This window comes from Mirounga angustirostris, unplaced genomic scaffold (genome assembly GCF_029215605.1).
Source record: "Mirounga angustirostris isolate CCGP_5_RB_7025 unplaced genomic scaffold, mMirAng1.0.hap1 SCAF_2, whole genome shotgun sequence".
Lineage (NCBI taxonomy): Eukaryota > Metazoa > Chordata > Mammalia > Carnivora > Phocidae > Mirounga > Mirounga angustirostris.
The window spans coordinates 130,404,881-130,476,969 of record NW_026991710.1 but is presented as its reverse complement, the minus strand read 5'-3'; the positions used below and the strand labels follow the sequence as shown (position 1 = coordinate 130,476,969).

The following is a 72,089-nucleotide window of genomic DNA, read 5'->3' as shown; positions in this document are numbered from 1 at the left end:
AGGGTACAAAAAGTTTCTCTGTATTATTTCTTACAACTGCATGTGGGGATCTACAATTACCTCAATTAAAAAAAAAAAGATTATTAGGTTAAAAAAAAGTTTCTCATTACAAATTACTGGGAGTTATAGTGGATAATAACTCTCCAAGATGAATGTGATTCACTTCTTATTCTCAAAATGTTTGTAATATATTGCATATTATGGGAAGGAAAGGAGCTAGCCTCCATTCTTCATGAATAAATTCTTAGCATTGCATGCAAGATTCTCCTTACCTGATTCTAAAATACTTTCCCATCCCCTTCTTTTCCTACATTTTCTAATGCCACCTACATTCCAGCCATGTCTGTTTCACAAACATTCCAAGCACTTTCAAGACCCCGTGCTCATGTCATTCTGTCAAGCTGAAATAAGTTTTCCCATCGTCTATTAAAATTCTTATCCTTTAAGGCCTATTAAGATGCCATGCCGCATCTGAAGCCCTCATTGGTCTGCCTTGTCTGAATCTGACTCCTTATTCTACCTTCTTACAGCAGTTCATCTTTTTACTTTGCATCTCCTTTTACACATTATCCGATATTTGATTAACCAGGCAAGCTTCTCTCCCTCCTACTATATACAATATATTATAAACTCCTTGCAAAAAGAACTGAATCACATTCATCTTTGCAAATTATTACCCTCTATAACTCCCAATGCAGTCCTTTGCATGTAACTTAATATTCACCAAAATTTATTGAGTGCCTGCCACTGCCAAGCACTGTTCTAAATGCTTTCCATACATCAAAGAATGTAATCCTCAACATAAGGGAGGTCTTATCATTTCCATTTATACGTGATAAAACTGAGGCCCAGAAAGCTTACGTACCTTACCCAAGGTCATCAGTACTGCTGTGTGCACGTGGTCATGTTCACACTCTTCACCATCATGTGAATGCCGCTTCTCATTAGCATTCAGGAATTGATTGATACAATTGAGGAAAGCTCTCTGAATAAGTTCTATCAACTTGTTTCCCGGCAAACTAGTACTGCTGATTGCTGGAGCCAGGCACAGCGCTGGTCACTGTCACATCAGCTCGTGGAATCCTGGTGTTCCCATTTGATAAATGTGGAAAACTAAAACCCAGGGATATTACATAATTTAGTCTATATCGCCCAGCTGGGAAGTATTAGGGCTTTGTTGGTTTGTTGGTTTGTTTGGTTTTTACTAGATCAAGTGCAAGTAGGAACCACACAATGATTTGTGAAATCAGGTGAAACAAATTAAATGAGCTCTTTCTAATAAAGTAGTTAAACCAATGGTAACCACGACATCTTAGAAAACCTGCCCTCCGTTTGTATTTTTTACAAATTCTATTATCAAAATCTATTATTTGATCTGGCTCTTACATACAGTTTTCTTTCTGTATATTCTCAAGTCCTCAACGTTCTAATGAGCTACTGTCAGGTATAATGCTGTAAATTAATCCATCTTATAAAATGTTTTGGAGAGTAATTACATATATGAAGTTGATTTCCTCTGTCAGAGAATTTACTTAAAATACTAGATGGACTGTAAATCAACCAACATGTAATACTAGATCTGTTTCCTCCTGACTCCTCCTACCCTGTGCCTAGGATTGTGTTGAGCAGAAAGAAAATCTAAAAAAGTATTCAACAGGTTCCTCTCCTTCAAGGACTTTTAAAATCCATTGAATAGATGTTATTCAACTGTTAATGAAATACTTCACCCTGGTATGTGGTCTTTTCTGATGCAATTATATATATTTATATATATAATTATGTAAATTATTATAAATATTATATAAAAGTATAGAATATATAAAATTATATATGGATATGTGTATGTATAAAACCAGGTTCCAAAAAATCTCAAGTTCTCTTTAAAAATCTGTAAAAACTATTAATTTAAAGAGAAGGGCATGGAGCTACAGAACTTTATACAAAATCGTTTTCCCTACAAGAATTTCAGTAACAAACATGGTTTTTAGAGCAGGACATTCTATATGGTGCATGCTACTTCAAGTTAAAAATAATAAATGGGTGGATTAAAATCTTTGTTTTCTCATCTGGAATCCACATATTCAGGAACCACTTCTCTTGATCACCTTTGGCCTTCACTTTGTCATTTTGCTTCTATCAAAGTCAAATTCCCCAAAGGTAAATAAGAGAACAAAAGAACAATGATAAACAAAACACACCCAGAGGAAAGGGCTGAGGTGCCTGAGAGCAAAGCAGCAACACTGTCTACTCATTTGCAAAGGAGTGGCTCCCAGTTGCGATTGGCATTATCATCACCTGGGATCCCCTTAATGTGAATCTTGTTACTCAGTTAAGTTGTATCTCAGTCATGTAATGAACACTCTCAGGGAAATTCACATATGATCAAAAGCTTTTTTGTGTGCTATGCATGAGTGCATTAAGAGCTCAGTGCAATGATGAGAAAGGGTTGAAAGAGTCAGCGAAGACTTCATGAGAACGTGGAATTTTTGATCTGGGCTATGAAATAAAAATAAAAGATGAAATGTTCTGCGAAATGTGTAGCTGAGAATGAACAGTAACTCAGCAGGAAACTATACTTATGAGAAGAGTTTCAAAAGGAGAAATGAACCTGGAATGGGTGTGGTACCAGACTCATGTAGCCGATATGGCCATTTATAATGAGAATTTTACGGACAATATCTGTAGCCACCAATAGGTAAGGGCAATTAGATGGGAGGCCCTAGGGAGCCTCCGCAATCTCACTACCACTTTCCAGAAAAGTAACTCTCAAATGAATTTGTCTATACCTGCAAACATTTATTAGCAAACAGACAAATAAATAGAAACCTGTTTTTTTAATTTTATTTATTTATTTATTTATTTATTTATTTATTTATTTATTTATTATTTATTTGAGAGAGAGAGACAGCATGAGTGGGGGAGGGGGAGCAGAGGGAGAGAGACAAGCAGACTCCCTGCTGAGCACGGAGCCCAATTCAAGGCTTGATCTCAAGACCGTGAGATCATGACCTGCGCTGAAATCGAAAGTCAGCTGTGGGCACCTGGGTGGCTCAGTTGGTTAAGCGTCTGCCTTTGGCTCAGGTCATGATCTCAGAGTCCTGGGATTGAGCCCTGCGGTGGGCTCTCTGCTCGGTTGGGAGTCTCTTTCTCCCTTTTACTTTCTCTCTCTCTCTCTCTCAAATAAGTAAATAAAATCTTTTAAAAAGGGGGAGACGAACCATGAGGCTATGGACTCTGAGAGACAAACTGAGGGTTCTACAGGGGAGGGAGGTGCGGGGATGGGTTAGCCTGGTGATGAGTATTAAAGACGGCACGTACTGAATGGAGCACTGGGTGTTATGCACAAACAATGAATCATGGAACACTACATCAAAAACGAATGATGTAATGCATGGTGATTAACATAACATAATAATAATTAAAAAGAGTCAGATGCTTAACCAAAGGGCCCCAAAACCTGTTTTATGAGGTCAGGTCCCCGCTGTCTCTTTAGGTGCTCTAAACATAACTAACTGACATGAAAGGGTCACTAGAGAGGAAACTAATAATTTTTCAAAGACGGGGTCAACGAACCTTCTGTTTAGCGTGAGACAACCAGACTTTTCTTAATAGGAAGCTGCCCACAGGCAACATTTGGGAATCAAATGGGCACCATACCAAAGGTGGAGGCTATTGGGCCTGCTGGATTCTTATCCTCTGTCCATATTATCTGGCTAATTCGCACATCTAGCACACAATTCATTTCGCTAACAAAAACTAATTGCTAACATTCATTTTGCTAATCAACAAACGCTTAGTGTTGATTAGAGCTAAAGATAATTGGAAGAGCCGCTAGGAGCTTTCTGCTCTGCAAGTGCCCTTTTGATGAAATGCCACCTCGCCGTCCCTGAAATGTAGGCCTCTTCGAGCAACTAAGCGCTGTCCATGTGGCTTAAAGAGAATTGACACACTTCTACATATCGCACAGTCTCTGATGAAGGATTTGAAAAAGTAGGTCACCCCCGACACAGCAGGCGGGAAACAGCAATAAGCCCTTTAGTGAAGCACAGTGTTTGGGAGGCAGAGAGAATGTTGGCTGATGCAGCGGAGGACAGGGCAAAGCCAGAGGATGGAAAGTGCTGACTGGCAAGAGAAGGACATTTCACAGGCTACAGGGAACCTTTGACCAGGAGACTCAAGTCCTCATCTGCTAGGAGGGTAGCATTGGAGAGCACGGGCTCTAGAGGAGGACTACTGCTGGGGATGCGAACTCTGCCATTTACTAGCCACGTGCACTTGGGGAAATTGTCTCTGTGCCTCCATAAAAAAGGGAATCATTAAAATATCAAATTCATCATATTGCTGAGAAGAGTTAATATTATATATATATATATATATATATATACACATAGCATATACAGTGCTTATAACAGTATCTGACACTAGTGGGTGAACAAATATCAGCTACTCCTAGAAGGATGTAAGGGTGTGAATAGATGGAGGAATGCAAACTAAACAGCACTGAACTGCCCCCAACTGGGAATGTACACGGGGCGTGATTCCCCGCCATCCAGGCAAGAATAGTGGTCACTTGTTTGCTTCCCTCCCCCCTTTTCCCCAATATTCCTGATTCTATGTGAAATCCAATTTGCAGGATTGAATTCACCCCGGGGCCTAGTGGCAGCACAGCAATCCCAGAAACGGAGCCCTCATCATGAGAGGCGATGGTGGACCTGTCAGAACCAGCGGGCGGGCGGCAGCTCTGCAGAGTCAACAAAGCACAGAGCGCAAAATCTTCTCTTAGGCACAGAAACGTGGCTCACATGTTCCCATTGTGAGCATAATGTGTGGTGAGATTGTGGGCTGCAATAGCGTGGAATAGTCATTAACCTTGCAAGTGACAATTTCTTTTTTCCTTAGCCAAAGCGAGTAACAGTTCATACAGGGAAGTAGAAAAGAAATTCGGGCTTCACTCATTTTGCTGTTTGAATACCTTTCCTGAAAAAATATACTCAGGTTTTCAAAATAGAATATACTTTTAGGGTTCCTTGTGTCAAAATGTTCAATTGTTCATCTAAATAGAATTAAATCAAATTATTCTGTAATAACGTGGCAGATTATTCATTTATTTAACCATTATCTACTGAGCCCCCACTGTAGGTACTAGAGCTACTTCAGTTAATAAAACAGACATAAATCCCTACCTGAATGGACCTTCTATTCTAGTGGGAAGAGACAGACATGAACCATAACTGTGATAAGTAACTCACATAGCATGGTGGCAGATGTTAAGTGCAGCGGAAACTAACTAGAGAGAGATAAAGGGGATCAGGCATATGGGGGTGGGAAGAATGTGCAGTTTTAAATGGAATGATCCATCTTCAAGAAGACAGCTTGAGGATTGTGCTGAGGAAGGTGATGAAAGCCACCAGAGACGTTTAAAATTAAGAAAGAACAACTCAGGGAAACTAAAATAAATGATGGAAGACATTGTAATATACAAAATTCTGACCTACAAACAAATTTCAGAATTATCCATTGCAATCAAAGGATATAATGATGCCCAAAGACTGCTTTATGGTTGGAGAGAATAGAATCCAACATACATCAGTGTGAAAAATGAGCCACTTCTTTTTTTATCTTATTTCATTTAAATTCAATTAATTTACATATAGTGTATCACTAGTTTCAGATGTAGAGTTCAGTGATTCAGCAATTGCCTATAACACCCAGTGCTCATTATATCATGTGCCCTCCTTAATGCCCATCACCCAGTTACCCTATCCCCCCACCCCTTTCTCTCCAGCAACCCTCAGTTTGTTTCCTATAGTCCCTTGTCTCTCTCTCTGATTTTGTCTTATTTTTCCCTCCCTTTCCCTATGATCCTCTGTTTTGTTTCTTAAATTCCACATATGAGTGAAACCATGTGATAATTGTCTTTCTCTGATTGACTTATTTCGCTTAGCATGATACCTTCCAGTTCCATCCGTGTCGTTGCAAATAGTAAGATTTCATCTTTTTTTATGGCTGAGTAATAGAAAAATGAGCCATTTCTTAATGGCTCAAAGAATGGCTTCAGTCAGGAACTTCAAACTTCAGGCCAAACTTAACATCTTTATCCAAAATTGAAGAGGGCTCTCTTCTTTTACATTAAGTTTAATTTTTTAAATTCCTTTGAAACACCACAGTATTTGGTCTACTTACATCATTTCTAATCAATCAAAGACTATTTATTTATTGAGCTTCTACAATGTCCCTGGACTTGTTTGTAAAGATATTCTATGAAAAACAATCCACATTGTCTGAGTTAACCATCTATTGGGATAGGAATTACAAGCTTTAAAGGAATTCATATAAAACCTAGGACCATGGAAAAAATTCAAGTATAAGGCTTTGGATTTGCTAATTCTATTTTTTATTTTTTTTAAGCATTTTATTTATTTATCTGAGAGAGAGTGAGAGAAAGCACGAGAAAGGGGAGGGTCAGAGGGAGAACCAAACTCCCCATTGAGTCGGGAGCCTGATGCAAGACTTGATCCTGGGACTCTGGGATCATGACCTGAGCCAAAGGCAGATGCTTAACCGACTGAGCCACCCAGGTGCCCTGGATTTGCTCATTTTAAAATGATCTCTAGAACTAAAAAGTTGGGCACCTGGGTGGCTCAGCTGGTTGGGCAACTGCCTTCGGCTCAGGTCATGATCCTGGAGTCTCTGGATCGAGTCCCGCGTCGGGCTCCCTGCTCGGCGGGGAGTCTGCTTTGTCCTCTAACCCTATCCCCTCTCATGTGTTCTCTCATTCTCTCTCTCAAATAAATAAATAAAATCTTTAAAAAAAAAAAAAAAAAACAACTAAAAAGTTATTGCTGAATTCCTTGGGTGGAAAATAACTATGAAAATAACTTTAAATCGCATCCATTGTGAGTATTTGTCAATGGTTATAATTTTAATATGATAGATCAGAGACCCCAACATAGAATGGCTTAAGATAGATTATTATTTCCCTACCAGTTATAGTCTAGCTGCTCTAGGCTGGCAAGATCTCTCTGCTCCACATGGGCATTCTGAGATCTATGTGTCTGCCAGGTGCTTGGTAATGCATAAAGGCATTGTCCTTGTCTTCAAGGTCATAGGTCTGGCATGTCTGTGTTCCAGTTCCTGCAGGGGGAAAAAGAACCATTGTCTGGGAAAAGTAACTAGTCCTTAAGCTGAAGAAAAGATGTAAGTTGAAAATGTCACTTATTCTTCCTAGATCTCCTTGGTCCAATGTTAGTCACATGGCCACAGCTATCTACAGGAAAGACTGAGAAATGTGGTATCTATATAAATTACCACATATCCAGGAAGAAAGAGACAATGTGCATTCAGCTGTGGTCTGCTCCTCTGTCCACCCAAAAATACTACACACCATTCTACCCACACAGGCAACACACTACCCTTTTCCTAAAATACTCAAAGTCCCATCCAGTTACTGTGGCCAGATCAAAATTCAGGATACCTGAGTGATGGGCAACTTTTCCATCTGGTCCAGAGTGGCTCCTTATGTCCAGAAAGGTATAAATGAGAAAGCAGTTTATGTATGTTATCTACATCCTTCCCAATATGCACACAATCTACAATGGGGACCAAATTCTAGCCTGAGCCTATCTCTTTCTTATAATACTTTGCTAACAGCATCAGAGGGTCATAGGAGTGCATGTCTTCAAATTATGCAAATCTCTGAGCACCTGAGATCACTGGTATTGACTTCCTGGGAAGCTGCAGGCTGAGGGAATGGTCATTGGCTTCTTGAAGGTTCCTGCAATTTTCAGCTGCCTACGGGTGAGCTCTGAAGCAGTGCTGGGTTAGATTAGCAATAACAACTTTCCGGCTCTTCACTTCCCTACTCTTCCCAATGGTAGGGAAGCCTCTAATTCTCTGTATTAAAATATTTCATTCTTGGAATACTGATAGACTTTTATTTTCCTGATCAGACCCAAACTGTTACACCACATTTCATCAAACCTAAGTCATCATCAAATGTAAGATCCACCATTAATATAATCAACACAAAAAAGAAAGACTATATAAGCTAAGTAAACTATGACATGGCATTGATGGTGAAAACATCCTGATTTCAGAGAAAGAGATATTTGAATGTTTCAGATGTGTCTCTTAGAATCGATAAAATATGGGAAGAGGTTAATCCCCTTGGAATTGTTTCTTAAGTATGGGATGAAGTAGGATCAAGTTTCATGTTTTTCCACATGGATACCAAATTGTCTCAGCATCATTTATTATAAACCATGTCCTTTCTCCACTGATCTATAATGCTGCTTCTGTCAAATATCAAATACCCTTCTGTGTGGAGATATGCTTCTGAGCTTTCTAGTCCATTTCACTGATTTGTCTATCTTCATTCTAAAACCATGTTGCCTAAGTTACTATGTTGTCAAAAACAAAAAAAAGTTTTGATGGCTGTAAGCAAATCTTACCAACTTGTTTTTCTTTAGGGCAATCTTGGCCTTTTGTGTACTACATAAATTTTAGGCTTAGCTTGCCAAGTTATACACAAAGCCTTCTGCACTTTGTGATTCAGATGGCACTGACCCTCTAAATTAACAGGCATGTCCATATAGTACTGAGTCTTCCAATTTATGAGCATAGTACATAACTCTCCATTTTTATATTATTCTTTCAATAAAGTCTTTTCAGATTATTTGTAGGAGGTTGGCACATAGTTTGTTGGATTTATTGCAAAGTGCTCCATACTTTTGATGTTTTTGTGTATGGTATCTGTACAGTTCAATTCATGTCTGTTGTTTTTGCAAACACTCACCAAACTCAGAATAATGACAGTTTTGTTTCTTCCTTCTAATCCTTGTACCTTTTATTTCTTTTTCTAGTTTTATTGAACTCACTGGGATCTCGAGTACAGTGTTGAATGGAAGTGGTGAGAGCAGACATGCTTGTCTTCTTGATCACAAAGGGAAAGAATTCAACATTTCACCACCAAGTGTGATGTTAGCTATAGTTATTTTGGAGAATAAGAATGCTACCTTCTCTTTTATTCCTAGTTTTTTTAAAGAGATTTTATTTAAAAATAGGCAGTTTTAGGGGGTGGGAGGGATGGGGTGACTGGGTGATAGACATTGGGGAGGGTATGTGCTATGGTGAGCGCTGTGAATTGTGTAAGACTGTTGAATCACAGATCTGTACCTCTGAAACAAATAATGCAATATATGTTAAGAAAAAAAAAAAAAGAAGATACCAGGAGGGGAAGAATGAAGGGGGGGAATTGGAGGGGGAGAGGAACCATAAGAGACTATGGATTCAGAGAAACTGAGGGTTCTGGAGGGGAGGGAGGTGGGGGGATGGGTTCGCCTGGTGATGGGTATTAAAGAGGGCACGTACTGAATGAAGCACTGGGTGTTATACGCAAACAATGAGTCATGGAACACTACATCAAAAACTAGTGATGTAATGTATGGTGATCAACATAATAAAAAAATAAATAAAAATAGGCAGTTTTACGTTTCATTATGTGATGAAAAATGGCCAGTGGCATTCCAGACTACAATACCTATTTCCTCATCACCTGCCACTCGTCTGCTAAGATGTAACATATCATTTTTTGTCATGACAGTACCATTCCAAGGTATCTACCTCTAAATTTGTTAAGGTAAAGGCTAAACTAGTCTAACAAAGTTAACCCTTCCCAAAGCAATTCAGATGAAATGTTTTCTTGGGTACCTAGCAGTCTGACCATCTACTCTCACCAGGATGCTCTCTTCAGGGTTGTCATGCACTTGAGATTCTTTTGAATACACTAAAGCTTTACTCCCTAAAGAAAAGAAAACGGTATAGAACTGTGTTGAGGAATTTCAATACGAAAACCACTGATGCTGCTTAAAATGGTCATGCCAAACATATCCCTTCAAAGTCTGTTCTTCCCACACACCTGGCTGCCCAGAAAACAACTGCGATTCTAAGTCTCCATTGCAACTAAGTGTTGACGTGTGACAGCTTGAGCCAATGAGAGGTGAGGGAAAGGGAAGTGTTCAGCTCCATCGTCAGCTCCTTTTTCTAGACAAGCTGCCTTTCCAGGACTTTGGCTCTTTTTTCTTTCCCTACAAACCCGAGAGCAGAGATGCCAGCAGTCCATTTTGAATAAGCAGATAAAGATAAGGGCTTGGAGAGGAGCAGAGTAACTGGCAGAAACTTTACCTATTCTTAAATTGCCTCCTCCACTTCGTTAGCATAAACACCTTCTGGAAAAGACATTTATCATCAATCAGTAAAATCCGATTTTAAAAATTAATTGCAAAGTTTCTTATTTCAGTATCTCCATTAGAAGATAATAAAGTGTCCAATTATCTCGGAAAAGATGGCTAGAAATAGATTTTTTAAAACCAAACCAACTGTTCACGCATTTTCTTATCTGACATTCTCAATCACTAACTTCAAGCCTAACAAATACCTATTGAGTGCCTAGACTCTGTTCTAGCATTGTTGGAGGTCCTGGGAAACAATAATCAATAAGACAGCCACTGACTGCATGACAATAACAAATAAAAAGACACTGACACACATTTTTCCCTCTATGTCTCTCTCCACTTTCCCCCTTGTCTGAAATTTGGCTAATGGATGCAGGTAGCCACGAAAGAATGCATTTTACCCTATTTGGTGGATATGGGAAAGAACTCAACTTCAAACTAAATCAAAACCTTTGAGCTGTTTTCAAATGGATACCACATAGTTATTGCTGCAGCACAAAGGAAAATTATCACTGTGGTAGGCTGCCCTGGTTCTATTCTGAAGAAACTCGAAAATGAGAGAACAAGCTACACTGTAAAAAGTCAGTTGTCTGCTGATCCTTTTTTTAAGGAGTTGTTAATACTAAACCTTAGTCATATTTGAAGCTTACAACTAAGTAATAATATGACCTAATATTAGTACCTTACATGTATTAAGTGATTCAATCCTCACACAAAAACTCCATGAGATAGCTATTACTAATGTCCTCATTTTACAGATAAGAAAAACAAAAGCCCGGAGGGGTTGAGTAACTTGCTCAACCAACACAGTATTCAAGTGCACGAGGCTTAGATCATTAGTATATTCTCTTTGTTCGAAGTCACTGTCCTGGTGTCATTTGACTTCCTCCTGGCCTTCTCTTCCTTTGCCTCATTTCCTCATCTATTTAAAATGTATTTCATAGGGTCCATTGTATGAATCAATAAGGATGGTCTAAAACTTCTTTAGAACTAAGCAGTGTGTAGAAAAGTTAAATAATCACTCAAGTTCTATACCTCTTTCTGTGATGTAAAGTTTTCTTTTCAATTTTTGGATGATGTTTAATTTATGTGTAATTTACATAATTATTTTATTTAAATGGTTTTAGTTACTATAAAAATATAGTAATAATTTTTAACTTGCTAGAGGATACTGACCAAGTCAAAACAGAAGTTCTCCCTTGTTAGTAATATATTTTATAACCCAATGTATGCAGATATCAATGAGCCACAAATGTTTTCTGTATGTTAAGAATGAGGCAAAATAGCATTTGTCATCATTTTAGGGTTTTGGGGTACAATCCTGTAGCAGTCTGCAAACCACAAATGCAACTGTGTGTAAAGTCACATATTTTATGCATCCCAAGAATCAGTCATAAAAAACAAGAATCAACCAGGCTAAAAGAAAGATTGAATTTTCTTTCTTATATCTCTATAAAAATTATATTAAATTGTTGTCATATAAACAGGCAATCAAAGATTATACTGCCAGAAACATAGGGAAGATGTCCTACAGATATGTATCAGGTAGTTCATTAATAAAACTATAGTTAACTTCCTAGTTTTGGAGATGATTACAGTATTTATAATCTTTTTAAGTTTTTAATTTGTTGTGACTTCTTTTCTCATTCCAAATAAATGTTTTCTTACATAATTTGGTTCTTTTTCTTACTGAGTACCCCCAAAATTACATAAGTTTTAGTCTCCATCAGAAAAGCTAGATGGAGGTTTCCTCCTCTGCCTCTATACTTTTTGCTCATATTACATGATTGGCATGAGGATAAAATGAAATAATGCATTTTAAAGACCTTGGAAAAGCAAAAAGTACTATTTTACTGAAAAGTGTTAGTATTATATTGCTTTGGCTATGACTCATTTTCACCTAAATCTTTCACACATGGTAGAGAGACTTCCATAAATGGGTTTTCAGTTCCAGCTCAAAATAGGATGCGGTTTCCTATGTATAATATTCAGGTGTGAAGCACAACTGCTAAATTATGTGATATCTCAGAAATTTAAGATACATTCTCTGCACTGAAGAGGTTTAGAAATTCCTGAGCTACTTCTTCATTTGCTTGTTCAGCCATACCATAAGCCAGACAATATGTTATACAGTAAGATGAGTCAGAAACAGAGCCTGCTTTGAAGATAGTCTCAGTGATGGTGTTAACCTATTGACAATGCGTGTGGTTTTTGAAAAATCCAAAGGTCATTTGGAGGTAATGGGATGGATGATTTGAACAAATTTGAATAATCATGTTTGAGGCTATAAATAAGAAATGAGTGAAATAATGAGGTTCATTATTCTTGTATGGCTCATAAGTGGATTTGAATACAACTTTTGAACTATTTGTTTATAGAGACACATAGGTGGTTCAATTGGTTGAGTGTTCAACTCTTGATTTCAACTCAGGTCATGATCTCAGGGTCCTGAGATCAAGCCCTATGTCGGGCATCCACGCTGAGTGGGGAGTCTGCTTGAGGATTCTCTCTCGCTCTCCCTCTGCCCCTCCCCGCCCCCGCTCGCATGCACTCGCGCTCTCTCTCTCAAATAAATAAATAAATCTTTAAAAAATAAAATGAAATATTTGTTTATAATAATCATTCATGACTTTATTGCCACATTTTGTACACACTGTGATTTGGAGGCCTGCCTGTACACATGCCTTCAGTAAAGAGAAAGCCAATGCAGCTATATGTTTACAAGGTAAACTTCAAGAGTGATTTATTCACCAAAGCAGATTTTACTTAAAAAACAAACCATAAAATTAATCAATTTGTGAAATTACGTATGCACAAACATAAGCCCGCAAGAGCATTTCTTTCACTGAGGCAAAGCATCTGCTTGTATTGACATAATTATTAATCGCTATTAAATAATTAAAGCTTCATTTGTGTGTATGAAAAATGGCTGTTGGCTTGGAATTTCAGATCAATTGACAGGATTTCTTTTGCTTTTTGAAGAAAAAATTTAACCTATAAGAAGGTATATAGAAGAAACACATGTTAATCAAATGTCAAATCAATGAATTTTTTTTATCTGCCTACTGGAGCCCAATAACATCATTAAATTTATATGCAAACTTGAACCTCCTTAAGGATCTATTCCTTTTGCATAGAATGAATTTAATTTTACTTATTATGGAAATCAGTCAAGCTTAATTCCTGCATTGCTCATCTGTAATGGATGTGTGAGTTTCTATCACCCTCACAGCTGTAAGAAGAACGAGGCTCAGGGTGACATATTCAGAAATTTAGCCAGCATGAGTTTGGCTCATTCAGAAACTTGAAAGCAGAGTCCTACACGACACTGCTAACACAATCCTTACAGTTTACTGAACTTCATAACCCATACAGCAGGCCTCCCTTTCCTTCTGAAGACTTCTCGAGACACATTCTGAACACTAAGAGTCTATTCCTACAGTTTGGAGAATCTAGTACCAATCATTTTCCTTTATAATTGCCCCCTTTCACAGAGCTCCATATGTAATAGAGAAGTTGTGCATATTCATCATCTATTTTAAGAAACTACCTTTAAAAATGTATGTGTACCCTGCCTCATTCCACAAACGTTGAGAAAATTTACCAAAATCAATGTATTACAGCTGGACAAGATAAACATAAAACTAAAACATCAAGGCCACGAGGAAAAGGCAATCATGCAGGTACTAATAATGGACCTTGCAAAACATGCAGAATCATGTATTAGCAAAGACTCTGCGAAGCACACTGGGAAGGACCAGGACTTCGAGTCTGTTCACAAGTCCACTACGACACCAATTTTTCAGCGGGGAATTTGGGTCACTTTCCAATTAAATAAATAAATCCTTCTTAAGCACTTTCTGGGTATGAGGGGCTGTGCTCAGCAATGGAAGATGCAAAACTTTATGATTCCTGCTTTCAATTTAGTGAAGACAGTCATGTTCTCAGCTGGCTCCATATCGAGGAGGAAGAGTTAAGTAGTAAGATAGACATGCACACAATGAATTGAGGAGAGATACCAATTCCAACTTGGAATCAGGAAGTGCTTTCAGAGAAAGTAATAATTGAGGTGAGCTTTAAAAGATAGAATTTTGACAGGAAGGTAAGGAAGGCCAAGAGTACTACATGCTGAGGAGGTAACCTGACCCTCTTCTCGCCCACAGTGCTGTGTAATCCCATAATCCCTGCACCGCACACCTGATGACCCTTGCTTCTCCCCATGTTCATCCCCAACACCAAGGCTGGAACCTTGTGCAGTACCCACCTCACCTTGTATCCTTCAACTCTTCCAGCTCCTCTTAATCTACACAACCTCCAGGTCATTATGCCTATTACCATTTTTGTTTTATTAGCTAAAAACAGAGGCCCAGGCTCAGCTTTAACAATGGTTTCACTGGGCCACAAAGCCTCCCTCACATGGAGGGCAGGGATCTTGTCTGCTATTTTGACAAGCCTCATCCACAATGACTTAACACGGGCTTTCTAGTGAAAAGTTATTTAACTGGGGCGCCTGGGTGGCTCAGTTGGTTAAGCGACTGCCTTCGGCTCAGGTCATGATCCTGGAGTCCCGGGATCGAGTCCCGCATCGGGCTCCCTGCTCGGCGGGGAGTCTGCTTCTCCCTCTGACCCTCCCCCCCTCATGTGCTTGCTCTCTCTCATTCTCTCTCTCTCTCAAATAAATAAATAAAAATCTTAAAAAAAAAAAGTTATTTAACTAATAAGTGTTAGCAAATTTTTTTATTTATAAAAATATAATTTATTATCTATGAAGCACCTACAGTGTTGATATATATTTATAATTTTAAATGTTTATTTACTTATATATTTACTTTAGCAACTATGAAGTAAATGTTAACTTAGGTAAGTTAACGTTAAATAAAATAATAAATAAAAGTTACCTAATAAAATCCTCCCTTTCCAATTATTCTCCAGACTATAGTAAGGAATAATTTGGTGAAAACAAACAAAGCCCTCTTTTGTGTCCCACCCACTTTGGGTGATACCCCAAACTTAGTCTGGTTTAGGAAGCCCTGCATCATCTACCTGTGTTAGCAATCATGCCCTGTGACTCATCATCCTACAGTCATACTCTACACTCCAGCTCTCAAGTGCCTCAAACTGTATTTTTTATCCCCAGGCCTCTTCTGTTTTTAGAGACTGTTCACATTGTCTGAAATCTCCTTCCAGCCTAAAGCCCTTTTCCATTCTCTTACTGAAAAAGTACAGAAATAGATATGATAAGAGGTTAATTTTTAAGATAATCATTAGAGGGTAACCCTCTATAGGAAGAGGAGGCAAGTGAACATAATTTGGATGACAATCTTTTGACACTCAGGTCTGAATTCCTCCCAGGGCATCTGCATAGAGGGATCCACAGAGAAATTGACCTTAAAGAGACACCTGACAAGCAAGCCCAAAGCAGGTTTATATTGGCTTCTGCCACGTTGAAATAAAGCAAGGTTGAGATTTCCAGAGTTAGAAAACCCCCAGAAGTTTCAAGGCCCTGCCTTGGTGAGCAGGAGTTTGAGGAGCAGAGTCTCTGAGGGACACAGTGAGGTTTGCAATTATGGTTGAGCAGTGACCTCAACAGCAGTGAGGCCCAGCCCTGCAGCCCAGGAGAAACTTCCTAATACTGCCCTGTCCCTGATTCCACCCACCCCACAACTTCCCTTGCTTGACCACCTGCCACCTCTTCTTCACATTTCAGCTTAAGCACCATCATCCAGTATCTAGAGACCACCCTAGTAGTAAGTTCACAACATCTTCTGGGTTCCTCGCCAAGGTGTTAAACCTTGTATCATCAAAGAATACCCACACACCAATATACTCTCCACTAATCAAGCACCTCAGAAACCAGTCTCATTCATACTCTCCCCACGCCTGCCAATGTGTGTTGTCACAGCACATCTGAGGTAATTCTCTTTCCTCCTTTACCAGGCCCATCCTGCTGTGTGGTGTTGAGACTTAATTCTGGATGCAGGCCCTGTGCCCAGGAGGAGAGACAAGGGAAGAGCCCAAGGGGGTGCCTCTGCATCACCTTCAACAAAGGAAGAGTGCTAGCTATTAATAGGGGGAGAGGACGGTTCAGGCTCAGAGAGTTCAGGGGACTCTGGGAACTCAAGAGTTGGGGATCAGGCAAATGGGATTTATTCCCAGGATGCATGGGTGGCTCAATATTCACAAATCCATCAATGCAATACATCACACCAATAAGAGAAAAGATAAAAAACATAATTTCATTTCAACAGATGCAGAAAAACCATTTGACACAGTACAACATCCAGTCATGATAAAAACCCTCAACAAAGTAGGTTTGGAGAGAACATACCTCACCAAAACAAAGGCCATTTATGAAAAACCCACAGCTAACATCATACTCAATTGTGAAAAACTGAGAGCTTTTACCCTATGGTCAGGAATAACACACGGATGTTCACTCTCACCACTTTTATTCAAATAGTAGTAGAATTCCTAGCCACAGCACTCAGACAAGAAAAAGGAATAAAAAGCAGGCAAATTGGTGAGGAAGAAGTAAAACTTTCACTATTTGCAGATGACATGACAGTAGTATATATAGAAAACCCTGAGAACCCCACCATAAAACTACTAAAACTGATAAATTAATTCAGTAAAGTTGCAGGGTACAAAACCAATGTACAGAAATCCACCACATTTCTGTACACTAATAATGAAGCTGCAGAAAGAGAAATTAAGAAAATGATCTCATTTACAATTGCACCAATAATGATAAAATATCCAGGAACAAATTTAACCAAGGAGGTGAAAGACCTGTGCTCTGAAAACTATAAAACATTAATGAAAGAAACTGGAGAAGACAAAAAAAAAAAAAAAAAAAAAAAAATGGAAAGATACTCCACCTCATGGATCGGAAGAAAAAATACTGTTAAAATATCTATAGTCCCCAAAGCAACATATAGATTTAATGCAATCCATATCAAAATACTAGTAGCATTTTTCCAGGACTAGAACAAACAATCCTAAAATTTGTATGGACCCACAAAAGACCCCAAATAGCTAAAGCAATCTTGAAAAAGAAAAATAAGGCCAGAGGTATCACAATTCCAGATTTCAAATTATACTAAAAAGCTGCAGTAATCAAAATAGTATGGCACTGACATTAAAATAGACACATAGATAAGAGAACAAGATAGAAAGCCAAGAAACAAACCCATGATTATATGGTCACTTAATATTCGACAAAGGAGACAGGAATATGCAATGGGGAAAAGACAGTCTCTTCAACAAATGGTGTTAGGAAAACTGGACAGCTTCATGCAGAAGAATGAAACTGAGCCACTTTCTTACACCATACACATAAATAAACTCAAAATGGATTAAGGACCTAAACATGAGACCTGAAACCATAAAAAGCCTAGAAGAAAGCATAGGCAGTGATTTTTCTGACATTTCTAGATATGTCTCCTGAGGCAAAGGAAACAAAAGTAAAAATAAACTATTGAGACTACATCAAAATAAAAAGCTTCTGCACAGCAAAGGAAACAACCAACAAAAGTGAAAGGCAAACTATGGAATGGGAGAAGATATTTGCAAATAAGAAAACATGAAAAGATGCTCAACATCACTCATCATCAGGGAAATACCAATCAAAACCACAATGAGGTATCACCCTGTACCTGTCAGAATGGCTAAAATCAAAAACTCCAAAAAACAACAAGTGTTGGCAGTGAGTGATCTAGCTCCAAAACCCATCCTTTTTATAAAAAGAAACTTTTTCCAGAGGCGGAGCAAGATGGCGGAGGAGTAGGAGACCTAGATTTCGTCTGGTCTCAGGAATTCAGCTGGATAGGGATCAAACCATTCTGAACACCTACAAACTCAACAGAAGATCGAAGAAAAGAAAAGCAACAACTCTCTGAACAGAAAAGCGGCCACTTCCTGGAAGGTAGGACATGTGGAGAAGTGAATCCGAAGCGATATTTGGGAGGATAGATGGCAGGGGAGGGGGCCTCTGTCGGCCGCTTCTGGCAAGTGATAGAGCCGCAGAGCACAAAATCGGAACTTTTAGAAGTCGGCTCCGCTGAGGGATGTCACTCCAGTGGCTAAGCGGGGAGTGGAACCCTCCGGGACAGTGTGGTCTCAGGACCCTCGGGGTCAAGAAAGTATGGGGGTGCCTGAGTGCAGCAGAGCTCCCAGGTATCAGAGCGGGGAAGCCGGCTGCAGAGACAGAGCCAAGGAGCGGGCTCTCAGCTCGGGGTTGCCATAAACTGTGATCCGCGGCACAGTCGGTCCATTGCTCCTCCAGCAGGGACCCAACAAGCAGTAGATCCAGGGACACTCCCCTTCCTTCCCCGGGAGGAGCAGTGCGGGAGCACACCACAGGGATCTGCTGGGTTTGGAGACTCCACACGGGGTCATGTGCCAGAGATAGAAATGCTCAGTCACAGGCTGGGTGACCATGGAGTGCGGCTGGAGATCGAGGAGACAGGAGTGATTGACTGCTTTTCTCTGGGGGCACACTGAGGAGCGGGGCCCCGAGTTCTCGGCTCCTCAGGGGCAGAGATTGGGAGGCCGCCATTTTCACTCTCGTCCTCCAAAGCTGTACGGAAAGCTTGCAGGGAACAAAAGCTCCCAAGAGCAAACCCCAGCAGGTTACTTAGCCCAGACTGGGCAAGGGCGGGGCAATTCCGCCTCCGGCAAAGACATTTGGGAACCACAGCAATGGGCCTCTCCCCCAGAAGATCAGCAAGACCAGCCAGCCAAGACCAAGTTTACCGATCAATGAGAACGGCAGAACTCCAGCACTAGGGGAATACTGCACATAGAATCCATGGCTTTTTTACCATGATTCTTTAGTCTTTCAAAGTTATTTTTTTATTTATTTTTTTAATTTTTCTTTTTCCCTTTTTCAACCAACATCTTATCAATCCGTTTTTTAAAAAACGTTTTTATTTTTCATTTTTAGAGTCATATTCTATCCCTTCATAGTAGTTACCCTTATTTTTGGCATATATATATAAGTTGTTCTCTCTTTAAAATTTTGAGATAGTTTCTTCTAACAGATCAAAATATACCCTAAATCTCTAGTGTATGGTTTTGTTCTACTCTCCTGCCTGATCACATTCTCTCCCTTTGTTTTTTTTTTTTTAAATCCTCTTCTTTCTTTTTTCAAACAACTTCTTATCAATTCCTTTTATACAATTTTTTATAATTTTCATCTTTACAGTCATATTCCATCCCTTCATCATATCAACCTTTATTTTTGTATATATATAAGTTCTTCTTTCTTTAAAATTTTGGGAAGCACTTTCTTCTAACAGACCAAAATACACCCAAAATCTAGTGTGTGGCACTGATCTATGCACCAGCCTGATCATATTTGATCATATTCTGGTTTTTTTTTGGTTTTGTTCTGTTTTTGTTTGTTTTTATCTTTTTCTTTTTTCTTTCTTTCCCTTTCTTTTTCCCCGGTTTCAGGTCTTTTCTGATTTGTTTAGAGTATATTTTCTGGGGACATTGTTACCCTGTTAGCATTTTGTTCTCTCAATCTATTCTCCTCTGGACAAAATGACAAGACGGAAAAAATCACCTCAACAAAAAGAACAAGAGGTAGTACCGACTGCCAGGGACCTACTCAATATGGACATTAGTACGATGTCAGATCTAGAGTTCAGAATCATCACTTTAAAGATACTAGCCGGGCTTGAAAAAAGCATGGAAGTTATTAGAGAAACCCTTTCTGGAGAAATAAAAGAACTAAAATCTAATCAAGTCAAAATCAAAAAGGCTATTAATGAGGTGCAATAAAAAATGGGGGCGCTAACTGCTAGGATAAATGAGGCAGAAGAGGGAATCAGTGATATAGAAGACCAAATGATGGAAAATAAAGAAGCTGAAAAAAAGAGAGATAAACAACTACTGGATCACCAGGGCAGAATTCAAGAGATAAGCGATACCATAAGATGAAACAACATTAGAATAATTGGGATCCCAGAAGAAGAAGAAAGAGAGAGAGGGGCAGAAGGTATATTGGAGCAAATTATAGCAGAGAACTTCCCTAATTTGGGGAAGGAAACAGGCATCAGAATCCAAGAGGCACAGAGAACCCCTCTCAAAATCAATAAAAATAGGTCAACACCCCGACATCTAATAGTAAAACTTACGAGTCTCAAACACAAAGAGAAAATCCTGAAAGCAGCTCGGGAGAAGAGATATGTAACCTAAAATGGTAGAAACATTAGATTGGCAGCAGACTTATCCACAGAGACCTGGCAGGCCAGAAAGGACTGGCATGATATATTCAGAGAACTAAATGAGAAAAATATGCAGCCAAGAATACCATATCCAGCTAGGCTGTCACTGAAAATAGAAGGAGAGATAAAAAGCTTCCAGGACAAACAAAAACTAAAGGAATTTGCAAACACGAAACCAGCCCTATAAGAAATATTGAAAGGGGTCCTCTAAGCAAAGAGAGAGCCTAAAAGCAACATTGACCAGAAAGGAACAGAGACAATACACAGTAACAATCACCTTACAAGCAATACAATGGCACTAAATTGATATCTTTCAATAGTTACCCTGAATGTAAATGGGCTAAATGCCCCAATCAAAAGACACAGGCTATCAGATTGGATTAAAAAACAAGACCCATCGATATGCGGTCTACAAGAGACTCATTTTAGATCCAAAGACACCTCCAGATTGAAAGTGAGGGGGTGGAAAACTATTTACCATGCTAATGGACACCAAAAGAAAGCTGGGGTGGCAATCCTTATATCAGACAAATTAGATTTTAAACCAAAGACTGTAATAAGAGATGAGGAAGGACACTATATCCTACGTAAAGGGTCTATCCAACAAGAAGATCTAACAATTGTAAATATCTATGCCCCTAACATGGGAGCAGCCAATTATATAAGGCAATTAATAACAAAAGCAAAGAAACACATTGACAACAATACAATAATAGTGGGGGACTTTAACACCCCCCTCACTGAAATGGACAGATCATCTAAGCAAAAGATCAACAAGGAAATAAAGACTTTAAATGACACACTGGACCAAATGGACTTCACAGACATATTCAGAACATTCCATCCCAAAGCAACAGAATACACATTCTTCTCTAGTGCCCATGGAACATTCTCCAGAATCAATCACATCCTAGGTCATAAATCAGGTCTCAACTGGTACCAAAAGATTGGAATCATTCCCTGCCTACTTTCAGACCACAATGCTTTGAAACTAGAACTCAATCACAAGAGGAAAGCCGGAAAGAACTCAAATACATGGAGGCTAAAGAGCATCCTACTAAAGAATGAATGGGTCAACCAGGAAATTAAAGAAGAATTTAAAAAAGTCAAGGAAACCAATGAAAATGAAAACACAACTGTTCAAAATCTTTCGGATGCAGCAAAGGCAGTCCTAAGAGGAAAGTATATAGCAATACAAGCCTTTCTCAAGAAACAAGAAAGGTCTCAAATACACAGCCTAACCCTACACCTAAAGAAGCTAGAGAAAGAACAGCAAATAAAGCCTAAACCCAGCAGGAGAAGAGAAATAATAAAGATCAGAGCAGAAATCAATGAAATAGAAACCAAAAGAACAGTAGAACAGATCAACGAAACTAGGAGCTGGTTCTTGGAAAGGATTAACAAGATTGATAAACCCCTGGCCAGACTTATCAAAAAGAAAAGAGAAATGACCCAAATCAACAAAATCATGAATGAAAGAGGAGAGATGACAACCAACACCAAAGAAATACAAACAATTATAAGAACATATTATGAGCAACTCTATGCCAGTAAATTAGATAACCTGGAAGAAATGGATGCATTCCTAGAGATGTATCAACAACCAAAACTGAACCAGGAAGAAATAGAAAACCTGAACAGACCTATAACCACTAAAGAAATTGAAGCAGTCATCAAAAATCTCCCAAAAAACAAAAGCCCAGGGCCGATGGCTTCCCAGGGGAATTCTACCAAACATTTCAAGAAGAATTAATACCTATTCTTCTGAAACTGTTCCAAAAAATAGAAATGGAAGGAAAACTTCCAAACTCATTTTATGAGGCCAGCATTACCTTGATCCCAAAACCAGACAAAGACCCCATCAAAAAGGAGAATTACAGACCAATATCCCTGATGAACATGGATGCAAAAATTCTCACCAAAATACTAGCCAATAGGATCCAACAGCACATTAAAAGGATTATTCACCACGACCAAGTGGGATTTTTCCCCAGGCTGCAAGGTTGGTTCAACATCTGCAAATCAATCAACATGATACAATACATTAACAAAAGAAAGAACAAGAATCATATGATCCTCTCAATAGATGCAGAAAAAGCATTTGACAAAGTACAGCATCCTTTCTTGATCAAAACTCTTCAGAGTATAGGGATAGAGAGTACATACCTCAATATCATAAAAGCCATCTATGAAAAACCTACAGCGAATATCATTCTCAATGGGGAAAAACTGAGAGCTTTCCCCCTAAGGTCAGGAACATGGCAGGGATGTCCACTGTCACCACTGCTATTCAACATAGTATTAGAAGTCCTAGCCACAGCAATCAGACAAGAAAAAGAAATCAAAGGCATCCAAATCGGCAAAGAAGAAGTCAAACTCTCACTCTTTGCAGATTCATATGACACTTTATTTGGAAAACCCCAAAGACTCCACCCCAAAACTGCTAGAACTCATACAGGAATTCAGTAAAGTGGCAGGATACAAAATCAATGCACAGAAGTCAGTGGCATTCCTATACACCAACAAAAAGACAGAAGAAAGAGAAATTAAGGAGTCGATCCCATTTACAATTGCACCCAAAACCGTAAGATACCTAGGAATAAATCTAACCAAAGAGGCAAAGGATCTGTACTCAGAAAACTATAAAGTACTCATGAAACAAATTGAGGAAGACACAAAGAAATGGAAAAACGTTCCATGCTCATGGATTGGAAGAACAAATATCGTGAAGATGTCAATGCTACCTAGAGCAATCTACACATTCAATGCAATCCCCATCAAAATACCATCCACTTTTTTCAAAGAAATGGAACAAATCATCCTAAAATTTGTATGGAACCAGAAAAGACCCCGAATAGCCAGAGGAATGTTGAAAAAGAAAAGCAAAGCTGGCAGCATCACAATTCCGGACTTCCAGCTCTATTACAAAGCTGTCATCATCAAGACAGTATGGTACAAAAACAGACACATAGATCAATGGAACAGAATAGAGAGCTCAGAAATGGACCCTCAACTCTATGGTCAACTAATCTTTGACAAAGCAGGAAAGAATGTCCAATGGCAAAAAGACAGTCTCTTCAACAAATGGTGTTGGGAAAATTGGACAGTCACATGCAGAAGAATGAAACTGGACCATTTCCTTACACCACACACAAAAATAGACTCCAGATGGTTGAAAGACCTCAATGTGAGACAGGAGTCCATCAAAATCCTAAAGGAGAACACAGGCAGCAACCTCTTCGACCTCAGCCACAGCAACTTCTTCCTAGAAACATCGCCAAAGACAAGGGAAGCAAGGGCAAAAATGAACTATTGGGACTTCATCAAGACAAAAAGCTTTTGCACAGCAAAAGAAACAGTCAACAAAACCAAAAGACAACCGACAGAATGGGAGAAGATATTTGCAAATGACATATCAGATAAAGGGCTAGTATCCAAAATCTATAAAGAACTTATCAAACTCAACACCCAAAGAGCAAATGATCCAATCAAGAAATGGGCAGAAGACATGAACAGACATTTCTGCAGAGAAGACATCCAAATGGCCAATAGACACATGAAAGACTGCTCAACATCACTTGCCATCAGGGAAATCCAAATCAAAACCTCAATGAGATACCACCTCACACCAGTCAGAATGACTAAAATTAACAAGTCAGGAAACGACAGATGTTGGCGGGGATGTGGAGAAAGGGAAAACTTCCTACACTGTTGGTGGGAATGGAAGCTGGTGCAACCACTCTGGAAAACAATATGGAGATTCCTCAAAAAGTTGGAAATAGAGCTACCATACGACCCAGCAATTGCACTACTGGGTATTTACCCCAAAGATACAAATGTAGGGATCTGAAGGGGTACATGCACCCCGATGTTTATAGCAGCAATGTCCACAATAGCCAAACTGTTGAAAGAGCCAAGATGTCCATCGACAGATGAATGGATAAAGAAGAAGTGGTTTATATGTACAATGGAATATTATGCAGCCATCAAAAGGAATGAGATCTTGCCATTTGCAACAACGTGGATGGAACTGGAGTGTGTTATGCTGAGCAAAATAAGTCAATCAGAGAAAGACATGTATCATATGACCTCACTGATATGAGGAATTCTTAATCTCAGGAAACAAATGGAGGGTAGCTGGAGTCGGGGGTCGGTGGGAGGGATGGGGTGGCTGGGTGATAGACACTGGGGAGGGTATGTGCTATGGTGAGCACTGTGAATTGTGCAAGACTGTTGAATCACAGATCTGTACCTCTGAAACAAATAATGCAATATATGTTTTTAGAAAAAAAACAAGAAGAAGAAGATAGCAGGAGGGGAAGAATGAAGGGGGGGAAATTGGAGGGGGAGACGAACCATGAGAGACGATGGACTCTGAGAAACAAACTGAGGGTTCTAGAGGGGAGGGGTGTGGGAGGATGGGTTAGCCTGGTGATGGGTATTAAAGAGGGCATGTTCTGCATGGAGCACTGGGTGTTAAGCACAAAGAATGAATCATGGAACACTACATCAAAAACTAATGATATAATGTATGGTGATTAACATAACAAAAAAATTTAAAAAATAAAAAGAAACTTTTTCCAAGTTTTTCAGAAATAATTGACCTACATTGTAAGGTATACAGCACAATGGTTTGATTTACATATAATGGGAAATGACTGCAATAAGTTCAGTGTTCCGTCTATCTTCTCATATAGATGCAATAAAAAGAGAGAAAATAAAAACAAAATTCTCCTTGTGACGAGACTCTTGATTTTGGCTGGGGTTGTGTTCTCAGGGTCTGGGATCAAGCCCCTCGACAGTCTCCATGCTCAGGACAGGGTCTGCCTTCTGGTTCTCCACCTACTTGCGTGCTTTCCCTCTCTCTCTCCCTCATTAAAATAAATAAATAAATAAATAAATAAATAAATAAATAAATAAATAAATAAATAAATAAATAAAATCTTTAAAAAAAAAAAAATGGCCTCAAGTGCTACAGGAAAGTCAAAGCAAGGGAGGATCTGGCAAAGGCCTCCCGGGAGCTGCCATTTGGTGGTGGAAAACCAGGTGAAGTATGAGGAGAGTAAAAGTGACCTCTCCTCTCGAGGCCCAAAGATAAAGTGAGAGGACGAGGACAATAATGTGCCCCATTGATCTCTCTGAAAAGCAAATATTTTTAAAATCAGATTGAAAGAAATCTTTAAAATGCTTTTTTGCCAAACATTAATTTCTTTCTCTTTAAACCCAAGGTCAGAAACGTTATTTTTCTCTTCTGTATCCCTAGCACACAGCACAATGCCTCACACATGAGAGGGAGTCAGTAAGTTTTGACTGACGAAATGCATGAGGAATGGTGATCCCCACTATACTCCTTCCCGAATATCTCATTCCTTCTGCCTTTTCCTCTGTCCTCTGTCTTGGTAGCTCTGGAACCAGCTCTTCAGACAAACAAATTATAGCAGGTGGTCAGTTATGCTTTTAGATTATGTGGGCCCTCCAAGCACTGTGTGTACGATAAATATTACACATATGGTCAACCGAGATTGACTTAAAAGAACACACATTCTTTTAAAGTCCTTTTTTATTTAAAAAAAAAAAAATGAGGATGTAATTATCCTTCATCCAAGAACTATAGACTAAGAATCAAGCAAATGCATTTGCAACTTTCTATTTTCAAAAAGCACTGGCAATCCCTAGCAAGCCAGAGGGCTGATACTGCACGGTTTCATTCTTCTGTCCTCATAAACTGGAGGATGTTGCCCCCTGCAGGAAACCTTAGGTAAGAAAACTGTTCTAGAAAGATAACCTCCTGAAAGGATCCTTACATTCGCTGGGGAGAAATCACTGGCCTGGCAAGGGCTTCTGAGAAAAGGCAACTTGGAGACAGTGACCCCTGAAATGCAGTATTTTGCGTAAATTTCGACAAATCTAGGTTTAAAGGAAAAGCTCGTTGTTTTCTCCTTGCCCTAAGCCTCCAACCAAAAGCAGCGGCAAACAGGAAATGTCCTCTTTCTGCTTTGCCACGAGAACAGCCACGGGTTCTCTGACTGTTCCAGAGCAAGAATATGTAAGGAGATGGCTTCCATAGGAGAAGGTAAGGGAGCCTGGACCGTTTCCTATAATGCTCTGACATTCTGAGGCTCGCTTTATGCCTGGGACTATTCGCCCCTCTCGGGGTGTACATGTGCCTGTGTTCAACTTTTAACATTCGTTCAACCGTCTGGGGTTTTCGTTGTGATAATTCATGCAAGGTAAGGATATAATGGTTATTTCTTTTCCAAATTTTTAAGCATTTCTCCTAGATATAGTTGACATTTCACCTACATTGAACTACACAGCCTTCGCTCTTACAGCTCACTTTTGCACAAAGGTTTTCAAAATTTCAGACCACTCGGTGAGTGATGAAGGTTGCCCGCAACTTGGTGGACATGGCTGCCCCGCACCGAAGACAGGAAGGGAGGTACTTACCCACACTTTCCGTGCAGGAAACAGAAGCCATTCTAGATACTTCCCGCAGAAAGGGAGTTAACATGGGAAACCGAGTGCTCTCACGATTTGCTAGACTGAGCTCGAAGTCAGGGGCCACCACGGGACGGTTGAGATTTCCAAGTACCCGCCCCCACCCCCGCCGCCCCCCGGAGCCGCAGTTCAGCCACCGGGCAGGTGCGGGCGCTACTCGGAGCACAGCCACTGCCTCCACAACTGCGATCTGCAAAGCGGACCGCGACGGGGGCGTCTGCACTGGAAACACACACAGCTCCACCGTTCCTCCCCAGCACGCCGAACGGCAGGAGCACAGCCTCCACCTCACTTCCAAATCCCAAAGCTCCTGTGCTGACAGCTCGGTAGCAGAATCTAAATCAAGTCCGGAACTAGGGCTGCAAAAGCGCCTGGAAAATGTAGTTTCGAGCCTCCGCCCCTTACAATCCAGGAGAGAATAGAGCAGCACCCAGATGAAGCGAATTGCCAGCACACCACCTCACCTCGCCAGGGAGAAGAGCTTCGCCGGGGTTCGTCCCTCTTCCCCAACTTGTACATCCGGTCGTTTCATACACAGCCCTGGCGGTTGTCATCTGTCGCCCGGATTACCGGAATGGCTTCCTAACCGGGCTCTCCTTCTCAAGGCCCAACCAGCGTCAACTTGTCTTCTAAACTGCCTTTCTGAAATGCGAATAAGCGTTCCTTTCAACGTTCCAGGCTCTTTGGTAGCCGGTTTCCCCTGAGCCACAGAATAAGGCACGAGGCCCGCAACACGGCTCACAAGGCCCTTCGTGCCCGGCCAGCCACCTCCCCCTACAGGCTGACGCCAGGCGCGCTCCTCATTCTCATCCCTCTGCCCGTCCTGCGGCGCATGCTCCAACCACTCCGAACGTCTCCTCCCCTGCACGTGCTATGGCGCCTCGCAGTGCCCCCTTTACATACACTGTTTTGCTGACTGGGATACCATGCTCCCCTTCTCTGCTTCTTAGAGAACGGTTCTTCCTAGTTCACAAGCCATATTTTCCAGATGTGATGCCTAAGATCATTACTCACTATGTACTATTTCAGTGCTTCTACTGGGGTATTTAAAAGGACAGGCAGGGCGCCTGGGTGGCTCAGTTGGTTAAGCGACTGCCTTCGGCTCAGGTCGTGATCCCGGGGTCCTGGGATCGAGTCCCGCATCGGGCTCCCGGCTCGGCGGGAAGGCTGCTTCTCCCTCTCCCACTCCCCCGCTGTCTCTGTCTCTGTCAAATAAATAAATAAAATCTTTTAAAAAAAAAAAAATTTTTTTTTTTAAATAAAATAAAAGGCCAGGCAGTAGATACTCAAGTGGCCCTAGGCAGCTAGTTCAAGAGTCAAAGATCCTTCGGTGGATGACAGTTTGGTTTGCATTCCTCTCTCCAATGTTCTCTGAAGGTTGCCTTTTAAGAATTACCTATTGTTGCAGAACATCCTACAGAGCCCTTTTGTAATGAGTACCTAGTTACCTAATGAGAGCTGTGTTTCACTTTAACATTTGTGCTGTATAGGATTTTGTGCAATCCTGACGTTCACCTTATTTATTGAGGACTGGATATTGGTGTGGACACTGATGGTTCTCAGCAATATCTCTGTTATCAAGCAATCCAGAAGCTTTGACCTAGAGGGAGCTTTTACATATTGGCCAGTCAGTCCTGCCTATTATATTAGCTCTAAGAGAACACCGACGATGCATGTTCATCCAACACTAATTACAGGAATAGGTAGGCATAAAATATGTATCTGCTGAATGAGGGAATATAAGGAGTCTACCTATTGAATACACGAGATCATCAAGGATGAACTCTTTTAAATTAGGGGTGAGAGATGACACCATTTCTACTTGATAGCAGTGCTACTGTTTCTATCTTTCTGCGAGTGGCTTCTATTGCTGATTTTGGAATGTCAGTATCATGGTATAAAAGGTCACCGTGTTTAAATGCGGGGAGACACTTAGTTTATATAAACACCTTTTAAAACTTTATGTTGGGGCGCCTGGGTGGCTCAGTCGTTAAGCGTCTGCCTTCAGCTCAGGTCATGGTCCCAGGGTCCTGGGATCGAGCCCCGCATCGGGCTCCCTCCTCGGCGGGAAGCCTGCTCTCCCTCTCCCACTCCCGCTGCTTGTGTTCCTGCTCTCGCTATCTCTGTCAAATAAATAAATAAAATCTTAAAAAAAAACCAAAAACTTTGTTGGTCTGACTTACCTTATCACCTATACTTATGACATATCAAACAAAAGAAGAACCCACCTGTCCCCAGAAACATTGCCTTTCCAAGGCTGCTTGTACAAACCAGAATTTGCTTATTTTTATTTATTTATTTTTAGTATTTTCACTGTTGGGGTGGACTTCCTTGTTGGCTCACCCTTCGGCCCTCTACTCGTTTTCTTTTCTCTGTAGTTTTCCAGAACCCCTCAGCACACCTCTTGCTCTCCACAAAGGGTTGCATCAAGAGCTCAAAAAATAACTCTCCTGGAATTCAATGCCCGTATTTATTTTTACTTACAGCTATTTTGCAAATTGTATTGTTCTCTCGTTATGCTGAAGGTGTGGATCATATGTGGTCTTACTTGCTTTTGTTATTGTTCTGGATAGTTTCTAGAGGATGTGTAAAGAGATTTGGATTTGGGTGACTTCCATTATCCTTAGAATACTAGGTTCCCATTTTTTTTTCCTCTTGGCCAACCGATTTTAGAAACACTCCATGGCACAAGAGATTGAGGAAGGGACGGCACCATAGCAAGAAGAATACTTTAGACTGCCGTACACCATTTCTGCTTGACAGCAGTGCTACTGGACAAGTTCAGCTTTATGAATTTGGTGATCAAGTAATAACCCAGTTCATAATAGTCTCTAACAGCTAAGAGCTGTTCCTCAGAAAGGCAAATTGTTTCAGAGAACCTGGCTTTGTTCCAAATCTTAGGGTCTTCTTCAGTATGTTTTTCCTATTAGAGATTATAAATGCTTCATAGTGACATATTTCAAGTACACTGGACCCATTGAGTCAAAAGCAGTGACGTGCACAGCTGCTTGTATTGTTGCATTGTATTTACCACCTGGGCGTATTTTACCCTGGATCCCTACTCAAAACCCAACTTCTGGTCAGTCAGTGATCAGTGATCAGTGTAGATTTTCTTAATGTACTTGTGTTCAGACTATGGTTCACTAGAGATCTTCATTTTGTTTCTGAAAACAGTTATATGTCTTTTTACTTAAAAAAAATATAGTTGATAGATTAGACACACATAGATGATGATAGATAGATAGATAGATAGATAGATAGATAGATAGATAGATAATCACACTGTGTCTGGAGTAAAGGGAAATTTTAAAGTGTGATCTTATCTGCTTTCTCATAATCACTTAATTTTTTGTATAGTCTTGCACTGGTTGGTGTGCAAATATAAGCACAAGTCTTCTTCCTCTTATTCCGAAATACAGCATTATTACACACATACTTCTGAACCTTGCTCTTTTTCACTTAAAATTATCTCTTTCTATATAGGAATAAAGAGTGTCTCTTTTTGTACTTCTTAATATGCACCAATAAATGTATTATTTTAATCAGTCCCCTAATGATGGGCATTTGGGCTATAAAAAATGTTTCAATGAATCACCAAAATATATCATTTTGCACACACATGCAAGTATATTCCAGAATTAGGATTGCAGGGTCAAAAGATTGAAGTATTTGTAATTTTTGACAATAGCTGCCAAATTGCTCTTTGTGTGAATTATACCAATTTATAATCCCAGTGGTAATATATGAGAATGCTTGTTTCTTTAAAATCTTACCAAAACTTTATCAAACCTTTGAATTTCTTCAAATCTGAACTTTTAGTTTGCACTTCTGAGATAAGGCATCTTTTTACACATTTAAGGGCCATCTGTTATCTGCCTATTTTATCCATTTTTCTCTTGAGTGGATGGTATTTCTTTTAAAGATTTTTATTTAAGAGAGAGAGAGAGTGAGCATAAGTGGAGGGAGAGGGACAAGTAGACTCTGAGCACACAGCCTAACATGGGGCTAGACCCCACAACCTTGAGCTCATGACCTGAGCAGAAATCAAGAGTCAGATGCTTACTGACTAAGCCACCTAGATGCCCCCTGAGTGGATGGTCTTTTACTGATATTTTAAAATATTAGAGATTAGCCCTTTGTAAAAATAACTTGTGATTCTTGTTCAAGTTTATCATTTGTCTTTTGACATATGGTATTTTCTTGCCATGCACACTTTTCTTTTCAAATTGGACTTAACCCATAATGGCTAACAATAATGGCTAACAATCTATAATGGCTACAAGATTTTAAGTCATAGTTAGAGAACTCTTTCCCACTGTAACACTATAAAAGAACTAAACTAGAGAAATAAAGGTAAGCTTTCTGCATAGCCTTCTGATCTGTTTACAAGGGGTTTTATGCAAAATAGATCATCACGGGGACGCCTAGGTGGCTCAGTTGGTTAAGCATCTGCCTTCGGCTCAGGTCATGATCCCAGGGTCCTGGGATCGAGTCCCGCATCGGGCCCCATGCTCCGCAGGGAGCCTCCTCCCTCTGCTTCTCTCTGTCTCTCATGAATAAATAAAATCTTTAAAAAAAATAGATCATCACTACATAATAGGACCTACTCCACATCTCAGCCATGGTCTCTTGCACAAAGCTGCAGAGAGAATTTGATAAAGGACTGTCTTAAGAATTGTTTCCTTGACCAATGAGCTATATCAAATAGCTAAGAGGCTTATCCATAATAGTTTTGTGATGAACTAACTAGGGAAGCCCGTATTTGAATCAAAGGCCTTATACAGCCTGTAAGGACTAAAGCATCAAGTAATTACCAGCTGTGTTCACAAGCCAAATGAAATTTCATGTGCAGTATGAACAAAATTAATTGCTCATTTATAATATATAAAGGGACAGTGTTTGACATGAATGTACTGATTTCTAGATTTCTGCTTGAAGGGAGAAGAGATGAAACACTGGTACAAATAAATGAATAGTGTATAATTTATATAGTTATATCCAAATAACATCAGCTACCATTTGAGTGCCTTCTACTTGCCAGGTATTTTTAACATACCATTTTACAGATGGAAAAGTATGGCCCTGACAGATCAAAAACTGTCTTTAAGTTCAAAGAACTGTTACTTGGCAGAAGTGGTAATCCAATATGATAGCCAAAGCTTACATATTTTCCATATTACTATGGATCTCCAAATACACTGTGTGGCTGGTAAGCTCTCTCAATTGTTTGTGGCTTTGTTTTTTAATGAAAAATGCTATGTGGGAACTTGTAATTATGATTATTTGGGCCATTACATTCCTATGAAAAACTATATTAATGTGTTTTCTTTTGGTTTGGAATCTGAGTCACCTCCATATCCAAAAGGGTATTAGCACAGTAGTGACTACTAAACACTATGTGTTTGCCAAAGGAGTGACATGAACCTGTAAATCATGGTAATTAAACTGCAAGATCTACACAATCTATGTCAGGAAAAAAAATTAATTTTGGTTAAGTATAGTATCTATGCTCATTTAAATTAGAAAATCTAAGGCAGTAACCTGGAAAGTTAAGTACTGCATATGGTTAAATGGAATGATCATTCTAGAGGGTGAAAAAAAATGAGACTACAGTTGACCCGTGAACAACAAACACAGAGGCTGGGGGTACCAACTCCCCCCGCCCCGCACCAACCCCCACATAGTCAAAAATCCACATATAACCTTAGACTCCCCCAAAACTTAACTACTAAGAGTCTGTTGATCTGAAGCCTTACCAGTGACATAAACAGTCTATTAACACATATTTTGTATGCTATATGTATTATATACTGTATTCTTACAATAAAGCTAGAGAAAAGAATATGTTTATTAAGAAAATCATAAGGAAAATAGATTTACACTACTGAACAGTATAAAAAAATCCTTGTATAAATGAATCCGCCCAGTTCAAACCTGTGTTGTTCAAGGGTCAACTGTAATTTATTCTCCATACAACTTCTGCTAGAAACTTAAGCTAGAAGAAATATTTGCAACCATTTCATATTCTACGTATGCAAATCCCATGTCCTATTATGCTGCTACATAATGAGTTAATCAACAAAGTTAACATCTGGTATCTAAGAGTGGAAAAATTTTTGTCCCTGATTATCAATTATGTAAACCATCATTAGAAATTCATCATAAATGTACATTACCAAACCATTAACAGTCAAAATGGCTGGATTCACTAAGTATTCATAAATAAAAGAAGGAAATTTCACTGGCTTCATCAACAAAGTATTTCTATTGGCTCCTGAAAAGGATTTTGGTTACTATGTTTCACAAAACTAACAATTTTTTGTCTGCAGTATGCTTTGCTTTGGTCCCATGGACCATGACCAGAGGACCATGGCCTCTGAAGAGGTCAAGGTGACTGTGAGAGCTAACATTTTTGTGCATACTAATAAACAAAAATAAAACACATGCATATTAGAAGCATCACATATTTAATGTCAAAGAATTTGAATTCAAGTACAAAAATTAAACAACACATGATTTCAACATTAAAAAACCAGAACACTTATTATTCAAACAACTATACAATGAATATCAAAAACACAAAAGCACAACTATAAAAACCTGAAATACATTAACAGCAAAATTAAAATTTATTTCTATAACAAATAATTAACTAAAATATTTATAGTTATTTTCAAGGACCACAATGGTAGACTGCTTTTCCTTTAGTACTGCATAAAATTTGTATCTTAATCTTTTTGCCCTTCATTTCTTTATACATAATAGTTAGATGCTTCTGGTTATGTAACTGTTATAATCTCTAATACAGATAAGTGATCCTTGGTAATCAAATCTAGTATAACGATCGTCTGCAAGTGCTTAAATATTTGTGAAATGCTATTTGGCAAAGTTATTATGCAAAAATTTAACATAAACTATTGGGTTCTACTGCCCTCTCAGGAATTAGAAGTATTTAAGATCCCAAAAGTTTAAAAAGAGTAGTTTGCTATACCTTTATCAAGAGAAACCACTGAATAACTTTTTAAACTTAGCATTTTTACAAGTTCTACAACTGTAGGTTCTTCTGAATTATGGTTGATGTTTACTATGTTGAAATAAATATATATTTATCATTTTAAAACTAAATGTGCAAACCGATTCTAAAATAAAACAGTATTTTAATTTGCATGCTTTACAAAGAAACTTGCATACTCATGTTTACAATATCTTCTTCAGAAGAATGAGGCCTGATTGGAGATATATAGTCGCTGTCCAACATGGCTGCCATTAGCAAGTGATATTGTTGGTGACAAGGGATAGCTTGGATAAGAATAAGGCCTTGAAGTGTAAGGAAGCACGCTGGGAGTCCCAGAAGAGAGAGTAGTACTAACAGGGAAAAGACTATTTATTGAGCTGCGACGGAAATTGTAGTCTGTAAATAAATACATGAACAATTATGCTGCACATCTTTATGGATACAAATTTAATTCAAAGAGACAAAGCATTAAAACTATAATCACAGTTTAACATAATGTTCTAACATTCAAAATCCTGCTAATATTATCTCGCTGGTAAAGACTATTTCAACATTCACAGCATTGCAAATCCTGATAATTTTATCAGTCAGTCCTGTTCCTTTCACTGACACAACATTTCAGAGATCTTACTAGAATGCATTCTTGGATATCTTTTACTTGCATATCTATTAATTGTTTTGTGTGTTTTTGATCACAGAAAAAAGAGAACCTCTGATTTCTCTTGTTCCACAATGCAGCTCCTTTTAAATTTGGTTCTGATGCTAAGGCGTAGTCCATGAAAAAAAGATAAAAAACAGCAAATTCATATTTGCTTATTTTTTTTAACTGTATTAGGCATTAAACCAGCAGAAACATCCTCCCCTGGACTGCAAAAACATTTGGTGTAAACTAACTGTCCAATATTTCATTATTTAATTATTTAATTTAACATCTGTATAACTCAATACACCAATTTAACATTAGTGTTCCTATTTGTACCATAAAACAGTAAAATGAATCATGTTTATAAAATACTTCAAGAAACCATTATCAACTTACAGTATAGAAAAATCCAAAAATTAAAACCAAATTATTTCTTTAAAAACCAGTTATATTCGTATTACTATTTCACAATAAACATTCATCTTATGCACCAATAATTTCCTGCTTCATTAATTGTAATGTTTATATGTGTGTATGAATATTAAAGACCAAATTTGTAAATCCTGTACTTTCCAAAAACTCAACTATGTTCTTTAGGGCAGAATAAGCCAAGGGTCTAACAATGACTATAAAATGACTATTTATAAAAGTTATGGTGTTTTTAGGAATGGAAGAAAAGGAATTAGGTAATCTAATGTACAAGTCAAGTTTTTTCTATATTTTCCTGGTTTTATAGATGAGGCCTAAAACATATGAGCATTAACTTAATGTTGTCATGGGACTTAATATTTAGCCAACAGGAATGAGATCAACTGCAGGAGAATAAGCTCAAGCAACATCAGTAAGGACCTAGTTAAGAAAAAGAATGGAAAAAATAAAAATCAGTTAAATATAGGTTTAATTTCTAGCACTGCAAAACTCTAACTTGATTAATTCTATAATCTTTTTATTTTTATTAATGGTACCATAAAATCAATAAAAGCAGTCTGTTCCAAGAAGACAAATACATTTAAGATATCCAGTTCAAAATATTTTCAGTATTTTGAAATTGGATAAGGAATTACTTTGATACCATTTGCTTTTCTAATATCCAAAGTAGGATAAATAGATTATCACAGAATTGTTTTTCTTTTTTTTTTTAAAGATTTTATTTATTTATTTATTTGAGAGAGAGAGCACATGAGAGGGGGGAAGGGTCAGAGGGAGAAGCAGACTCCCCGCCGAGCAGGGAGCCTGACGCGGGACTCGATCCAGGGACTCCAGGATCATGACCTGAGCCGAAGGCAGTTGCTTAACCAACTGAGCCACCCAGGCGCCTGAATTGTTTTTCTTCTCTTAAAGGATCCACTATGCCTAAAGGGTATGGTATTTAGTATTAACAGAAACCTTAGTGCTCCTATAATTCAAATTAATTGCTTAAAAAAAAAGTTCTGATTCTCTCCTCTTAAAGAATATTACACAAATACAGTCAATTCCTTATTAGACATGTATCTATGATACAACTAGCTCTTTCAATTTTTAACAATGTGGTCATAGACTATATGATTCAGAGGAGCAGATCTTTAGTTACACTTCTGTAGGTGGGGAAAATGTAGTTTTCAGAGAAATCACTTTCATTTTGGGTTTATAACCATGTGACAGTTAATGCAGCCTATTCACTGAAATGTAGATAAAAGAGGTATATATCTTCAGGGAATGATTTCACAAAGAAGATAGCCAGACAATTGGCTACTGGCATAGTACTTAGGTCTGAAAATGGGCATTTTAAATAGTCTCCTACTGTAAACCTTTAATTTAAAAATACACTAATCAATTGTCGTCTTCTCACATTTCTAAGGAAACTAAATTAAAATACAAAATTAAAAGTTGACTTTGATGACCTCATTCACACAGGATAAATCAAGAGAAAACAATTTCCCCCTAGTACTACAAAGGTTAGGAAATGAAAAGCTTCAATGTTCATAAGACTTTACAAGCATTTCAAAAATAAATTTTATTATAAGAATCTAAATATGTTCAGAAAAAATCTGGGTAATTAGAAAATATAATACATATCAAACTTAAGATAGTAATTACTGGCATAAACCTAGATGAATCATGTTTTCCTTAGATCTAACACATATCACAGAAAATAAAAATCAGAAAGCATCACTGATTTTTATGAAATAAATGAGTAAGTGAGTCAGAATTCCTAGCATATACTTACTTGCCCACCCCTGGTTTTTCTTCCCAATGAATATCCTTAGCTCTTCAATCCCACTGTTTCTGTGTCAGACTTGGATCTGTCCTCCCCTTTCCCCTTCTTAAGGGAATGATAGAGCCAATTTCAGAATTTAAGTTTTACACTGATAATTATTCAACTGTCTTAATACTTTTTAAACTGAGGTAAAATTTACATACAGTGAAATGCGTATGTCCTATGTGTTCATTTCAATGAGTTCTGATAACTCTATAAACCTATGCAACCAACACCTAAAACAAGATAGAAAACATATCCATCAATCCAGAAGAAGCTCCTTGTGCTCCTTTCCAGTTAATAGCCCTTCTGTTGGAGGCAACCACTTTCTGATTTCTCACTATAGCTTAGATTTGTCTGTTCTGGGACTCCATATAAAATGAATTTTTTAAGAAATTTTAATCCTAGCTTCTTTCTCTCAATATAATTTCTAAGACTCATTATGTTGTGTATGTCAGTTTACTCCTTTTTATTGTTCAGCAGTATTCTGTTGTATGTATACACTGTAACATTTTTTTATCCATTTACCTGTTGACAGATAAATGTGTTAGTTGTTTCTAACTTTTGACTATTATGAATAAAGCTGTTACGAATATTCTTATACAAGTCTTTTTTTGTTTTGATATCTTTTCATTTCTTTTGGGTAAATAACTAGGAGTGAAACTCCTGGGTCATAGGGCAGACAGATACTGCTCAACAGTTCCCCAGTGTGACCATCCTACATCCACACCAGTAAACTATCAGAGTTCTGGCTGTTGCACATCCTCACCAACATTCGGTATTGCCAGTGTTTTGAATCATACCTATTCCAGTGATGTGAAATGGTATTTCATCTTGGTTTTAATTTGGATTTCTCTCATGATTAATAATGTGTTTAGTCGCCCATGTGAACATGTTCTTTAGTAAAGTATGCATTCAAGCCTTTTGCTCATTTTTATTGGTTTTACTTTTTATTGTTGATATTAATAAAATTTTTAACTAATCAAATTCTCTAATTCAAAATCATAAACCAGGGATAGGTTGGTCCTCATAAGTCTCTAATTCCAACCACCTCTTTCACTAAAGAATGACACAGACAAAAGATGGTTGATTAAGTGACTGCTGGATACTCTTACAGTTAAATGAAGAAAAATGAATTAAAAATTAGGTCTCCTAATTCCTAGGAAAGTATTATTTCTACTTGACCAAGCTTTTGCACTCTGGCAATCTTCTCAAAACTGGGTTGAGGAAAGTGTCTCAAGACGTTGCTACAGATAGAGAGTAGAAATACAATAGATGGTGCTCTAAGCTATCTGGCTGCTGCTTGCACCTACCCACCCCCACATTTTCCATTTCGACCCACACAGCTCTGCATTCCCGTTTTATACGTTCAATATTATCTAAGAATGCCACTTGAAGAAAAGCCCTTTTGTAAAAAAAAAAAAAAAAATACTACTAATAATAAAACGACTTGCTCTAATGTAATGATTAGAGATAGCATTTTGATCAAATCGTATAGAATTTCATATTTATAACATGAATGAAAACATACAAACATTTTCAGAGAATAACTTTGGTCTATACAGCAAATAGGCTTAACCTTAAGTGCCAATTCTCATCAAGCAGTAATGGCTCAAAGGACCCCAGATTCCCAAGGATTCAGAAGCTGTGGCTAGGACGAGCAGAGTAACTGTTGGGCCACTGACCTGGGAGTGAGGGCAGAGACTGGCAGCACATTCACCACCTGTTTGTCAGTTCCACTTTTGTAAGTGATAATTCGGTCTACTACCTTTCTCTGTCTGACACAAGAGATAAACACCACCAGGATGCTCCTCGGTGAACATCTAAGCAATGGATATACACTGCTTTACTCCATTTGTGTCTCATTTGTTTGTTTCTAATTCTCCTACACATCTTGGTCAAAAACCATGGATTCTCAAACTGCTTTTCTGCTTCATGTGAAGAGGGAGGAAACCCTTAATGGAGACTTTAAATTGAATTCAAAGTGTCTTCTTATGCTTATTTTGGTATCTTTTTCTTCTGGTTTGTTTCTGACAGTACTTATTAATTTTCCATTAATAAGTACATTCCTCATAATTCTTGTTAACTATTTTTTTTCTTCTCCTTAACTATTTCAGCTCTACCTTCACGTCCTCTCCCTCTTTTTGATGTACGCTTAAGTGTACAATTCGTGGTTTTTAATAGATGCACAAAGTTGTGCAACCAGTACCACTATCCAGAACATTTTCATCACCCTAAACAGAAACTCTGTACCTATTAGCAGTCACTCCCCTCCCTCTCCCCCAGGTCCAGCAACCACTAATTTTTCTGTTTCTATTGATTTGCCTGTTCTGGATTTTTGATATAAATGGAATCATACAATTTATGTTGTCTTTTTTAACTAGTTCCTTAGCATTTGTTTTCAAGGTTTACCCATGTTGTAGTATATATCAGAACTTCATTCCTCTTTAGATCCCTTGCGTGAAAACACCACATTTTGTTTATACACTCATCAGTCAATGGACATTTAGGTTGTTTCTACCTGTTGGCTGTTAGGAATAATGCTGCTAAGGAGTACTGTGTACAAAATTTCATGTGGACATATGCTTCCAATTCTCTGGAGTAAATACCTAGAAATTGACATGCTGGGTCATAAGGTAGTTTTATGTTTAACTTTTTGAGGCGACTATAAGACAGCTATACTGTTTTCCCCTCCCAAAAGCAGTGTATAAGAATGAAGCCCCTGATATTCTCATCTATGAAATACATTTCCCATACCTGTAATACATATTCCATACCTTTAATACATATGTTAAGTACTTCTTTAGATTTCTATAGGATCTTTATTAAAATTTTTGAAAAAATATCATTTCGCCATTTTATTATTTCAATTTCTAACATTCAAACAGGCCACAACTGAAATAACTCAGTAACTTTCTTTCACTGAACTCCATCTGCCAAAGTGTTAACACTTGTTAACACAGCATTGTATACACATAGAACATAAAACATGGCTGGGTTCAAAGAGAGATTTAAAAAATCTATATTATAAATGACATTTATCATTTATTTTATACTTTCCATACTAGTATTGTCAAGAACTAACGGTAAAGCAGAGGAAGGAATTTTCAAAATCGCTAATTATTAAACAACTCATAACCTATGACATATTTAAAATCATTAATTAGAAAATTTTAAGTGATATTTTTGGCTACAACAAATTAGTTATTATCAAATTTACTGGCATTTTTATCTCCTTTACTTTCCCTATTACAAAATTAAATTAAATTTTGACCAAAACAAGGTATTTTTACCCTCTACTTAATTTTTGCTATAGGCAACTGATAGCAAAGAGCAAGAAGTAGACATGAAATGACCAATGTTTTCTTCTTAAGACTAGGCTCAGAGAGCAGCTTAGGTCAGTTTTTCTGTTTTAAGATGATTTTTAGGAGGTATGTTAATCTTAGTAATGGTGGCTTGGATAAGAATGAAAGTTATTATCTCTAACTCCTTTTTTATAAAGTTCTAGTTGGTTAGTTCTCTGTTTTTACTAGAGTAATTGTATTTTTTAGATTCAGTTTTGGGGAAAAAATCATCTGCTTTTGTTTTTAATTAAAGTATTTTCTAAATTTACAATATATTTTCTATATAACTTTGAAAGAGTGATTTGAGTTTCAAATTCTTACTGTGAAACTTTGACAGTATATAACAATTTTCATAAATGTAATTGTCAGATACCTGTACTTTTATTTTTAAGAATTTACTACTGTTTCATTCTAAGTTATCTAAAGATTGTAATTTAAGCTTTCAAAAACAAAGGTTTGAAAGTCTAGGAAAAGCAATCTATAGTAATAGCAATCAGATCGGTGGTTGCCTGGAAAAGAAGAGAGAAGGAGGAACAGGTTACTGCAGAGGTGACAGAAATATTTGTTTTCTTGATTGTGGTATCATTTCACAGATGTATATATAAACCCAACTGACCAAAGTGTACACTTGAAGTGTGTACTTTATTGTATTTCAATTATACTTCAATAAGGTTATAAACAAAACCCAAGTGTTTGAGGGGCGCCTGGGTGGCTCAGTCGGTTAAGCGTCTGCCTTCGGCTCAGGTCATGATCCCAGAGTCCTGGGATAGAGCCCTGCATTGGGCTCCCTGCTCGGCGGGAAGCCTGCTTCTCCCTCCAACCCTCCCCTGCTTGTGTTCCCTCTCTTGCTATCTCTGTCAAATAAATAAATAAACAAACAAACAAACAAACAAACCCAAGTGTTTGTTAGTTTCAGTGTTTCCAAACCTATATCCCCGTACGATTCAAGTACCTCAAAACAAGAATTCCTTAGCCAAATAAAATCTTGAAAAAAATCTAGTAAAACCGGATTTAACACTTACACAGGTTGCTACTACAATGATTTTCAATATGCTAATAAGCATTATGATTTTTCCTAGGGCAGTATATAGTACACAACTTTTCCCAAACTCGTTTGACCTAAGGAACAGTTATTTCACTGACAAACTTTGCAAATCACTTTGGGAAGAATTTTAATGGGGCTAATATGTAATAGGGAAACATTAAAAACAAAACAGAAATATTCTTGAACTATGTTAAACACAGTGATTACAAATTCAAGTGCCCTCAGAGGCTAAGATGTAACAAACAAATGAAAAAAGAACTCAAAGAGGACCAAATGTAAAACAGGTGTCTAGCTATTTGTACTGAAATTAAATCTAGTTGCTTTCCTTTCAAAAAAACAAAGAGACCAAACAGACCATATCTAGAGCTTCCAGTTTGCTACCGTTGTTTAATAGATTATGTCAAATTCCTTTTAAAGATAGTTTCTAAACCATTTGGAAGAGATTAATAGAAAGGCAACCTATAAGAGAGGAAAATTACGATCTGAGTGCTACAGTTTATCTAAGCTTCAGTATGACTCAAAAATTGCAGCTCATTAGAAAAATTATCTGGGCAAAAGTGAAGAGAAGATAAAGGTCTTAGGAAAGATAGCAACTCTTTCAAGTTTCATTTCTATCAGTAAAATTAGTCCTCATAATTCAAAATTTGAACTATAGAATCTTATAAGAAAAGGTATTTCTGAGAATAGCATCATATTCGAATTTTTATGTTAAGATCTACAAAATAAAGTTATAAGCCTCAAGCATAATAAATACATTTCCTTGTATCTGAAGTATGAGTTCTATTAATGAGTTAATATTTATTGAGTACTTATTAAGTGCCAAAAATAACTATACAACATCAGCACTACTTAATCCTTATAAAAGCCTTACAAAACAAATAGTATTATTTTCCTCTTTAACAACAAGGAAATTGAGGCACAGAAAGATGAAGTTTTAGCTTCCTTAAGAATACAGAACTAAAACATGGATTCTACCCAGGGAACCACAACATTTCTTTTTGCCTCAACACGTGAAAAGGAATTTGAATGAAAGTAATCTTTATTCAAACTATAAACTACCTTTAACATTCTACTAAAACTTATCCTCTCAGTACCATGTTGGAAAAACTAGAGTGAATCCTGGTAAATAACTTTTATTCTAAATTGTATCAACAATAACTGTGGTTTTATTTGTTCAAAAAAACAGATAAGAAATTTTCAGATAAGCTTGAGAAATGCTGAATAATCTACATATAATACACTCACTCCAACATCTACATTAAAATACTGTTTGCCATCTGCAGTGGTTCACAACATACACTAGTATGTTATAAGCTTTGAGAAGAACCTGAAATATGGAAACCAGTTTAATTTTTTAGAACTTTGCTTAATGAATCTATGATTAACAAAGCTATTATAATCAAATATTTCACAAGCTTCTTTAGACAATTTTAAATATTTCTTCTTATAACCATAAGAAGAATAATTTATAACTGGCTTTCTGAAAACTAAATATATCACTTAATATTCCTAAAAGACTTTTTCTTACCTGTTTATTTTCTCCAAATTCTTCTACATAGGTCCAGGCTGAAGAGATTGTGTTCCCTGTCTGTAAGCAGTGAAGACAGAAAAGAATTGAGTCTTTAGATTGATGTTATCCCTAATCTTGGAAGTGCATGGAATCCTTGATAACTTTAAAAACCTTCTGATCAGTAAATAGGAAAATAAACTTAAAGAACAAAAGAAACAAGTGACAAATAATTATCATTTCTGAATCTCGGCAAAGATGAACAAAGAGAACAGTACTTTGATATATGAATGAAAAGTATGAGTTAATACATAATCAAAAAAAAAATCTTTCTATACCAATTAAGTCCTTATTAGTTGGTTTCTCCAAGAAGTACTAATAAAATAAAGGACTTTAAAAACAAATAAGATTGCCCAATTTCTGATAAGCAGACAGCCCAAAGAATCTAAACAAATTTGAAAAATATCAAATATCCTTTCCTTCTGTCTGTCATAAAAAGAGATAGATGGCCAAAATAATACTAAGCTTAAAAAAACATGTTGCTTATACAGCTAAACTTTATCTACTTGAAGCCTAATATAACCATATATAGTACAACTTTGGACATCCATACATTTTAGTGGTTATCTTTATATCCCTTAAAGCTTTCTGGTAGGGATGTACATCCAACCCTATGCTAAGATATTGTGCAAAAAAGTATGAACAAATGAAAATGTTTGATGATCCACATAGAACTACAGATTTTTAAATAGCCATCTTAAAGATTTTAACTCAGTAGAAAAAATAGTCACAATATTTTCTTGATATGTACATAATGAAATTAGGTAACCTCAATCAACCCTCCTGGTGAGAATTAGAAAATGCAGGTAATTATTAAAAAGCAAAAGTACTTATCAAAAAGCACTGAGAAGGACCAAGGAAGACAGTGAAGAATTACAGCACCATGATCTCGGATAAGAAGGAAACCCAAAATAGTTTTCACATTTTTTGGAGGTGTGTTTCCCCTAGGACTGACCAATTCTGAACAGGGATCTGACAGTCAACGGAAGATAACAAGAGACAAATTTCTGAGGATAAAAGGACAAAATCAGAACTGAGGAGCTAGTGATAAGGCATGCCTGGAACCTGAATAAAACTGAACTAGAAGTAGACCAACTTTAAAAGAGACTAAATTCAACTTTAATTCTTACCAATCCCTGCCTGGATTAATAAGGCAATCTGTGATTGCCAGTCCCTTGGCCATCTTTCTGAAGCAAAATAAATCTTCCCTGAAATAAACATAACAGCATACTAGCTTTCAAACTGTCCCTATATTTTTCATAGACAATATCTGACATTCAATAAAAAATAACCAGTCATACAAAGATAAAACAATGTGACCTAAAACCAACAGAAACAACAGTCAACAGTAACTGATCTACAGGGAACTTAGATAAAGTTTTCAGAACTGGATATTAAAATAACTATGCCTAATATGCTCAAAGAAATAAAAGACTAAAATTTTTTAAGGAAAAATGTAAATCATAAAAGAGTCAAATGCAATTCTAGAACTAAGAAATAAATCCAAATAAATGGTTTTATCAGCATGTTAGACACAGATTAAAAAAAAAAAAAAAAATGAACCAGACAAAAGGCCTGAAGAAAATACACAGACTAAACATATAAAAAAGTGGAAAATGCTGGGGCGCCTGGGTGGTTCAGATGGTTAAGCGTCTGCCTTCAGCTCAGGTCATGGTCCCAGGGTCCTGGGATCGAGCCCCACATCCAGCTCCCTGCTTAGCGGGAAGCCTGCTTCTCCCTCTCCCACTCCCCCTACTTGTGTTCCCTCTCTCACTGTGTATCTCTCTGTCAAATAAATAAATAAGATCTTAAAAAAAAAAGTGGAAAATGCAGAAAGAACATAATAGATACATGGAATATAGTAAAGAGGTCTAACATAGGTGTAACTGGAGTACCATATAAAAAGGAAGAAAAAAATGAGACAAAAGCAGTATTTGAAAACAGAATAACTTAGAACTTTCTACAACAAGTGAATAACATTGATCCACAGATTTTAGAAGTGGTGAAAAGTCTCAATTAACATAAAAAAACAAGAAAATAGTATGTAAGCCCATCATAGTGACACTCCCAACAATCACAGATAATGAGAAAACATTAAAACTCCCCACAGGGGTGATGAGAATTTATGTTCAAAGGAACAATAAGTAAATTACAGCTGACTTCTTGGCAGAAACAATGGAAACCAGAAGACAGTGAGTGGAATTATAACTTCAAAGGACTGAAGGAAAATAACTGCTGATCTAAATATATATATCCTTTCAAAAGGCGGGTGAATCAAAGACATATTCAGGTAAACAAAACTGAAGTAATCTGTCATAAGCATATCCACACCAAAGGAAATACAAATGAATGTTCTTTGGGCAGAATATAATCATAGTGGAAACTTGGAGATGTAACAGGAAATGAAGAGCAAAGGAAATGGTAAATATGTAAATGGTAAATGAATACAAATGTATATGAACAAAAAACTATTATAATTAGGTATGTGGGGGTTAAAATATACAAGTTTAAAACTGGAAATACCAGGGTGTAACTGGGTGGCTCAGCCAGTTAAGTGTCCGACTCTTGATCTCAGCTCAGGTCTCGATCTCAGGGTCATGAGTTCAAGCCTTGCATTGGGCTCCATGCTGGGTGTGGAGCCTACTTATAAAAAAAAAAGATAAAACATATGGTAATACCAAGACACTATGGAAATTGGAAGAAATAAAGTGTACAAAGGTTCTTACACTGTTTAGAAATGTGATAAAAGCATTAATATTAGACTTCAATAAGTTAAGAATGAAAGTTGGAGTCTACAAGGTAATCACTAAAAGAATAGTAAAGATTCTACAGCTAATACAGCTAAAAGAAGAGAAAGGGACCAAGTAATCATCTCTCTAAAGGTCAGAAAAGAGAACAGGGCAAAAGAACAAGGAATGGAAAGCAAATGGCAAGATGAGAGATTCTAAGCAAATCAATAAGTACATTAAATCAAGCTGACCAAACACTCAAAGAACAGACTTTCAGCAAAAACAACAGCAACAAGAACAACAACAACAGAACCTAACTATATATTGGTCTCATCTTATGGCTAAGATATAGGAAAAGTAAAAGTTACAAAGTGGAAAAATATATAATATGCAAACTAACCAAAAGACAGTTTATAAGCCAATGTTAACATCAGAGGAAGTACAGTACACTTTAAGGCAAGAATGCATGATAGAGCTAGAATGACAGTATAATGATAAAAGGTACACTTCACCAGAAAAATATAACAATTCTAGATTTCTATGCACCTAATATATAACCTCAAAATATAAAAAGCAAAAACTGACAGAACCAAAGGAGAAATAAAAATAGACCCATAATCACAGTGGGTGGTTTTTATAACCCTCTCTCAATTACAGAATGAGCAGACAAAAAAATCATGAAACAAAAACAAATTTAAATATGACTAACAAACTTGACCTAACTGAATTGTGTGCCCCAAAAAGATATGCTGAAGTCCCAAATGCTCACACCTCTGAATGTGACCTTATTCAGAAACAGAGCCATTGCAAATGTAATTAGTTAAGATGAGGTCATAGTGGAGTATGATAGAGCCTTAATCTAATATGATTGGTATCCCTACAGGAGTAGAGAAAACAGAAAGGAAACTGCCTTGTGAAGACAAAGACACACAGAGAAGACAATATTACAACAGAGGAAGTGACTAGAGTTATGTATCTGTAAGCCAACAACTCGAGGACTGCTGACAACAGAAGCTAAAATAGGCAAGGAAATTCTCTCCTACTGGCTTGAACGGGAACATGGCCCTGCCAACACCTCGATTTTTGACTTAATTTAGTCTTCAGAATTGTGGGCGAATAAATTTCTGTTGCTTAAGTCACTCAGATTGTGGTACTTTGCCACAGCGACCCTCGTAAATACACCGCCATTAACAACTGCAAACACATTCTTTTTAAGCAGGCATGGAATATGTACATTAACTGGTTGATAAAAATCAAAAGGACTGAAATCATACTTTCTGATCATAATAAAAAATATATATAAGTAACTACAAAAATTCCCATATGTTTAGAATTTAGAATTTCTCGTGTTCAAGAAGAAATTAAAACAAAATATTTTGAAATAAATTATAAAAATAAAACACAGCAAAACATAAGTGTTGCAGCTATAACCATACTTCAGGAGGGAAATTTGTAGCCTGAATATGCATTATTATAGTAAAAGAAAGGCTGAAAACTCTAAACTAAGGATGGTTTCCTAGATATTTCACATATTCAAAAAATATATCACACCAATTGTATAAAAACTTTTCCACAGAACAAAGAGAAAAAACTTCCTGTTTTTAGGAGGAAAGGTAGGGGCCAATCTCACTAATGAACACAAGTGTAAAATCCTAAAGAAAATATCAAAAACCAAATTTAGCAACACATAAAAAGGATAATGCATGATGACCAAATTGCATCTGTTACAGAAATACAAGGTTGATGTCACATTGAAACACCAATGCAATTCACTACATTAAAAGAATAAAAGATGAAAATTATATAATTATCTAAGTATATACAAAAAAAGCATTTGATAAAATTCATCACCCAACTCATTCCTGGTAAAAGCTCTTAGCAAACTAGAAATAGAAGAATATGTCCTTAATGTGACAAAGGGCTTCTATAATAAAAGCTACAACAAACATCACACCTTAATGGAGAAATAGTGAAAGTTTAAAAGGATGCCTTTTATCATCATTTGTATTCAGTGCTGGATTATAGGGCAGTAAGGCCTATAATATATCCAGCAGTATAGCCAGTGCAGTAAGACAAGAGAAAAAAGAAAAGTATAAGGATAGAAAGGAAGGGAAAGGCTCCTTATTTGCAGTTGACATGACTGTGTAGGTAGAAAATTTAAAATAATGTAGGATCAAACCATTAGAATCAAATAAATAGTTTTATTCAATACATAAAAAATAAATTGTATTTATATAAACAGGAACAATCAGAAATCAAAATTAAAAGGCACTTTTACAATGGCATTGAACAACATTAAATACCTACAAATCAATCTAATAAAAGATGTAGGAGAAATTTACACAGTAGACTACTGAGTATTTGGAAAAATTAAAGAAAGCCTAAATAAATGGAGATCTATAATGTTCATGGATCAGAAGTTCCAATATTATAAAATGTCATTTCTTTGCAAATTGATCTGCAGATACAATTCAATTTTAATCAAAGTTCCAGTAGGACTTCTTTTTGGTATAAATTTGGTATAAATTTATAATCTAATTGTAAAATTCATATGGAAATGTAAGGGCTGAGAAGAGCCAAGATAATTAAGAAAAAACATGTAAAGATGTTCTCTACTAAATATTAAGACTTTTCAAAGTTATGGAATTAAGACAATGTAGTGAATTAAATTAGATCAATGGAATAAAGAATCCAGAATAAGCATGTATGTGCATATAGGTGTGCATGTGTGTACATATACATCCATACTCGATTTACATTAAAGGTGGCACTTCAGAATCATGGGAAAAGGGTAGTCTTTTCAATAAATAGTACTATGTAAATGATTATACATACTGAAGGTAAAATAAAACTTGAACGTGTACTTCACACCCTCACTAAATTTAAAAGATAAAAAAATTTCTAAAATATAATATAGGAGAACATTTCATGACTTTGAGGTAAGCAATGATTTCTTAAGCAGGACACAAACAAGACTAACTTTAAAAGATTGATAAATTGAATCATACTAAAATTAAGAACTTCTCTATTTTTCAAAGTGTACCATGAACAGAGTAGAAATAAAGTAGAGTAGTAAGCCACACAGTAGAAGAAGGTATTTGTAGAAAATATACCCAACAAGGGGCTTGTATCTTAATAAAGGCAAAAACAAGCAACGCACAACAATAAAGAGACAAAAAACTTAAAACAAGAAAGACATTTCATCAAGAGTGAATGAATAAAATCTTTAAAAAAAGAGAGTATTTTAATGCCCTATAATCCTATTAAAAGATGTTTGATATCATTAGTAAACAATGATATAAAAGTTATAATCTCGGGGCGCCTGGGTGACTCAGTTGGTTAAGTGACTGCCTTCGGCTCAGGTCATGATCCTGGAGTCCCAGGATCGAGTCCCGCATCAGGCTCCCTGCTCAGCAGGGAGTCTGCTTCTCCCTCTGACCTTCCCCCCTCTCATGCACTATCTCATTCTCTCTCTCAAATAAATAAATAAATAAATCTTTAAAAAAAATGTTATAATCTCAATGAGATAGCAATATATACTAACCAGAATGTTCAAAATTTTTAAAGGTTAATAATACCCAAGTGTTGGCAGGAATTTGGAACAACCAAAACCCATATGCTGCTCATGAAGTGTAAATTTATATAATCACTTTGAAAAACTGGCATTATTTACTAAAGTTTTAAAAATATGACCCACTTTTATTCCCATGTATTCAACAGGAATGCATGCAAGAATATTCACAGCATCATTATTTGAACAACACAAACTGAAAGCACCTCAAATTTCTATCAACAATAGAAAACAGCAAATAAATCCTAACATCCTGTTGGAATATTACTATCAGAGAGAGTGAATGAACCGTACTGCCACATGCAACAACATGGACCAATCTTTATTCATAAGCATAATGTTAAAAGAAGCCAGACAAAAGTATATAAAATGCTGTACAAATTTCAAAAACACAGAAGTCAGAAGGATAGTTTGGGAAGAAAGAAGGTAATATGTGCATCAGGGTACAAACGAAGAAGCTTTTTGGAGTGTTGGTATTTTATGTCTTCACCTGGTAGTTAAACAGATGCGGTCCCTCTGTAGTAATTCACAAAGCTTACAGTCATGATTTCTGTATGTAATGTAATAACTTACTAAGTTAAAAAAAAAAAAGTGGGGAATTACAATAGCTACCATAGTGATATACATAAATAAGAAACTGATCATTTATAATTATGATTAAAAAATAAAACTATTCATAACACAGTTATCAAAATAAAATAAAAATGATTCAGAGTAATTTAAAAACTATAATCATGATTTTCAGTAAAGATGCTAACTGAAATTACTGTTAAATATGGAACCAGTCGTCCTTCCATAAGGCCTTCACATACTATGACCTGGAGTTTTACAATTAATTTTTTGTTAATCTTTAGTTAAGTTTAAGAGGAAAAAATGCTGGCATTTAAATTATCAGTCTAGAACAATTACATTTCTGTTAATGTACAGAAGAGGTGATGATAATCCTCAAAGGAAAAGTAAAAACCATCAGCAGAATCTCAAGTAAATGTCAAACACAAGGTTACTACTGGTGCTTTGTCATTTGTTAGCGTCATTCCTTTTAAAAAGTATAGACTGTTAATAAATTTAGTCTAAGAAATTATTTCAAAAGAATTTTTTTTTTTTTTTTTTAGTTTCAGGTATACAACATAATGATTATTCAGTAAGGGATTATTCAGTAATCCAGACACAAGGGAAAAGCTAGAGAAAAGAAAAGGCATGTCAAAAAGTCAAGAATCAGAATAGGATACATTAAACTTCAAAGATCAGAAACAGGATCTTGTTTTCTATAAAACTACAATCATTAGATACAGTATTTTTAGTCTTCTGTTATGTAGGAATAAAAGCCAAAAAAAAAGGTAAACTAGGTAAAATTCTTACTAATTAGGGTATTTATTTTCATTATATCCACTAAGACCTAACATTGTAGATATGAATTGTTCTATAAACAACACTACATCAAAAACTAATGATGTAATGTATGGTGACTAACATAATAAAATAAAATTTAAAAAAAAATTTTAAAAGTCACTTAAAAATAATTGTATAAGCATACTGCGTATCTTTGAAGATTTCACTGGTTTTCAGTTTGAAGAAGAATTTCATATAAATTTTTAAGTAACTGGTACAAAAAATGAAGAACTGTGTTTCAGACTTTCAGGTATGGCATACTGCTCGTTCTTCTTTTCAAAACAGAAAATAACTGAATGCACAGGATTCCAGTATATTCCAACTTCTATATTAGCAACCTGAATTTTCAGGGTTTTTCCTGCCTTTAGAAAACTAAACTGAAAGAACTCCATCTTCTTAGTCTATACCTGTTTAGAAGAATGAAGAAGAAATGCAAGCTAGTATAATAAGTTTAGAAATAACATACAATAAATAAGCTATTGCCAATTATTTTCCATTTGTGAAGTCTTAACAAATGTTATAGATGGCACTAAATGTAACTATGGCTTATGTAATAAACTTAAGAAGTTATCATAATGGTTAATAAAATTATAAAACTGTATGTAATATGATCTATTATATTCCATACTACTATAATCAGAATCTATTCTTCCACTATCCAAATTTCATTTATAAATACATATATGTAACATATACATCTTTAATATAAAATAATCCATGACTCAAGTCTATATTTCAAGGATTTCACTATTTTGAAATACTCATTTCATCAGCATTTTAATAACTATATACTTGTAATTTCTACTTAATTGAACTATAAGTATATATCATCCTGTTAACCACCATTCATAATATAATTGTTCTGTGTTTATACCTACCAACTCCATATCTCAGATATTTCTTTTCCAATATCACTTTTTTTCACTTCCTGCTCAAAGCATAGTCTTTATCTTTCCTAAGAATCTTTATCGTTTAATCTTAGAGCATGTTGATAATTTTCAATTATTTGAAAAGCACTATATGCTAAATATTAAAGGAGACAGTACTAAACTATATAAACGCAGTAAATAATAATTAAAAAAAAAAAACACGTACAAAGTCCCTTGGCTTTACAATCCTGAGGGATCAAAAGTTTTATAATAGTAAATAAACAGTAATCTAAAAATTACTATATTGTTGAGTAATATTATAAAGAACAAGTCATCCTCAGTAGTTACTATGTCTAAGAAAAGCTTAATATAAGAGGTTAAGTAAATGAAAGTAAGTAGAAGAATATTCCAAGCAGAGTGACCAACACTAAGAAAAGCCTGGAAGTGCCAATGAGCATGATAAATTCAGATGATCAAAACAAGAGGTATTTGTCTATGGTTAGGTAAGATGGGGAAAACCAGGAGAACATTCTGAACAAGAGAATGTGGATTTCAGAGGACCTGATCATACCACAATAGCAAGCCACTGCTGGTTCCTGAACAAGGAAATAACAATGAAAAAACATAGATACAACTGGAGTGAAAATTTATATGGTTGAATTATGTGTTTGAGATGTTTTGAGTATAATCAGAGAGCAAATGAGAGTACCAAACAAGAGACCATGAAATAGATATAAACAAACTCTGCCTATTTGAAATTCTGTCTAGCATCTTATAGAGGTTAAAACACCATCTGCCCCCTTGACACACATGCTACTGGTTGTCAGTGTTCATCCTAAACTTAAAAATCCCAAAGTTACCTTGTAAACAAAATATGTTCACAAGATCTCTGTAATTTAGAATGATTCATTTAGATTTGAGATAGATGTCCTAGATCCACACTACACTGAAGTGGTCTGATATATGGGCTTGTAAGACTGGTAAAGATAAACTGTCTCTGAAAAGGATGTAAAGCATGGAACAAAGACCCATCCTCTTCTATTTTAATTTTTAGAAGAATAACTGGCCAATAATATCCTACAAGTTCACAGTTTGTTATCAAATGTTTAACATTAGACTCAGGTCAGTTTTTCACTTGAATCGCGTGATATTACAAAGACCAGCAGCTAAGAGCATACGGCCTCTTAGCTAACTGGGGGATCCTGGACAAACTATTTAATTTCCTAAAGGCTCAGTTTCTTCATTTGTTACCAAAAAAAAGTGTAGACATTAAAGTAATATTTACCTCAAGGAAGTGTCAGAATAATGTATTATATAAAGGCATTTAGCATAGTACCTATATAAGTGTTCAAAGAATCTTAACTATTATTATTACTAATAATATTCATTATTAATGATTAGAAACTGTTTTCTTAGATTTGTTTTCTGAGTAAATGTTATTTTTCAATACTTATATGGCACATTTTTATATACAAAAGGCACTATTGTGGGCCTTTTAACATTTTAACTCATTTAATATATACCATTACCCTATGAGATAAATACTGTTAACATTCCCATTTTACAGATGAGGAAACTAAAGAACAAAGAGGTTAAAATAACTTTTCCAAATAAGTAATGAAGCTGGGATATGAACTCAGGAAATCTGGCTCTAAATCCCATGCCCTTTTAGTCTAGGAAGCCTAAATGCTATACTAAATTTAAAGTACGGACTCATTTTGCTGAAATTCTTTCTAAATGCAATGTACTATTTCCTCACCCTGACCCTCTCATCTCAGATTAGGTCAGGTCATCCAGTTACATATTCTCAGACACCCTGTACCTCTTCAGAGTGTTTATCAGAACTGTAACTGAGTATCTTCCTCATAGAAGGTAAACCCTATGAAGGCAGCAACTGAATCTGATTCACTAGAGATCCTCAGGACTTTATAGACAAAGTACAGTGTTCAGTAAGTATTTATTGAATGAACACACATATTAACAAGGATTAACAATCAATCAGCTGCCAGTTAATAAACCAAAAAGGAGAACAGAAAGCCTAAAGGAGTGAATAATAAACAAAAGGGTTATTCATATGAGAATAAAAATGCCAAAACCAAACTTTCTTATGTTAAAATTTCGAAAAGCACATTTTCAGAGGGCTTCAAAACTGCAAGGCTAATCTACTCTAAGTGATGTTATGGAAGATAATTCGGAGTTATAATAGTATAGTAAATAAAGGAAATAGTCTTTCCCCATACATTTCTTTAACAGTATAAACAGATTTAAAACAAAGGTTATTATTTTTTTTTTTTTTAACTGAGTGCAACAGAGCTTTTAGTACTTTAAATACTTACATGGTTCTGGGTTGTATTAAATCATAATATGCCCCCCCCCCCCGAAATTTTCCTCTATTAGACCTAATTCTAACCCCTGGACTTCATATTAAAGTCTTTTTCCTATGTGCCAGCTCTTCAAACACTTGAAGGCAGCAATCATATTTCCCCTGTAAATATTAGTATTTATGGACTAAAAAGCCCCAAATTCTTCAGTTGTTCACTGTCCTACTTCGCATTAGAGTTTCCAAGTCCTCCCTAGTTGTCAAGAATTAAACAAACCCTAGTGCCCAAAAGAAAACAAAACATTTCACATAGAGTCTGAGCAGGATAAAAATATTTGGTCTGGAAACAACACAACTTTCCTATATTACTATTATATGAATTTGAGAATCTCTAGAGTACACCTCACTCTAATTTTGATAAAATAATTCAAGTTCTTAACTCTTGGCTGGTTGGCTAACTTTCATTTTTTGCCAGCTTATTTACTTAATTGTAAAAGTATGTTATACAAAGTGAAAAATATATAAAATATAAATGTATAGTTACATTATTTACAAAATAAAAATATATACTCACCCCCCAGGCTTAGAAACAGAAAATTATCAATAACTTGGAAGTCTCTCTTGCATCCTTTCCAATTTCTCCTTCTAACCCTTAAAGTAATCATGATCCTAATTTTTTTTTTAAAGATTTTATTTATTTATTTGAAAGAGAGAATGAGAGACACAGAGCACGAGAGGGAAGAGGGCGGAGGGAGAAGCAGACCCCTTGCTGAGCAGGGAGCCCGATGTGGGACTCGATCCCGGGACTCCAGGATCACGACCTGAGACAAAGGCAGTAGCTTAACCAACTGAGCCACCCAGGCGCCCATTATGATCCTAATTTTTAAGTGTTAATCATTCCCTTGCTTTTCTCTATGGTTTTGCCACATATTCATATACCCCTAAACAATAAATTGTTTAGTTTTGCTTGGCTTTATTTTCCTACTCATAATTTCCCATTGCTTCAATTCTTTCAATTTAAAATTTGAATCTTGGGGTGTTCTGGATGGCTCAATCGGTTTAGCATCTGACTCTTGATTTCGGCTCAGGTCAGGATCTCAGGATCTCAGGATCTCAGGATCTCAGGGTCATGGGATCAAGCCCCAAATCAGGCTCCCTGCTCACCGGGGAGTCTGCTTGAGATTCTCTCTTCTCCAACTCTGCCCCTCCCTAGCTCGTGTGTGCTCTCTCTCTAAAATAAATAAATAAATCTTTAAAATTTGAATCCTTTCGTATTTTACACATTTTTAATAATCCACTTCACATCTTTCATAAAATGAAGTAAGGATTAAAGTGAATAACCTGTCCATTACCAGCAAAAAAAAAAGAGATAAGACAGAGGGACGATGAATATTCTACTTAAGTCTGTGCACTCCACCAGCATGAGAAAATGCCATCCTCCCCAACAGGAAACTGAGCTGAGGAGAAGTTTCCAACTTTTCCTAAGCTGGGTTTTATAACAGGGCTTTAGAATGTATGTAAAGTCCCTGAATTGATGAACCATACATGTAAACAGCATCCTGGGATAAATAACTATAATTAAATAAATAAGCCAATTATACTTGGATTATTAAGTTTTGGTTTATTCATACCTCATATCTAAACATAAATATTTGGGAGTTGACTATAGAATTTTTGTCATAGAAATGAAAATGAAATTTTTCTTGTCATTGAAGGAAATGAAAATAAAAATTACCTGAAAATTCATTTAAAATCTTAAGGCAATGGAATCATGCCCTTAGTTACCAATTCAAATGAAAGAGTGCCTGACATCACCAACCTACTTTCTGAAGCCTTAGAGGACTGATGAAAAAGCTTGTCCATCTCCCTCCCCAAGTCATGTTCACTAATGCAGCAACTCCTTCTTGTTTGCACATGAACTACAATAAATACAAATAAATAAATAAGTAAAAATAAAGTACAAAGATTTTTAAAAGCCAACAGAAGAGAAGTTTTTTAAAAAACACTGGTACATAAATAAAAGTAGATGATTGCAAAAAGAACAGAAAAAGCACAGATATCCTAGCTGCACTGCAATACAAGAAGCTAAAAAATCTTGTCTACTACTAAGTAAATCATAGGATAAAAATTTAAGAAACAAAAAAGGAAAAACAATTATGACTATTTCATATCTGTAAATCCCCCTCAGAAGCTAGGAGAGTGCTTTCATGGGGCAAGTAATCCTATTTTTGCTTAGTATCTCCTTTTTCCCTCTAGTTCTTAAGAGAAAAGGAATAAGCTTTCCAATGCTCTAGTACCATCACTATTTCTGTACTTGATAAAGCTAAGTTTCATACCAAGGAATCCCTAAGGGATTCTTAATCACTCAAGGAAACTTGATTTGTGAGAGCTCAAGGAAACATGGAGACATAATACACACAGGTAAGAATCATTTAAATTAATAAACATGTCCCTGCTTGAATTAGTTTTTTACTTTTGGTAAAAATTATTAACTTTGGGCGCCTGGGTGGCTCAGTTGGTTAAGCGACTGCCTTCAGCTCAGGTCATGATCCTGGAGTCCCAGGATCGAGTCCCGCATTGGGCTCCCTGCTCGGCGGGGAGTCTGCTTCTCCCTCTGACCCTCCTCCCTCTCACGCTCTCTGTCTCTCATTCTCTTTCTCAAATAAATAAATAAAATCTTAAAAAAAAAAAAAATTATTAACTTTAGTTAGTGCAGAATATAACTTTAAACCTTTTTTTCCAAAGATTCACAATGGCTCACTTGGAGTCTTATAAATTCTGTGCTCAAAATAATCTGTAATTTTCATAAATTCGTAACTACTGATTTGGTCATTCTTGAACCAAAAATTAACACAGTAGTGGAAGAAAAAAAAAAAAAAAAGCCATACACATATATGGCACAAAAGCTGCAAACTGATTTGTTTATCCCATAACCTAGCCAGTGACTGAAAAACGTATTATGAAAACAAAGGTAACAAAAAAAAATACTAAGTTAATGGGCTTGCACTGCAGTCTTACAAAAATCTACATACAAAACAGGATTACAAGGGTGCCTGGGTGGCTCAGTCATTAAGCATCTGCCCCTGGCTCAGGTCATGATCCCAGGGTCTTGCAATGGAGCTGCACATTGGGCTCCTGGCTCAGCGGGGAGCCTGCTTTTCCCTCTCCCACTCCCCCTGCTTGTGTTCCCTCTCATGCTGTGTCTCCCTCTGTCAAATAAATAACTAAAATCTTAAAAAAAAAAAAAAATGGATTACAAAAAAAAAGTTAAAAAAGTAAAGTATTTCTAGTAATATCCTTTCTAGGAAACATAATGAAAGAAAATCAAAATGTGCAAGAGAAAAAGTGACAGTCAACATAGATATCTACTGTATAAGGAAGCTGGAGTTGTACATCCTAGTTTACACTTTTTTTATTTATTCAAGTTTATTCAAATGCAAATCCCTTGAGTTAATCTGCATATAAAAATCAAGCTATGCTGTTTAAACACAAAACAAAAGAGACATTTCAGAGTACACTCACCAAATTACCAGGCAATACAACAGACTGTTTTCTAATGATTGCATTCCTACTTACTTTTTAACCTAAAGTTATAGATACAATTATAGTAGAATTCATTATCAGTGTGGTATACAGATGATATTTACCGAATCAAAACAATGCAGGAAGGTATATAAACAAATCACTTTCTTAAAATTTGAACTATATTATATATATAAAAACCTACATACAGGTCATTTTTATAGTTCAAATGTCACTTACTATGAGATAGTAATGGCTCACATGTAACTAGCATATCTTTAGGCAAATACTACAAATTTAGGGAGCAAGGAAATCAGAGTACTTATTAATATTCTGGTGATTTAAAACTTCTAATTAGATTGGGGGACTAAAGTTTTTTATCTTGTTTTCTTTTGTTTTGAATCCCCGTAAGTAAGAGCACCATTCTTGGAGGTAGTACACTACCATGTCTTACATAGAGGATGTATTACTCTAGAACAGAGGAAATTGCTCTACAGTAGATGATATATCTGAAATTAACTAATAAAAGTAGATACTATATGTAATCTATCCAAATGGCCTGGAAGCAACTGACACTGAATAATTTTAAAGTAGTTAAAAGCACAGATAATTACTTGAATAAAATCATCACAGTAAAACCATCTTTCCAAAACCTTTTGTCTCCATTCACTAGTCCACTCACTAAATTATATTGCTATAGCATAAGTAATTATTGTCTACTAAATTTTAAATAGGAAACAGAAATAGGGGCATGACAGGCAGAAGACTAATGCAGTTTTTCATACAGATTTTGCTAATTCTAACCACCCCTCCCAAAAAAATAAGCCATAAAGGAGAGAAATATCAATATAACATTGAAATTCCTTTCAAAGCCACACTAAAAAAATATATTTAGAAGACATGATGTGGCAAAATTATAAACTGCTGCTGACATCCAAGAATGGAGTATACATGCAAAATTTATTGTGGCATTTGATACAAGAGGGGAAAATTTACAAACCATTATTTTTTAAATATTAAATGACAAGATCAGATATTAAATTTAAAAATAAAGCAGTAGCTACTGTTAAAATGTGTATTAGAACAAGTATTTTAGGAATGTATTAACCAACTATACAAAAGAAAAAAGGATCAAACATGATTAAATATATAAAGCAAATGAAATCACAGATCACATTAGCCAGTTAATAACATAACTATGGAATAAATACTGGTCACATGATATGTTTTAATACATATCATTATTTTCCTAGATTCTCTGTTATAAAAGAAAACAAATTTCCAAACTTTTAAGTAGTTAAGCTGTTTTATAAAATCTTAGTTTTGATTATATTTAACTGAAAAAATTCAGGGAAGGAAATAACCAAAAAGCAATTACTTGTCTTCATGCAAATAAAATAGGTGACTCTCCTTTTTTTTACCAACTGCTCTGCCGTGAAGTAGACAGATAAAAGCTTTCAATTATATAAAGAAAGGGATATTAAACTGATAATTAATTCTTACAAAAGCAGCTCTTGGTTTTAAACTATTTGAATTCAAATATATGTTTTGGTATATATAAAAAATTCAAATATTATTTCTGGTCCTACATAAGATTTTTTACTGTATTTTAAACAAAACCATAAGTTGGGGGGATAGAGGAATCCTTAAAGCTCACCAAGTAAAAACCCTGATATTTTAGAGGTGAAGGCATGGAGGTGCACAAAGAGTGAATGATTCATTTGCCATCCAAGGTCACGGTTTGTTGGTGGTTGAGGCTACAGGTCCTTATATTTTCACTCAATACTCTGTGTTAATAAGTTGCTTCTCTCACATTCTAACTCCATGATAATTATGGTTCATTAATACAAAAGTATTAATAAGAATTATGAGTAATACCAGATGATGATATTGCAGGAAAAAATAGTATGTTTCAAGAGGAACAAAAATACATTTTCATTAGCACTGGGCCCTCTGGAGGGTCAAAGACACATAGTTGAGTTAATGGAATTTTCATTTCATTATTTGGTCATATGAAAACAAATTAATGTACACATGTTGATGCTATTCCTACTTCTTATTTAACTAGGCGAATTTTAAAGCAAATTCAGCAAATTATTTTTCTTTAAAACATCAATTTGAAATAGTATCATCGAAGTTAGGTCTGTAATTAAAACTGGAAAAAATAACTTTCTAAAAGCATTATTTTTCTTTTAATTATTTATAATAAATTTCGTTATGATACAACCATTATATATATTTAGCTTGTCTCCCAAAATTATTTCCTAAATTAAAAAAAAAAGTTTCTCTGTTTCAAAGCAGTTTGTTAGCAAATTTTTTAAATCAAAATTTTATTTTTGCATTTCTGCCCATCAATCTGGAAATAATATAGCTCGTAAGAAAAAAAAGCACCAGTTATTTTTCAGATTAAAACTTCTCAGAAGTTTTACTTTCATCCTATTGTGTCTTCTATTTTATAACTTTCAACCAAATTACAAGTGGTAGCAAAAATCAAAACCTAATTTTAATGATATTAAAGGGATAGCAAAGATAATGGCTATCATGCTTAGAATATATATCTAAATATTTTACCACTCTATGACCAGAAAATATTAAAAATTCTAATGAGTATGTCATTACAAAGTCAAATATGAGAAGCAATATGCAAGTCAGCCACAAAATGAATACTTTTCAAGTACAGGAGATAGTAGAAAGATGACACATAAAATAGTCCACACAAGTTAGGATGGATTCATCCAGAAAAAATCACTTGCTCAGAAGAAAAGCAACTAAAGCCAACACAGTTGTACTAAAAAAACTTGCAAAGTTTTAAAAAGCAAAACTGATGAAATTTCAATTAATTAATGTCCACATCTTTTCAATTTCTAATCCTTAAAATCCAACTGAAATCACCAAAGCAAACACTATACACAACTGTTTGCCATTAACCCCCCAACATGCTATTTTTCTAGCAGGTATTTGCTCATATTGTGCCCCTCTGCCCATAAACTCTCCTCAAGATTTACAACTCAAATCAGGTGGGAGGTGTGCCCTTTCTTTGTACCCTCAAAACTTCTGCAGAGTTTGTCTCTGCCTTCTTCAATAGATGATGACTCCTTAAGACCAAAAACAAAGTTTCATTTATATTTAACCCCTGAAGGCTACAAAAGTATACTCAGCACATGAGAGGCATTCAAGAAAATTTGTTCTTTAACAAACTTCGTCATAGCCAAAACAATAGTATACAAGTCAGATGAAATTAAATCAATGGCACAAGCTGGTCTGTGACAGAGGTTCTTTACTCCTGTTTGAAAGCTTTGTGTGGTTCATACAAGTAACAAACTGCCACTTGTGTCAGTATTACACAAACACAGAAGTAAGAAGAGAAATGCCTTGCCTTCAATTAGTTACTAATAAATTATATAACAAGGTGAACTGTCAATACACACTTGAGGCTACCTCCCTCCTTCCAGTAAGTGTTCTCCAGGACTTTCTTTCTTCAAAACTATAATTCTCCAGGACCTTCCTTTATCTCCTTGATTTTGCTTATCCCACTCCTACGTGGTGAAGAATCCTCCAGGGGAAAGCAGTGGCAAAATTGGAAGGCCCATACTCAAAACAGAGGCAAATTTTAGGAAAAGCAAGATTATTCACACTGATAGTCTGATCCATTATTAAACAAATACCAAATTGTGAAACAGAAAAAAAGAGATATGATACTGAATTACCCACGATATCTCCATACATCAACTACTTAGCATAGAACCTATCTATCTCTTAGCCCACAAGTATGTATTCTACGTATTAAGCCCACTATGTATCCCACATATTATAGGTGCCTAAATATAAACAGGTGACATTTCTTATCCCGTTGGTTGGGTGATCAGTTTCCAGCGAGGTTAGGGAGATCATTCTCAGACATTATGAAGATGAAGACAGTCTCCAACTTTGAAGTTAAAAAAAAAAAAAAAAGAGGGTTCAATTTTGGCATTAATCCCAGCTTTTAGCTTCTTCTATTAGGGATATTTTGCTTAAAACAGAGTTCACTTTAAACAGGACCAAAAAACCCAAATTTTTTAAAAATTGATTTTTAAAGTACTACCCACCAAGAACTTTTGGGATTCTGCTAAGAGCATTAAATGGTCACTAGAAGTAAACTCACTGATCTCTAGTACTCGTTTAGGTACCTATTATAATCCCTTTATAAGAAAACTATTTTCCTCATAACACCAATGATAATCCTTTAACTGAAGTCTAACTTTTTCTCTTTTATTTTACAAACTCAAAAAAGGGGCATAGTAACACCAAAACAACGTGGATATTAAAAGTACATTCTTAAAGGACTCTGAAATAAAAAGGTAAATGACTATATTACATGTAATAGTCAAAGATCATCAAGGTAAGACTGGATAATAATGCTCAAAATAGCATCAAACTGAAAGGGTTAACAGAAGAGTATCAAAACAAACTTAAAAAAGAAAAAAATTACTACACCCAAAGAAAACATCTTAAAACCATAGTTAAATTCACTATCTACAGAGGTACATTCAAATCTTTAGAAAACAGAGACAAAAGATGATTTAATATTTAATGAACTCTATTTGAGAGACTCCAGGAACCAATAACAACCTCTCAAGATCTCAGAAAAATCCAATGCTTGCAACATGTAAATATTTAGCAGGATAAGAAGAACACACCACTAAGAATACACCACTACCACCAACTGATCTCAACCCTTAAACCAACGAATAAAACCCTGCAACCTTTAGATCTGCACCTAAAAAGGCATCAACTCTTTAAAGCCCAGAGACTCCAATATTAACAGAAGTAAAAAGCAAACCAGAATACTGCTACAACAATATTCAATCTATATATACCTTAATCTCCCATATAGCAACATGTAACCTCCTGGCTATCTATAGTTCCTGCCCTACTTTAATAACCTCCAAAGGTCAGGCATTTGTTTTCTGATTAAAGATTTCTAGACCCCTGATTTCTGATTCTTCTACTTCCTTAAAATCTATCCCTCCTTCTCCTCAGCTGCCTCTACTCAACCTTCACTCACATTTCTAGTCAACTGCAGTAAGGATTTTTATGTTACTTCCTGTAGACAAGGCCTCAAGCCTCGTGTAGTGCATCCAAGCCCTAGTGTTTAATTAAAATTTTTGGCTTATATTTGGATCTTAGGTATTCTCTCTGATGCTAATTAGAAACTGAGAAAATATTTGAAACACAAATTGTCCATTGTTTTATTATAAGGAGCTTTTTATATAAGGTTGATAAAATCTGAAATAGATGACTAAAGCAAACTGTGCCCTCTAAGTATTTCATTTATTGAAGCTAATTTCATCCCTAAATAACAAAATCAAGTTGGGAATACTATACCTGAACAGGGGTTCTCTTTGGGAACTATAAGGTCAATACAAATTAACTATGGTCCTAGGACTCAAGTAAAAACCATCTTAATAATGGAATTAAAAGCTGATGAAAAACCTCTGGTTCCATATAACATCTGATCTTCTTTATGGGATAACCAGATGGGCATATCATGTCTAAATAGAAAATCTGACATAAACTAAGACTATATTTTAAGAGGGTGCCTGGGTGGCTCAGTTGGTTAAGCGACTGCCTTCGGCTCAGGTCATGATCCTGGAGTCCCTGGATCGAGTCCCGCATCGGGCTCCCTGCTCGGCAGGGAGTCTGCTTCTCCCTCTGACCCTCCCCCCTCTCATGTACTTGCTCTGTCTCATTCTCTCTCTCTCAAATAAATAAATAAAATCTTTAAAAAAAAAAAAAAAAAAAAAGACTATATTTTAAGAATCTTGGAAATTTAAGCCAAGTTAAATTTGTAAGGAAACTGAGTAGGGATAGAAATATGTTTCAGCATTACTATGTTAGATCAGATACAAGTATCTTGAGAAAATCTTGCTCAGCAGCTAATTACCTGTATTCCACTCCAAAAAAATAATTTGATCCATTTCTTCTAAGAGCCCTAATTTGAATTATTTGCTGTTATTATAATTTTTCTTTAACTTAATTGTCTTTATTTAAAGAAAAAAAATGGAAGGCCTCTATTTTGTGCATTAATGAAAATCATACTTAAGAATTTATTAATTTCAATGACTGTAAAATTCCCAAACGTTTCCAACTAATAATTGAAGATACTACCGAAAAGTTTTTTTGAAAGAAATCCTACCTTCAGGCCTAAAATTCTAATGATCAGAATCTCCTAAAAATATGCATACTGTGGGAGTGGTTATGATGGATAAGCACTGTATAAAATACATCTATACAATGTATAAAATTCTCTCTCCCCTTGACAATGGTTTTCCTTTTAGACAGCCTTCTTTTTAACAAATTTGAGAGTATCAATTTTAAATAGACATAAGCTTCAGTAGTATGGTTCTGCAACCATATAACAAATCATCAATGTTAAGCTAAGAGTTTGACAATTATAATTAAGAAACAATTATAGGGCGCCTGGGTGGCTCAGTTGGTTAAGCGACTGCCTTCGGCTCGGGTCATGGTCCTGGAGTCCTGGGATCGAGTCCCACATTGGGCTCCCTGCTCAGCGGGGAGTCTGCTTCTCCCTCTGATCCTCCCCCTCTCATGCTCTCTGTCTCCCATTCTCTCTCTCAGATAAATAAATAAAATCTTTAAAAAAAAAAAAAAGAAACAATTATAATCTTTCTTGGGGACTCTTCCTTTTTATTGTTTTTTTCAAGAAACCACTATTCTTCTAATAACTATCATTTGGGGCACAAAATAATCACCAACTGCTATTTATAGCTGCGTTAAAAAACAGAAAAAGTGGTGGTGGGGGGAGGCTAACATAATAAAAAACAAAAGAAATATCAGAGTGATATTGCATCTCTTCCTTCACAATGCAAACTCTTTTGTTACCAAAGCCTTTTTAACTATCCCTCAAAGGCATTAGAGAAACTTACTTTTTTAAAAGCATGAAATTAAAGAAGAGAATGGTCATAAACATCTCTTAGTGATGCTTTTTGTCTTTTATGAGTAATAATGACAAATTTCCAGATTGGTGAGCATAAGGCTGTGTCTACACATAACCCATCTGAAATACCTCTGATTTTACCAACTCCCTACCGCTGTCCCCCAAAATGATTACTGTGTAGACTTCACCAAAGATGCAGGGACACTCTTACAAATTGGTTTAAGTAACATCCTATAACTTACATAGAAATTATTAAATGAGGATAAGTCATTACAAAAACAATAAATTAATGAAATAAGATCATGCACTCTGTAAGAGTAAATCAAAACCAAATTTTCCCCTAAGTAATGTTTAAAAAGCTAAATATAGGAAGATTATACGAGAGAAAAGTCTCAACAAAATTTACCATGAATTCACAAAATTGAGGTAACATTTATGTTAAATACCACGAATTCAAAGTAATTTATAATAACTGTATTTCCTAGTTTCATATTCTACAATAATTATTTAAAGTATTTTTAAACTTACCCAAATGAAGTAATGTAAACTGGGCTGCCAGTTCCTTTGCATCTTCTAACGTAGTACAGAGCTTGTCTGGCATAAAGTAACTCTGGGATCCATTTGCAATAGCAGGAATAACAATTTTATATACCAAGAGTACTTTCCCATCTTGACTTGTTGTTGAATATAAATAATATTCTGGTGGTGCCCAATTATTTTTGTTGCAGTAATAATCCAAATGCATTACTGCAGAATTGAAATGATTGGATTTTAAAGAATACATACTAATTGGAGTAAGCTTTGTTCCAGGAAAAAATGGGTAAGTGCATCTTTCAATTTCGGGGGGGCTTGGGCTATGCTGACCATTGAGACGAGCTGGAAGAGTTGGCGGTTTGCCTAGAGTTTTTGGGTGGCTCTCTTCCTTGTTAGCAAACACAATCAGGTTTTCAGAATTAGGGCTAATCTGACCATTAAGATGCTGTCTCCAAGTGTTTTCTTTATTTACTGGTTTTGCCAGTGTTACCTCAATACTTGCTCCATCAATGCATTTTCCATTCATAACAGACATAGCAGCCACTGCATCTTCTCGGTTGAAGAAGTGAACAAAAGCATAATCTCTAAGTTTCTTTACTCGTTCAACTGCACCAGGTTTGAATTTGTTGAATTCTGCTTTAATAGTTTCCTCGGTAGTTGAGATCATTAAATTTCTTACATAGAGAACTTTAACTCTCTGCATGGTTTCCTCATCAACCTCTTTCTCCGGGTCAGCCCAATCTACCTGAATGGTATGGCCCCATAGTTGGAATGTACCTGTAAAAAAATAAATTAACCTGAAGACAATTAAAACAACTAAAAGTCAAAAACTATTAAGTAAAACTTTCTCCAAAGAAGCAAGAACTCAAATACCTATCAGTGTATTTGGTTAAACACTAGTTTTTCACATGAAAACTTCCATGAAAGTTTTTACTAAGGCAAACCCAGCCAGAACTTACAGTGGAATTCATTTCAAGAATCAACAGAACAAATACATTTCAAAAATAGACTTTTATCAGGATGCCTGGGTGGCTCAGTCAGTTAAGCATCTGCCTTTGGCTCAGGTCATGTTCTCAGGGTCTTGGGATGGAGCCCTGCATTGGTGGGGAGCCTGCTTCTCCTTCTCCCTCTGCCCCTCTCCTTCCCTCACCCCCTGTTCATGCTGTCTCTCTCTCTCTCTGAAATGGGTTAGAGCTTAAAAAAAAAAAAAAAGGCCTTTATCAAAAGATCAGGTACTGTCCTTTGGATTTTTATCAAACAACACCACCACAATAAAAGCATATATATTCAGTAAATTAGTATATTATTACAGATAATGACTCATTTTATAGGAACAACTTCTTGTCTTTTTAGAACCCTTTATTTTACTTCCTTAGTCAAAAAATCTCTATACCTCTTTAAGGGCATTATATATTTTCAAAATATTGATCTATGAGATGCTGTCATTTTTCCATATTTACAATAAGGTTAATATGAAAAAATAAACTTTAGAAGGACAAGTTTACCTGGAATTAGTTTTCTCCTAGCCATAGCAGCAGCTCTGTGAGATTCATATTCAACAAATGCAAAACCACGATTTTTGGTCTTATCAGTTGCACTTGGATAAACAATGACATCTACAACTCCTTCTGTAACTTTCTTCATTTCATCCAAAATTTCTTCTTTCTTCTTTTCCTTAGGAATAGCTCCAATAAATAATCTGCAATTATCCAAGCTTACACACACACCAATAAACTTCCCTGGTCGAATCTCATAATTATTAAGAATTCTGATGGCTAATTGGGCCTCTTCTTTTGTAGTGTACATCACAAAAGCATACCCTCGATTTTCACCACTAAATTCCATCATAAGTCGAAATTCATATATCTTTCCAGCTCTTTCAAATACAGGAACTAACTCATCTTCATACATATCACGAGGTATTTTTCCTACAAAAACTTCACAGCCTCTAGGTGGAGGTGGACCTTCCCAACCTGAAAGACAAAAATAAACAAATTCTAGTAAGATATTTATATGCACTACTCAATGACTCATTCATTCCACAAATTTACTGTGCCTTCTATGTGCTGTGCACTATTCTAGATGTTGACGATACAGCAGTGAACAAAACAGAAGACCCTTCCCTCATAAGGCTTATATTCAATAGAGAAAAGAGACAATGATTGGTAAATGCTATGAAGAAAAAGCCACAGAAGAGTTGGTATTTTTGGTAGTCAGGTAAACCTTCTCTGCGCATATGAGGTTGAAGCGGAGACCTGAAAGAAAAATGAGGGAATAAACCTTCACAATATATCATTAAGAAAGAGCAAGTGTTTTATACATTAGGACAACATACAGTGCGCAGACCTGTACGGCTAACGCATACCTGAGGCAGAATTAAAGTGGTGGTCAGTGTTGCCATCCCTGTGGCCAGAGGTCAAGATTTTATTTTACATCTAGTAGAAAGTTAATTGGAGGGTTCTGAGCAAATCAATTACACCGGCTACCAGTAGAAAGGCAGGACATCATATTTATATAGCGGTTTCCATCTGGTTTGCCTCTAGTATAAACACCACTCCTCTCTACTCACTGCTTTCAAAATCCTCCCAAAAACAACCTCCCCTTTAATAGCTAAAGTACTCTTTTCCCCAGTGACCCAATCCTGACTTCTTTATAAACCCAACTAGAAAACCTGAAAGACTCCAACAAAAGTTGCTAGAACTAATACACAAATTCAGCCAAGTCGCAAGATATAAAATCAATGTACAGAAATCTGTTGCATTTCTATACACTGATAATAAAGAAGCAGAAAAAGAAATCAAGGAATTTATCCCATTTACAACTGCACCAAAAACCATAGGATACCTAGGAATAAACCTAACCAAAGAGGTAAAAGATCTATACTCTGAAAACTATAGAATGCTCATGGAAGAAAATGAAGAGGACACAAAGAAATGGAAAAACATTCCATGCTCATGGATTGTTAGAACAAATAATGTTAAAATGTCTATACTACCTGAAGCAAGCTACACATTTAATTTAATCCCTATCAAAATACCACCAGCATTTTTCTTTTTTTAGAAGATTTTATTTATTTATTTGAGAGAGAGAGAGCACGAGACGGGGGAGGGTCAGAGGGAGAAGCAGACTCCCCACTGAGCAGGGAGCCCAACATGGAGTTTCATCCTGGGACTCTGGGATCACGTCCTGAGCCAAAGGCAGACACTTAACCAACTGAACCATTAAGGCATTCCATCCACCAGTATTTTTCACAGAGCTAGAATAAACAATCCTAAAATTTGTATGGAACCAACCACAAAAGACCCCAAATAGCCAAAGCAATCTTGAAAAAGAAAAAGCTGAAGGCAACACAATTCTGGACTTCGAGTTATATTACAAAGCTATAGTCATCAAGACAGTATGGTACTGGCACAAAAATAAACACATAGATCAATGGAACAGAACAGAAAACCCAGAAATGGACCCACAACTATATGGTCAACTAATCTTTGACAAAGCAGGAAAGAATATCCAATGGAAAAAAAAACAGTCTCTTCAGCAAATGGTGTTGGGAAAACTGGACAACAACATTCAGAAGAATGAAACTGGACCCCTTTCTTTTACCACACACAAAAATAAATTCAAAATGCATGAAAGACCTAAGTGTGAGAAAGGAAAACACCAAAATCCTAGAAGTGAACATGGCAGCAACCTCTTTGACCTCAGCCATAGCAACTTTTTTTTTTAAATATTTTTATTTATTTATTTGGAGAGAGAGAGAGCGCACATGCAAGCATAAGCAGGGGGAGGGGCAAAGGGAGAGGGAGAATCTCAAGCGGACTCCGCATTGAGTACGGAGCCCAATGTGGGGCTTGATCTCATGACCCTGATCGTGACCTGAGCTGAAATCAAGAGTCAGATGCCTAACCAACTGAGCCACTCAAGTATCCCAGCTGTAGCAACTTCTTACTAGACACATCTCCAGAGGCAAAGAAAACAAAAGCAAAAATGAACTACTGAGATTTCATCAAGATAAAAAGCTTCTGCACAGTGAAGGAAACAATCAACAAAACTAAAAGTCAGCCTACAGAATGGGAAAAGATATTTAAATGACATATCTGATAAAGGGTTAGTATCCAAAATCTATAAAGAACTTATCAAACTCAACACCCCCCAAAAAACAAATAATCCAGTCAAGAAATGGGCAGAAGACATGAATAGACATTTTTCCAAAGAAGACATCCATATGGCCAACAGACATGAAAAGATGCTCAATATCACTAATCAACAGGAAAATACAAATCAAAACTACAATGAGATACCACTTCACACCTGTCAGAATGGCTGAAATTAACAACACAAGAAAGAACAAATGTTGGCAAAGATGCCAAGAAAGGGGAACCCTCTTACACTGTTGGTGGTAATACAAACTTGTGCAGCCATTCTGGAAAACAGGAAGTTTCTCAAAAAATTAAAAATAGGACTACCATATGACCCAGCAATTGCCCTACTAGGTTATTTACCCAAAGGATACAAAAATACTGATTTGAAGGGGCACATCACCCCAATATTTACAGCAGCATTATCAGTGATAGCCGAATTATGGAATGAGCCCAAATGTCTGTCAACTGATGAATGGATAAAAAAGATGTGGTGGTATACATATACATGGAATATTACTCAGCCGTCAAAAAGAATGAAATCTTGCCATTTGCCACAACATGGATGGAGCTAGAATGTACTATGCTAAGTGAAATAAGTCAGTCAGAAAAAGACAAATACCATATGATTTCACTCATATGTGGAATTTAAGAAACAAAACAGATGAACATAGGGGAAGGGGGGAAAAAAAAAGAGAGGGAAGCAAACCATAAGAGGCTATTAACTATAGAGAATAAACTGAGGGTTGCTGGAAGAGAGGCAGGCCAGGGGACAGGGGGGTTTAAAGAGGTGATAGTTATTAGGGAGGGCACTTGTTGCGCTGAGCACTGGATATTATATGTAAATGATGAATCACTAAATTCTACTCCTGAAACCAACATTACACTATGTGAACTAACTAGAATTTAATAAAAAATTGAAAAAAAAAAAAAAAACTTCCTTACTATTTCTTAACCGACTGAGCCACCCAGGCGCCCCTCCTTACTATTTCTTAAACAAAGAGCAGAGTTGAAAAAAATGTAAGGGTCAAACATGCATAACACATATAATCTATCTCTTCTCCCTCACAACACTAAAAACGATTGCTAAGGTCTTAAAGCAGTTATAAGGAAAGAACTATTGTGTGGGGTATTTGTGGATATATATACATAATGTACATTAAAGAGTCAGTATTTTTTAACATAAATCCATACCTGGAGGAGGACCACCAAATTTCCTTTGCCCATTTTCTTGAACCATGTTGTAACCAGTCTTTTCCATCAAAGCAAGTAATGCTGCTTCATTTTGAGTACCAGTTCTGACTTTACTGCATCCATTTGTTCCATCTATGTTTTCTTCATTCATGGTTGCAGTTCCTGAAACAAAATTCAAAAACAGTGTTTATGACATGAAGCACCTGAGATCTATGAAGGATTTCTTTGCGTTTCAAGAAACCAAAAACAGTTGTGGCTGCTACATTTGTTGACCACTGTGGTCCTGCCCACAAAGTTCTGCTCCACAATGGATGCTGGGAACTTCATTTAATGTCACTGATCAATTAAGTAGTACCTTTAGAAAGCCTTAGCTACAAAAAAGGGAGGCAAAATTTAAAAAGAGAAAAGAAAAACAAAAAAAAATATAAAACACAAATAAGTGAAAAGGAGTTAGCGAAGAAAAAAGCAGAAGTAACAAAGATACTGCCATCAACGATTATATGATCACTGCTGATCTACAGAGCACAAGGTTTAAATTATTTTTATCATATAGGCCAACTGGATTTTACTATGCCTTACACTTTTCAGATAAATGTAGCCTAATGCCAATATGGCTCATGTTGCCAGCAATCATTAAGAGCTCCACCAGTTATCAGAAATTGAACAGATGCTTGGAGTAAGTAAACAGAACTTCAAACCAGCCCCTGCTCCCAGAAGAAGCTACTAGAGAAAGTAGGGATCAAAACCACTTCCTCTGAGCAGAAACAGGAACTACTGTGATTTCCAACTAGCAGCAGCTTAAGAAAATTACATCAGGGGCTCATCGGTGGCACAGTGAAACATCTGACTCTTAGTTTGAGCCCCAGTGGTGATCTCAGGGTTGTGATATTGAGCCCCGTGCCTCAATATCAGCGCAAAGTCAGCTTGAGGTTCTCTCTCCCTCTCCCTCTGCCCCTCCTGCCCATGCTCTCTCACTCTCTCTCTCAAATAAATAAATCTTTAAAAAAAAAAAGAAAGAAAGAAAATTACATTAATGGGTAAGCAGGAGCTAGGGAGAACCTGAGATCTGTGTTGACCACTATATATAAAAATGTGTTTTTATTTTTTTTAAATGAACTTAATTACCAAATCCTTAGGTTGTCAGAAAAATCGCATTGATCCTAAAGATTAATACTGTGATTTATTCTGTTTCTTAACTTTATTTTTCTCTCATTTGGTGCTATCATGAACAAATACAAAAATTAAAATCCACAGCAGTGCCTGGGTGGCTCAGTTGGTTAAGCATCTGCCTTCAGCTCAGGTCATGATCCCAGGGTCCTGGGATCGAGCCCCGCATTGGGCTCCCTGCTCTGGGTCTCCCTCTCCCTCTGCCTGCTGCTCTCCCTGCTTTTGCTCTCTCTCTGTCAAATAAGTAAAATTTTTTAAAAAAAATTAAAATCCGGGACGCCTGGGTGGCTCAGTCGGTTAAGCTTCTGCCTTCAGCTTAGGTCATGATCCCAGGGTCCTGGGATGGAGTCCTGCGTCAGACCCCTTGCTCAGCAGGGAGCCTGCTTCTCCCTCTGCCTGCCACTCCCTCTGCTTGTACACTCTCTTTTTTCTCTCTGACAAATAAATAAATAAAATCTTTAAAAAAAATTCTCTTTAAAAAAAATTTTAAATCCACAGTATGGGAAATGCACTGGGCAAGCCATTTTGACTTTCAACAGAATTTTCCTAATTATAAATGGAAACCAAGTCATTGTAGCACAGCATTTTAAAAAGTATGAAATTTTCAGCCAGAGCACCTCAGTTTGACTTAGCTCTGCCACTTCCTAGCTGTGCAAACTTGGTCAGCTTATTGTCTCTTTACTCACTGTAAAATGAGAATACCAATACAAGTTATTGCAAAGTTGCTGTTAGGATTAAATGGGGCAATAATGTAAAAGTCTTGTTAGAATTACCAGAGGCTTAATTAAAAAGTTAGTTCTGGTAAATACTAGAGGGCAGCACATCTTAATTTTTCCCATAGCCACATGGCTTTTGTTTTTGCTTTTTTCAGAAACATCTTGCATTTTCTCAAAGATTGGGGCGGGG

General features: G+C 36.4%; 1 protein-coding gene across 2 annotated transcripts; it reads right to left on the bottom strand.

Annotated features, from left to right (window-relative positions):
- Positions 1-33,608: 33,608 nt before the first annotated feature.
- RBM46 (RNA binding motif protein 46) lies at positions 33,609-70,167 on the bottom strand. 2 transcript variants are annotated; one of them, XM_045879372.2, is made up of 4 exons: positions 70,017-70,167; positions 66,189-66,656; positions 64,678-65,460; positions 33,609-34,373 (listed from the first exon to the last, which is right to left on the bottom strand). In XM_045879372.2, the coding sequence occupies exons 1-4, from the start codon at positions 70,165-70,167 to the stop codon at positions 34,174-34,176; spliced, it is 1,602 nt and encodes a 533-aa protein (XP_045735328.1). In that variant the 3' UTR covers positions 33,609-34,173. The 2 variants fall into 2 exon arrangements, with proteins under 2 accessions (XP_045735328.1, XP_054364502.1); XM_054508527.1 differs by lacking the exon at positions 33,609-34,373 and adding an exon at positions 42,778-42,833.
- Positions 70,168-72,089: the final 1,922 nt, after the last annotated feature.

Coding starts and splice junctions, on each gene's coding strand:
- RBM46 (XM_045879372.2), bottom strand. CDS start 70,167: ATGAATGAAGAAAACATAGATGGAACAAATGGATGCAGTAAAGTCAGA. Junction 66,657..70,016: donor ATTTGGTGGTCCTCCTCCAG/GTATGGATTTAT, acceptor TTTGTCTTTCAG/GTTGGGAAGGTCCACCTCCA. Junction 34,374..64,677: donor GTTTACATTACTTCATTTGG/GTAAGTTTAAAA, acceptor ATTTATTTACAG/ACTACAATTTCCGTCGCAGC.